We start from the raw sequence: 72,089 nt of genomic DNA, 5'->3' as shown, positions 1-72,089 counted from the left end.
GAAATTATTTCATCATCTGACATCATTGTACAGACAGACCAGACACACACACACACACACACACACACACACACACACACACACACACACACACACACACTTCACATATGTGTGCATATGTCTGTCTCATATGCATGTGTGTGTGTGTGTGTGTGTGTGTGTGTGTGTGTGTGTGTGTGTCTGTGTATCCATATCCTTTCTTTAGTGTCTTCTGTCTGTGTGGATCTGTGCAGCTAAAGTAACCAGATCCCTAAACTCAAGGCTCTATGACTTGTGACTACAGCTACATCCATGACTTCAGTTGTGAGAATCATGCTTTGCAGATCCATTATCGCCAAGCCATTCTCCCTTATTACTGCATCACACTTCAGGAATAGTAATGATTAACCACAAGCCCTTTCAAAACAGTGTGTTTATTCATGAAAGTACAAACTTTTGGGTAGATGTAGATAAACTGTGTTTTAGTATTTTCTAGCTGTTTAACGTGGGAAGAAAAAGCAGAGGAGCTAACAATCATAATTTAAATTTTTTAATGAAATTCTTCAAACTGAAAAACAGGAAAAAGTATATACAACACCATCACAAACAATAATCATGTTTCCCATATAGACTTAAGATTTTACAATTACTTGTATTAAATTTTAAAAATTGTATGTGTATATATTTGTGTCTATGTGTTGGTATGTGCACTTAAGTTCAGGTTCTCAAAGAGTCAAGAAGAGGGCATCAGATCCCCTGGAGCTGCACTTGCAAGCAATTGTGAGCCACTGTAGGTACTGGATATTAAATCTGGACATTCCATAAGAGCAGTATGCATTCTGAAATGCTAAGCCATCTCTCCATGCCCTACATTTAGAGGTATAACTTTTCGTGTATCATAATAAATATTTAAACAAAATACATAGAAAGGCTAACTATGTATAAGAAATAAGTGAAATTTTAAACCAGAAGATGTAAATTAACTACAAATAATTTTAAAAGCAAATCTGAGAACTAGTTTGGAAAATCCCTTTGGTAATAAAAATATCATATCTATTCACAATTCTATATATTTTCTAAACATAAATTATCATAGTTCCAAGTCTCATTGCTTATTTTCAGATGTTAATATTTTTAAAAAGTATTTTCTTTCTGTATTTAGAAACAGTGCAGAAATAAAACACAAGGTATCTTTCAAGATATTTATAAAATAAGTGGAATTAAATAACCTTTGAGTATTTACAGAAAGATGAAGTATATAAAAGTAGATAAAGGTTCTAAAAAGAAAGTCACTTTTAGAATCTATGACACAATATTTTGACAAATTATGAAGATAAGGTATTAGAACAATAAGACAGTCCTTCCAACAAATATCTATCTATATTTAGCTTTTCTTGTTACTGGGGACAGTCAAGTTTCTCCCATGAGCAATCATAATGAATGTTATGAGCGATGGTTATGATCACTTATTGTCCTTCCTTTGAAGCAAATGTAATGTCTTAAAGTATCCTTCTGACAAAACAATTCCATGAGAAAGTAGCACAGTTTGATGTGCTTCTTTGTGAGTCTATTGCCTAATGTGGGGAGACTATTGAAATGTAAATTAAATGCCCTTCAGGCAATTAGATACTTCTGTCTTTATATTCAAGGTTTAGAGAAGACTGTGGGAAACAAAGATTGTGATGATTGACAAAATCCTTCTCTGTACATGATTGATAAGGATAATCCGTAATCTGTATCACCTCATATACAATAACATTGGGGAGGAATGAGCAGATCTACTGTATGGGCTAGAGAAATGACTCAACAACTGAGAGCATTTCTTGCTATTCCAGAGGAATGAGTTGGTTCCCAACACTCATATTAGGTAGCTCAGAACTGCTCCACTCTGGGGTAATCTGATACTTCTGGCCTCTGAGATCACCTGCACACATGTGCACACATCCACATATCCATAATTTTAAAAGATAAGAAAAAAAATCTTAGAAAGTAATTACTTTCTAATGGAATCTAGGTCTAGTCACTACCAGGACACTTCTCTGTAGAAGACTGATTTTCCTGCTCTCAGCAGCCATTAGTTGCTTTTTCATCAATGGGAGTTGGGGGATTGTGAGATCCCCCTATGCAAATTTTTAAATATACATGCTATATTGACTTTCTAAAGTGATCCTTTATTTGTATTCTAACTACAACCTGGCTCCTGCGTGATTTATAAAGCCTTTAATCGTTAAGAACAGACTCATGCATAAAATGTGCATTATTAATGTCTTCCTATATCTTCCCAACTCATATTGATTATGCCATATGTTGTAGAGAATCATTGATCACTTAACTTATCAATACTTTATGTAGAGTGATGAAGTCCAGTCTATAAATCTATGACAGTAAATTTGTTAGTCCAGTTCCCCTTAGAACCACAGGAACTTTCCAGCATTCAAATTAATAAAGTACTTCACTGTACCCATTTCCAAACACAACCTCATTTACTGAAAATCAGACATTGATTGGGTGTGTGTCCCTTTAAATATTTGATTCCCTTGAGCTTAACAATTTAAATATCAACAGAGTATCCTTTAATTATCCTGGAGGAAATCTCATTGGGGATAAACCAAGTTGACTTATTATTTTCCTGTCTATACTAATGTCAAATAATAAAAACATGCAACTTTATTTTTTAAAGCAAATTATTATTCTTCCAGAGTAGCCATACTTAGAGTCATGGTAGCGTTATCTAATGTGAATGTCCTACTTCCATGGCAAGAGCATTCTGCAAAGTGAAAAGGTGATGTACCTGGAGGACTTAGCTTAAATGGTGTTTCTGCTGTCTAGCCATCTACTTAGTACACTAAAAGGAGAAGCTACCAGGCATGACTATTCCATAGCACAGCAGATTGCTACATGCAGATACCATGCTGTGTTACTGAAGGATCATCAGCATCCTCACTAGGCCTTTCGTATCTTAGAGGGTCTTTGAATGAACCCCCCATAGATCTGGAGCATCCAACGTTACCTCCTTTTAATCCCTAACTTGTGTACTGCAAACATAAAATGTAGTTATGCTTTAATCTCTTAGATTCACTGGAATAAAATACATAGGGCTCATATTTTTTGTGAAATTAGTCATTCTCAATTTTTTCTTTTAAACCACAAAACAAAGCATTTTTTAACAGAGTGGTTTGAATTATATGTCAAAAAGTGATCTTTGAAGAATTATTATTTTTATATAAATGAACAGACATAAAAGACCAAGAAAGATACAGTCCTATAATTTCCTATGAAGAAATATAAACTTCATAAAATATGAGAAAGAAAAATCCAGGAATTTTTTTTCACATTGGTATGAAGTTCAAGTTTACTTACTCTGCAAAGACAGTTAGAAAAATGAACAGCATCCGTATTCCAGCTCTCCCTTAAACACTCACAGGAAAAAAAATATTTATCAAAATTGATACATGGATGCTTCTACAAAGATAGATAGTAAAACTTGACAAAAATCAGTAGGCCAAATTGCATAACACGCCATGGTATATGTTTGGTAGAATGTTAACTACCAAAGTATCTTTAGAAATCAAATTTTTGTTTTTACATAATAGAATATTTCTTAAACATCTACTGTATTACTGGATACCAAAACAAGGGAAAGATAATTAGCAAGAGTTAAATGTGTATGTAAGGTTCAAGACCTAGCATGAATTTATAAGAAGGTTAGGTATTGTGGCTGACATCTAATGTATATTTCCATATTATAAAATAATTCTAGTCAGGAAATGAAATTTCATTTAAAAAAGAATGAGACAGTTTTAATTATTTCATGTTTATATTCATAAGTGTGAGACTAGACTATGCCTTCTACATAAGTGAGACAGTTGTGTAACTTGATCTTCTTAAGATGCCCCCTGGTAGTAGGATCAGGTTCCATCCTTGGTGCATGAGCTGACTTTTTGGAGCCCACTACCTATGGTGGGACACCTCGCACAGCCTTGATGCAGGGGGAGGGGCTTGGACTTGATTCAACTGAATGTACCAGGCTTTGCTGACTCCCCATGGGAGGCCTTACCTTGTTGGAGGAGGAAATAGGGGGTGCGTTGGGTGGGAAGGCTGGGGAGAGAGCGGGAAGAGGGAAGAGAAGGGAATCTGTGGTTGGTATACAAAATGAATAAAAAAATTCTTAATAAAAAATTACAAAAAAAGCAAAAACAAAGAAAATATTTTTAAAATCTTATAAATGTCCAAACTAAGTTTACTGCAGTACAGCAAAGCAAGTTCAATATGAGAGTAACTCACTACATTCATGAACAAAAGGGAAAAATTATATTATTATGTCAAGATACACAAAGCAGAGCTAGGCAAAATTAAATATCCATTATGAGAGAAAATTTTCAAAACATGGGATGAATGACATTGAGTTATAAAGTTGAAAGTGAGATTTTTTTTGGAGTGGGAGGAACCATAAAGAGATGGAAGAGTAGATATGATCAAAAATCATTGTTTGAGTATATGAAAATTTCAAAGGATACAAATAAGCGTTAAGTGAATATATAAAATTTCAGGATGCATATTCAATATGTGAAAACAACTGGATCTGTATACCTGAGCAAAATATACTTGGAAATAAAATTTAGAAGCAATGACATTCCAAGCATACTGCTGTACAAAAGACACGGGAACAAAGTTAATATAGTATAAAAGACCTAGACACTGTAAAGTACAAATGTGAGAAATGATATATAAAAATAAGTGAAACAATAAACCAGGTCACAGATAGGAAGTTAATATTGTTATTCCTTATTCTCAAATTGATTTAGAACTTCAACCCAAATTAGAATTACAAAAGGCCTTATTTCCACAAGAGAAGTAAATGAGAAGCTCGTTTTAAACCTCGATGAAGGATATGAAGGAACCCTGCTCACCTGTTTTCTGTTTGTTTGTTTTTTGAGGATTTGTTGGAGGACTGTTAGTAGTTGATTCCCTTGCCATCTATTATGCTATACTAAAAAATAAAATAGTAGAGGGGTTGATTCAAGGAACAGAATGGAACTCAATCAAACTGTATTATACATATATATAATTTAGTGGGAGAAACAGACGTTTTAACAAACAGTTCTGGGACTAACTGGTAGTAATGTGGGGAAAAAATGAACTTCTACTTTGACTTTAGTAAGTGAACACCAATGTTCTTTAAAACAAACAAAAATTTGGACCTCCTACCTGAGGACTAGCTTTTGTGGTACTAGAATGTGCCTTCAAATCCCCCAAAGGAGGAAAGCAACCAAAAGTACTATCAAGCTATGACTTCTATGAACCACCACAACAACAACCCTATAGGTACAGTTGTGACAGTCATACCTTGGTGGTCACCAACAGCTCTCTAATTGGACTTAAGAGCCACTCAACAAGGGAGAACAATGGCTGATACTGGAAACCTAGACAATTGTCTGGAGTTAGTGATCACATGGTCCTTGGAAGAGAATCTAAAACCATCAATTTACTAAACCAGTATCTTAGTAAACTATATTCTAAATATTTGTCCTTAGACCCACAGATAAGTACACTCCTCAACAAGGAAACTTCTCTTTGCAACAGAAGGAGACTGTGGTAGTTTGCAAAATACATAAATGGTCCCCAAAGGGACTGGCCCTATTAGGAAGTGTGGCTTTATTGGAGTAGGTATGGTCTTTTTGGAGGAAGTGTGTTCCTGTGGAGGCAGGCTTTGAGATCTCATACACACTCAATAAAAGCCCAGTGTTGCAGATCACTTCCTGTTGCCTGTGAGTCAAGATGAAGGAATCTCAGCTCCATCTCTAGCATCATGTCTGCCTGCACACCACCATGTCACACCATGATTATAATGAACTGAACCTCTGAAAATGTAAGCAACCCCAATTAAATGTTTTTCCTTTATAAGTGTTGCTGCGGTCATGGTGTGTCTCTTCACAGCAATAGAAACCTTAACTAAGACAGAGACCATTACAGAAAACCTTAAACAATCAAAATTCAGAGTTGTGGAGCACAGTCCCAATAGACATATCTACAAAATGTTCCCACAGCTAAGAGTCACAGGACATTACAGAAGAGGGGGCAGAAGGACTGTAAGAGCTAGAAGATCAGTGTGGGCAGTGCTGGCCCATGCCTTTAATCTCAGCACTTGGGAGGCAGAGCCAGGTGTATTTCTGTGAGTTCAAAGCCAGTCTGGCCTACAAAGTGAAATCGAGGACAGGTACCAAAACTACACAGAGAAAATCTGTCTTGAAAAAAACAAACAAAAAAATTGTAATTGTGCAGAAGTGATATACACTGAGTAGTAACTACAACTTGGAATTTGATTTTTGATATGTATTAATGATACTCAGGCTAGCAATATGTAATTGGACACTCTGTGAAGGTGTTGGGCAGTTGTAAAATCTGTAGTTCACTGTGAGTCACTCAGTCAAAGAGAGAAATACTCTGCAGTGAGTTTGGTTACTAAATCTTTGTGTTCATTAGATAGGCAGTGTTAAGTGCAAATTACATTATATTAAGCTATAATTAACCAGAAAAAAAATCTTCATTATATGTTGAGGAGGATTTCTATATGTGTGTTTGTTTTAAAGATTTAATACACAAACTATATGAGCAACTGGTACATCCCAATTAAATGAAAACACCATCTCCAATACAAACAAGCAATTTTATAAAAGACAAAGTTATTTTAAATAAGAACTTATATGGTCAGTGGTAAATATGTGATTATGATTAGTCACTCAGGAATGTATAGAAAAGCACAAATATATAATCTCTCTTACTCACAAGTAGCTTGTGTTAAAAGTAATAACTGGAATTTCTGCACATTGCTATTGAGGATTCATAGTAGTAAAGTACCTTTGAAAAACAGTCATTTCTCTTCCTTTCATTCGCTATGTGGATAGAACTAGGCACAAAGACGATTACAATATATTATCACTCATATGGAAGCCTGAGACGTAAGATTTATCTCACATGGGTAGAAAGGATAGTGGCCAATGAAAACTTGGAATGACAGAAGAGCTTGCTTTGGGATGTTGGATAAAGGGCACCAAATTACAGCAAAGAGAGAAAAGTAATTTCGAATCCTTTTCAGAACATTACGCTACCTTAAGTTTATGGATATTTACTTTGTATTTTAAAACAAAACTAGAAGATGTAAGGTTAAAGTTTTCCAGAACAAAAAAATATTATCCATTTAAGGATAAGGGAATACACATTTTATGAGTTAACCATTATACTCATAACAAATTATCACATCATTTCCATAAATATGTATAATTATTTTATGTCCATTAGATTTTGTTTCAAAGTTTGACAATCCCACAAAAAGTAAAATTTATCCCAATTTGAAATACAGTCTAGCAAATATATTTCCTGCTCATTTTCTAATCTAAGCAAACACACATATAAACAAAAGATTGCATAAAACATTGAGAATTTCTCAGTTATAAAACACCTAAACTAGAAATAAACTACTAATCCATACAAAATAACTGGATAAATAATTTTTGTCATTATATATGCTACTATTGGGAATAAAAAATAAAAGAAATGCCAGTATGTAGACCTATGTAGATGAACCTCATAAACATGCCGAGTAAATAAAGTCTAAAGCCAAATAAGTAAAAGTGTATTTGGTATTGTGCTTAACTAAATGGTAAGGATTTACTGCTAATGTGACATCACCATTGCAAAATCTTTGGCAAATGCCCTCTGTGGACTTGGTTGACTGGAGGAGACAGAGTTGATAGAAACAGAACTAGTGACTTCCAGGTGGGAGTAATAGAAGTACAATTATCTTAATGAGCAGCAAGTTCCTACAGGGTCAGTGGACTGCCAGAAGACCTGACCTTTAAAGAGCAGTGGAGAATAGAATGTAGCAATTCTCAAGAGTCATGTTGTGTATGGAACCAAAACTAATTAAAGTGTGTAATCCTAAACTCAGAATTGTCATTTCAACAAAGGTTTTCAACCTACAGTTAGTTCTCCAACTGGATATACCTTCTCAGTGAAGAGAGATCAAGTTCTTAGGAGAGGGAGCCATTACCTCCACAGAAGTATGTATGCATGATACTCTCAATATAGTCTTTTCTTAAACTCACAGCTTTAAAAGGGAGAAATACATACACTGAAGAGAAAGAGGCATGCAGGCACTTTGTTGGACAGAAAATTCAGCTTGATGTAGATGTCCAGGTACGGAAATGTTACACCATGACTCTTAAGTTGTAGTCTATGATGAGGTAGTGATTGAGTACCAAGTCAAGTACAACTATTTTTCTCCAGGCTTTATACAATTACCAAGGGAACATTTAGTAGGTGGGGCAAGCAGACTAGAACAATTCTGGGAAGAGGAAGGGCAGAGTCAGTAGTTGCCACCCAGACACAGAGGAAGCAAGATGACAAGGCAGAATGAAGAAAAGGTACAAAGCCACGTGGCTAAACATAAATAAAAATTATGGGTTAATTTAAGTGTAAGAACTAGTCAGTAATAAGCCTGAGCTAATGCCAAGCAGTCATAATTAATATAAGCTTCTGAGTGATTATTTTATGAGCATGCAGCTGGGTGGGACACAGAAAATCTTCCAGCTACAAATGGCCAATGGCTTTCCAGAAGACTGTAAGATCTGAGGGAAGGACAAGTGAATAGAATAAACATAATTCATGGAGATACTTGTGCCCTATAAAAACACTAACCTAGGACGCCTCCCATGTAAGCCACAAATATCCAAATAGATAGAGGACTTGGTCAGGAGATGTTGGCAGTCAAAAATGACCTCAGTGTCATATCACTCTGGGAACTGTATAGATCTAAGAGAAGCTTTCCCACAATAAAGTAATTTTGGATAATTCTCAGGCTGACCATCATATCTCTCAGCAACAGAAGACAATTATGAGCCTCTGAAGCAACCCTGTCTCTCGTACACTTACATATCATTGGGTTTCAAATTGACATTAAACCTAAATTGGATGATTGGGATTACCAGGGTTGATGAATTTTGACTATAGGAGTTTACCTTTGCTCCTGACAGGAATGAGTAAAAAGAGAAATCATTCTTTGTAGATGAGATCTGTAAAGGTATTTTACCCCTAAACATAGAACTTTTTGATACAATTTTGAACCAGGGCCTCCATATGGAGTCCTGGCTATTTTATAATTAACTATATACCCTAGGCTAGCCTCAGATCACTGACCTTTAGTGCTGGCACATCAGCATGCACCACCAAGCCCAGAAACCGAAGATCTTACAGAGTCATTTTCTCAGACCAAAGCAATTATTTCATGGTGAAGAAGCTTTAGAAGCTGATACATGGCTGTGGGGGTCCATGGGTCTTAATGCTGTGTGCCAGTAAGGTTAAAAAAAATCACCAGGGAGCATAAACACTTTTCTCCACAACTATGGACTATGTGACTATGAAAGTTAGGTTTGCTCTATCAGAGTTAGGGCTAGAATTGTAGTAAGTGACACTTTGCCATCTGGACATGACTGTGTGGCATGGGACTAGTAGGTAGAGAAAGGGGTCAACACATTTTAGCAATACTTGACCCTGGTAAATAAAGATGGCATAGGACTGTTACCAATCCAATTGTTAAGGGATGAATAAATTCCATGCTTGGATGACACAGCGAGTGTCTCTTGGTGGCCTGTAAATCACATTTTATTATAAGGAGCAATGCCATCAACATCTGACTGTGATGTGTGTGCTGACCATAGTCCCAGACACTTCAGAGTCAGCGTCACTCTGTTAACTAAACAACCTTGAACAGCAGAGAACAACCAGGCTGAGAGAGAAATTCAATCCGTACTGGAAAGTGGAAAAGAAAGGGTAAATAGCTTGTATAGTAGTGGTTCCACGAAAGTGAGAAATCGGGGATATAAGTACACTGCCTACCTTCCACATACTTATTTCTCTAGGTTCAGAAACCATACTATCAATGGAAAGCTGTCTTCAAGGAGGGAGAACTTACCATAACAAATGAATCCTTCTAAGAATTACAGGGAGTGGACACTAATGGGTACCCTGGTACCTTCAAGTGATTTCTCCTCAAGAGTGTGAGGATTGTTTACTTTAATCTCAAATGCTAGCTGTTGTTGGCTTATGTTGGTATCTCTTAAATGCTGCCCTCAGTGAATCGTAGCTGCACTAACATGGTTATGACCCTTCCCTGGGTGGGCCCATCCAAGTATCTGAGTGGTGTGATTGCCTAAAGGCCTGGTACGGCATCTTAATTTGACACAGCTTTAAAAATCCAGTCTAGCAGCACCACACCCCTTGGCAGCAGTTGAAGCTCATAAATGAATTGCAGTTCAACACGCCCATCTGCCTGAATCTGCTGCTTTTATTTACTTACAGGAGTTGTTAATGAGACTTTCTCAGTTCTTCATCTGAACATAAATCCCCGCCATAGAGTACATTTCTAGGGACCCAACTAAATACAGGGCATCTGGACACTGTGCTACCAGGCTCTTAAAATCGGGCAGCACTACTCTGGTATAAGACATTTAAAATGAACTGAGCTCAGCTTCTATATCCTTCCTGTTTGTTTGTCTTTCAAGAGCTCACCTCCAGTTCTCCTCTGGATATAAACAAATGCACTAAGGTCTTTGTAATACACTTGGATTTCTACTTCAGCAGAATTTCTTGCAATGAATTCTTACTTCTTGCTCTATGCTTTATCTTAGGACCACAGATAGTTTATATGGAAGAAATTACCATGTTTCTTTTCACAACAATGTTTGTTTGGGTATCTTTTATGGACTAATGCATTTTGTTCAACATCTTGTTATTGTCCAGACCCTATACTGCCTGGCCCCAGGTGGCCTTCCTTGTGGCCCTGGTGTAAACTATGGCACTACCTAGTCTTACTAGAGCTGGTTTTACTTCAACCAATGTTACTAAAGAACTCCATGTCTTTCTTTATTGTACTACACAGAGGTCACCACTGTGAGATTTATTTGATTTTGTAGATGGGCTAATTAATTTGTTCATTCTGTGCACTCAGCATCCACTCTGCTTTTTGGAGCACTGCTACCAAAGCAATAGATTAATTTACATGGTACAATGCATTTAGAATAATCATTACCCCATAGAATTGTTATTGCTTGAATTCTAAAGAGAGATGTTTCCCCACTGAGATAAAAAAAATTTGCAATTGCAGATTGTTTTTTTCTAAAAGAAAAAAAGATAAATCTCTATAAATTTTTTGAACAGAAGAGTTTTATGGAACTTTAAATTTAATTATACAAGGTTCAAATGCCCCAATTTGCTGACAGCTCTGAACAAACTTCTGTGAGTCACAAGGACTAGAAGCCAACCAAAAATAGTTTAAGTGAAGAATACAGAGAAATTTATGAAGGGTAACAAGTTCAGATAGCTCTGTAAGAAAAACCACCGGGATTGCATATTTTAATTTGCCATTTCTCAAAATTCCGCATCCCTTTTATTATGCCATTCATACTTCTCTGCTCTTGATTTCATTTTCATCTCAGTGTGAATCGCCTCTCACTCATCTGTTTGGACTGAACCCATTATGGCTTCCCACAAAATAGCAATCTAAGCCCCTTAATCCTCAGCATTATTAGCTCAGCTACCCATTGTCCTTCAATATTTCAGATGAATCTGATAGACTCACACACAGATCAGGTATGAATACTACAGCCTTGTCAGTGGCAGGCAGGCAGGAAGGTGGAGATCAGTTTTCAACATACTCTGGGTCTCCTTCCGGCAGCAATGACATTTTGTGGGCAAGCATACCCTAAATACATTAATAATGATGCAAACTCTCAAGTTTTCTGAGCTCTAGCTAGAAAAAATGGAAATACTCTTATTACTGAGTTTACAGCTGTTCCAATGATAGCCATTAATTAAGTTAATAATCCAGCTTCAGGGTAGAGAATGCATTTAGACTAAGGAAATATATTCATTTTTTCAGGTAGGATAACAAAACGAGCTGGTATACATTAAATAACTGGATGTTAAAATAGGAAAGAAGAAAGTCCAGCTATCACAATGGTAGAAATTTAGCTGTATGAAGATACTTACTATTTCATACCCACAAAGAAATAAAAACATCTTACTGGTCCAGGTATTCTGTTTTAAACAAGTATATTTCTTGTAACAAACATCAGTTAAGACAGACAAGGTCAGAATGGGTGAAGTTCATATATATATACATGCATACATATATGGCTATTATAATTTTTATACAATATGGAACTATGACATAAAATGTTTTTAATATTAATGAGAATTTATTTTTATAGCTTCTAATATTACTAGGAGACACAATATTACAACACACTTCCTGATCCTCTGGATTTTACCATCTTTCTGTTCCTTCTTCAGAAATGGATCTCTGAGTCTTAGGGGAGGGAAAATTTTTTAGATCTATCCATTGGGACTGGGCTCCACAACTCTTTGCTTTGATTGGGTGTGGTTTGTTTTTTATGGTCTTTGTCTATTGCAAAGAAATGTTTCCTTGAGGAGGGGTGAAGACCACACTCAGCTGTGGGTATAATGACAAATGACTGTAAGTTATTGTTGTGAATTAAGCTGGCTTAGTAAATTAATGGTTGCCTAAACATAAGCTGAACAAGGACAACACCCATGGAAATGGTGGGCAAAGTGAACAGGAAAGAGTCTAAGACCTATGCAAAGAACTAGTGACAGCAACAGAAAGCTGAGAGTGGAAGAAGTGGTCCTTCTTGGGGAAAGTAACAGAAAAAAGGTTTTCTGGAAAAAAAATTGAAAACATAAATCTGTACAACCTGTGTGCAGCTTACTTCCTTTAAGTACCATTTTAAAGCATTAGAAATAATACTTGATATCAATCTCTTTAAAATTGTTTTGGATAATGCTTTCACTGATTGAAAATATTTGTTATTAATATATGTATATTTGTATATATGAATGAATAAAAATATCAAATACAGAAATGTTTTTAATAGCATTGATCACACTTTAAACAATAGATGTCTTAAGAATGTGCAGCAACCATAGCTAAAAGAAGACATTTTCTGGCACCAACATTTGGGGTTAGTAGCTTTTCTTAGTATTCCCACCTATTCTTTGTGTTATTAATCCATCAATAGCCCATTTTGTATGCATTTTAAATTTATGTTTTATAATTACTGATAACAATAATGCCCAAAATGTGTGAAAGCTGTGGATGTGTTGAAGTTTAACAGAAGCCAAAGTTTATAACAATAGTTAGGAGAAAAAGGAAGAAATAGAAACCATCCAATACTATCAACAGCTATAGAACTTTAATAAAAATGTATTTATTTTCACTGGTGTACAGATGTTCATAGCTTCAATAAATATATCAATAGGCCTAGGGGCAATTTAGAGCTTGAATGTTCATAGATCAATTATTATATGTATATTACATATGTATTATAATGTTCTAAAATGTTAAATTTGATAAACCATTCCATTCTGACTAAACGTGGTGTATGTCACTCAATTTCTTAATTTTTAGGCTATTATAAGAAGCACCAAAGAATCCAGCATAAAAATGAATTATATTTGTAGACAAAAGATGCATCAGTTATCTAGCCATTTATAGTAAAAGCCACTGCTGTGTAGTTTCCTGTGCAGATTTATAGTATAAAACAGACTAAATCTGTTTTAAACCAATCTATGAGATAAAATCAATCATGAGAAATGTTGATTCGAGGGAATTTTGTATATGTAAGTGGTGTAAAGCTGTAATAAAAGTCTGAAAACTAGTAAACAAAATTAAATCTCATATTTACTGAAAATGAGTTTAATATGCAAAAAATTAATAATACTAAGATATATTTCACATACAACAAAATACTCCTGTAATATGTGTAATGCAGTGTTCCTTAATGAATAGAAATTCATGTAAATGCCACCACAATCAATTTTAGGGTATTTTTATTGCTTTATGAAACCCAATGTCCCTTATTTATCCTTCCATACTCTGCTGCTTCCCAACCTCTGGAAATACTAATTAATATTAGATCTCTATAGAGAAACAATTTGTATAAATAGAATCATGAATATGTGGCTTTGGTGTTATAATTCTTTCACTGAGCATATTGGTAGGATACATTTCTGTTGTAAAATATATTATTACTCCATTACCTTTTATGATTATTACTGCTGCATATGACTGCAGTATGTTTATAGAATTATCATTTTAGGGAAATTAAGATTGTTTTACCTTTTTGAATATACAGGAGATCCTAAACATTAGCCACAGAAGAATGACTCATGATCAACTATTTTATTTTGTTGTCATTGTTGAGATCCCCACCCCACATGATGCCAGTTTTATATGTGAAAATTTCTGTAAATGGATTTGGGCATTTTAGCTGTCTTATATGTGACATTATCTCTGCTCTCCTTTCTTGTGCAGCCATAGATCAGATGCAGGACAGGAACACCAGTTTTTGATGCTTCAGTTGTATTAATAAGGATTAAAGGCAAAGCAATGTAAGAATAGACCCAATTCATACTCTCATTGACCGTCTCCTGAAGTGAGAAATTAAGATTGAGGATGGAAAATCACACAGAGAGCCAGACCCTTTAAACAAAATCCTGTAATTCTAACTGAGAATGTATGCTTAATATGTGCCCCAACCCATGTTAGATGTTAAGTAACATCCCATTCCATATAACTCTAGGCTATAGAAATTGTTTGTATTTTAATTGATTAAACTGAGATTATAAATTATTATCCAAGCAACCCACAAGCACATAACAAGTGACAGAATAAGAATCCGAGTACAATTCTGATTTCAACGTGCACTCTTTCTGTTATGTCTCATTGCCAGCTGGTGAATCACTACCAAATATGAAAGTGCTTGGATTGACATAATCAAGAAGACAATGAGAAAAATAATGAAAACACTAAGGTTAATTAAGAAACTATTTATCTCAATTTTAAAATTATTCTACTTTAATGTGTTTTCAGAAGTTTTATTTTAAAGTAAAACAATCTGAAAGAACAAATTTAAATGATGGATAGTTTACTAAACTAATGATTAGAGAAAGAATTATTTTAAAATATGGTCCTGAAATTGTTGGATAATAATACACACAAAAAAAAGTCTCTGTGTATGACAACATACTGAAATATAACATGAAAGATAGCAAAGACAGAACCATAAAAAATAAAGTAAGAAAATGGCTAGAAGAAAACAAAGCAGAAAAATCAGTCTTTATGACCTTAGTCTGGCAAACATTTCTTAGAATTCACAAAACACAAATCAGAGAGAATATTTGATAATTGCAGCATAATTGAGTAAGTCTTTTTGGTAAATTCTTTAATACATAAATGTATATTCCTATAATATAATTGTTAACAAAAGACTATTTCCTGAAATGTGGTACTCAGATTTTTGACAGTGACCATTTATTCCACACAACTTTCTAAGAAATGTAATATATATATATTACTCATTGTGTAAATAAGAAAACTGCATGACAGTTAGGGTGTTTGCCCATCCTATCACCAGAGTAGGTCAGTTCAGGCTTTCTTTTGACCATTGCCAATAGTCTATTGTGGGGGTGTTTTTGTGGATTTCTGTGGGCCTCTCTAGCACTTTGCTTCTTCCCATTCTCATGGGGTCTTCATTTACCATGGTCTCCTATTCCTTGTTCTCCCTCTCTGTTGTTGATCCAGCTGGCATCTCCCTTTCCCCCAAGCTCTCTTTCCCTCGACCCTTGCCTTTCATTACCCCCACTCACGTCCATGTTGCTCATGTAGATCTCATCCATTTCTCTGTCATTGGATGATCCCTGTGTCTTTCTTGGGTTCCTATTTTCTAGGTAGCCTCCCTGGAGTTGTGAGTAGCAGTCTAGTCATCTTTGTTTTACATCTAGTATCTGCCTATGAGTGAGTACATACCATGTTTGTCTTTCTGAGTCTGGGTTACCTCCCTCAGGATGATTTTTTTCTAGATCCATCCATTTGCCTGCAAACCTCATGATGTCATTGTTTTTCTCTGCTGGGTAGTATTCCATTATGCCCAAACACCCTAATTGTTGTGCTAGAAATGACTATGACTGAGGGAATCAGATGCAGAGATCCAAGGCCAGGCCCCAGGTAGAGCTCCAGGAGTCCAATTGGCAAGAAAGAGGAGGGTTTGTACAAGTGAGAACTGTTGAGACCAAGGTTGGATAAAGCACAGGGACAAATAGCCATCGAATGGAAACACATGAACTATGAACCAATAGCTGAGGAGCCCCCAACTGGATCAGGTCTCTGAATAAGTGAGACAGTTGATTAGCTTGATCTGATTGGGAGGCATTCAAAGCCGTGGGACCAGGTCCTGTGCTCATTGCATGAGGTGGCTGTTTGAAACCTAGGGCTTATGCAGGGACACTTGGCTCAGCCTGGGAGGAGGGGACTGATCCTGCCTGGACTGAATCTACCAGGTTGAACTCAATCCTCAGGGGAGTCTTTGTCCAGGAGGAGATGGGAATGGGGGTGTGCTGTGGGGAAGGTGGGGGGGGGCAGGAGGGGGGAGAACAAGGGAATCCATGGCTGATATGTAAAATTAAATTGAATTATAAAATAAAACAAACAAAAAAAGAAAACTGCAGAAAATTGAAGTGTTAGATAACCTAGCCAATGTTTCATATGAAAACTTAATAATACTTAAAAGAAACATTCAAAATGAAATATTTGATGAAGAAACACTTTTCTTGATTGATATAAAAAGTTTGATAAATCATAAAACTATTTATAAAATTAAGTATTACAATAATAAATTGTGAGGTTGAAGAAAAGGCTCAGTGGATAAGACCACATACTGCTCTTGCAGAGGAGCTGGCTGGGTTCATCCTCTAGGACCCCTGTCAGGAAGCTCATAACTCCTTGTAACTGTAGCTATAGACAATTTGACCTTCTCTCCAATGCACAAACATATACACTGACAAACTCATATATACAAAATTAAATAATAAAAGTGTGATTTATAATAAAAAATAATTACAAAATACTAATTTAAAGACATTAAGCATGAGAGTTGAGGGTTGGTGACATTTCAAATCTCAGATGAAGGTTTAGTGAATCTCCTCCCATCTCATGCTAATGAGGCATGTTCCTAACCAATGGAAACATTATGCTCATAGAAAATAGCCACACCACCACCACCACCACAAATGCAACCAATTCAGAGGTTAATGTAACAATGAATTCCATGCTGGAGACCACCTTGAACTGAGTAGTAGAAAATGAGTTGTACAAATAAAACCAAAATTCTCTACAAAAGGAATTTAAAGAACATAAGTACTCTAACGAGACAAAAAATAAAAGTATGGATTAGGGTGGATAGGCAAGTGGGAAGACTCAGGAAGTAGTTGGAGGAGGGGAAATCATATTCAAAATACACTGTGTGAAAAAAATCTATTTTCAATTAAAAATAACATAACTATAAAGAGCTTAACATATATAATTAAAATAAACTAAGTAATAATGATAAATCCAGTACTGGAGTTAGAGAAAGGGGAAATGAAGAAATATGACATCATTGATCTTTTTATATCTGAGAGAGATAATAGATATACAAAAATAAAGAAATCAAATAAAATTTCACCCTTCACAATGTGATTTTAAAGCAAACATTCCAAGACATTAAAAAAGACCAGTTATTGACACTTATATTTGGAGTAATTATCACTTTATTCTATGAGTTTGTGAACTCCAGAAAAATTATAAAAACAAAGTTTAAGACTTTTTAAATATTTGTGCTTTACAATGTGACTCTAATTGGTGACATGCTTCATAATCACAAATAAAAATTCTATGTTTTTAATTGTATGTAAAATATATAATTTATATGAACATAAAGTTGTATATGTATATTCTAATCACATATATAAATAAAATGAAACTTTGGGGGGGCTTATTCACCTATTAATAAATCTACTTTAATGTGCATACACTTGTCAAATTAGTGGAGCAAATTCCATTTCGGGAGTTCTTAAATTTTTTTCAATATGAATACACAAATGTGACTGGGGGAGGCATACAGAAATAAAAGAAATTTTTAACTCTTGGGTCTTAGAAACTGGGAATCACCGTCAACAGTGTGTGTGTGTGTGTGTGTGTGTGTGTGTATGTATATGTGTGTGCATGTGTGTATATGTGTGTGTTGTTGTGTGTGTGCATGTATGTGTATATGTGTGTGTGCAGTGTGGGTGTGTATGTGTGTGTGTGTGTGTGTGTGTGTGTGTGTGTGTGTGTGTGTGTGTGGTGTATGTGTGTGTGTGTGTGTGTGTGTGTCTGTATGTCCATGTGTATCCAAGAAAAGAGGTCTAGACAATGGCTTCGATAGACCATGAGAGATTCAGAGCAATAGTGAGAGTAAGACTCCAGGGATTTTATTACGTGTTTGGATAGAATAAATACGTGAAAGACACCAGAATGTTCATTGCTGTGTTTGAAAGCAAAGAGGTCACCTGCGTGGGGATTTTACAGCTATTGAGATACTTTTTCTTTTCTCTTTTACTTTCCTTCTCTTAAACTTTATTTTATTTGGGGGTCATTGCAAGGGCAGAGGGCAGATATGAAGGGATGGGGAAATGAAGGGGCTCGAGATACATGATGTGAAAGATACAAAGAATAAGTAAACCTAAAGTTAAAAAAAGAAAAAGAAAATCGTGATGATTTGTACTCTTGCAATGTTATGTTGTGTGGACGTAGTTTAAAGTATTTAACTTAAGTCATTTAGTTCAATTCCCATTGTTCTTATTTCTACCAACAAAATATGTTTTAGCACAGTACAATAGATAATAGACAGAGGATATATACCGAATTTAGAAATGCTTTTCTTCCTTCCTGATTTATTCAATGATTCCTAAATGTTGGTTGGGTTGTTTAAGATATATAATCATTATTTACCCTGTTAAATTGTTTTAGTAAGGATATATCTCCCAGTGTTAATGTAGCAATTAATTATATACGATACGTATGTAGTACACATTCACAATATTTATATAATATACTTATACTATGTATCTACTAACCAGGCATGGTGACATGTGCCTTTAATTCTAGTAGTTAGTAGTAGATGTAAGGAGGATCTGGAGTTCAGGTTCATCTCCAGCTTGGAGTAAGTGAAATTTTATCTCAAAAAAAAAAAAAGAAAGAAAGAAAGAAAGAAAAGAAAGGAAGAAAAATCCCCTGAGCCAAACTTGTATTATATCCAAGTGCCAGTCATGGAATGACTACTTAATAATGCTTGCAATTTTAGTGATACCTACATTATGTTAATATTATTATTGATTAGGTCTCCAAAGGAATTACAGAAGAGAAGGGAAACCGTTCTTGCCATGGGACATGTGTGCAAAGTCTGAGTAGAAGATGCCAGTGACTTGATGAAGCTTCTACCTGATTCCCATCCAACTTCTGTCCCTTCACTTGAAGTTTACTGCTACAAACACTTTCTGATCCAAAGATGGAATGCAACTGATAACTCTATAATACTCTTCATAAACACCCTTAGAAGTTTATCCCTCTGTGGTTCTTGTCTCCATAGTCCTGGTGCTGCAATAAATAAAATAAAAGAGGCATGAAATAATATTTGTTGACAAAAGATACTTTAAGCCATCAAGTTATATTTCAAAATTATGTTTTTTCTTTTCCTGAATAACTTCTTTTCCTATTCATTCAACTCCCGTTTCTGAGAAACTTCTAATTAGCTACCTGGGAAACAGCCCTTTCTAACCTCAGTTTTTGGCCACCTTATTAATCTTCTGGAACTGCCCCAATGAAGTATTTATTCATAGTCTTTTCTGGCCTATACTTGGTATTTCAAAGGCTGGCATTTCCCTTGCTTGTCTCTGGACACTAATATTTAATCATATAATCATAGGAATTGGAGATGGATGAGACCTAACACTTTACTTTCCATCTGCCTGCCAAAGCTGCGGCTGTTTTCTCTCTCTTTTGGCATTGATTTTTACAAAGCTGGAGATTTATCCACTAACATAATTTTAAATGCCATATTTTTGCACATAGATCAGGAATATCTGCTACCCAAACTTTCAAGCTCACTCCATAGCTAGATCTATTGGGTAATCTCACTAATAGCTATAAGTACACATATACACAGACACTCTTAGATATTTTCATGTATATACATGAACACACGTATCTTCACCCACTTGTATACATACAGAATGAATCACTAGTGATTGTGGTCAGATGAGTGCACTTGTTACTTCAATGAGTAAAACACAAATCAAACAAATGGTGGGGACAGGAATGAATAGCCCATTCAGTCAAAATTTCAGACCCAGTCTCCAAGTATCACTATCATCATGATTTTTTCCCAATAAACACATTCTCTGTATTGAAAGGTGCATTGAAATTATTCTACCTTTCTAAGTTTTACCATTTTAAATTTTGTACCCCATTTTACAGAACTGGTTGGAAAAGAGCATATTAATTTGTAAGTGCACAGTGATAAATTGATAAAAAGCATCAAAACCAATAAATATTACATTTATCTCCAAATAGGTCCTCTATAAGATTCACATCTTCAGCATTTACTGTCAGACTTCAGTGGTCTAAGAAATGGCATGGAAATAGTACTTAGAATGTGCTCAAGTTATGGAATCATTCTGTTATGAAAATGATTTATGCACTTATGTAGCCTTTCTTGTGAACTTACATAGGCAGAATCAAAATCAGAAGTGTGTGTGTGTGTGTGTGTGTGTGTGTGTGTGTGTGTGTGTGTGTGTGTATGTGTGCAGGTCTAACAAAGCCCTAGTAGTCCTCTGTTCTGATCCTAACTGAGGGCATTGGGAAAACATAAATTCCTCTTTCTTTACCACCTCAAAGGCTGATTTGAAAGCTCAATGATTATACACCTACATCATGTCAATCACATTTCTATCACTACAATCCAAGATGCCTGAGATGACAAACGTATAGAATGCCAATTTGGATTTAGGGTTGTAGAAGGTTTAGTATAATGTTGGATAGCCACATCACTTTGGGGACTACTATGTGGTGATGTGTCAAAGTGGTGCAGAAAAGGTAAAGATAATAGTCTCACAATTATTTTCATAATACTGCTCTTAATGACCTCCCACTTAATATAAACTCTTAAAAGTAACACTTCATTCTAATATTGTCCGTCTGAGGACACAGCCTCTAATATATAGGTATTTGCAGGAATGCATATCTCAGGTTCCTTTGAACATTTTACACTGCTTATACTTTATAAACTCTAAATGAGAATACAGTAAGTAAAAACAAAAACCTTTTATTGTCTTTCCAGGAACTCTAGAAGTTTATGGTAAGTCTCCTGTCATTCCTGTAGATGGAGAGGTGCTGAGAGAAACTGGATTCAATTTATAAAAGAGTATCAGTCATGGCAAGTTTTGTGAGCCACACAAGGTCAAACACACAGCCAAATATTTGAGGATGTGTAAACTAACAAGTTTCTTTTGGGGTTGAACAATTTGAAATTCAGCAACATTCCATCCTACCCTAGAGTTGGCAATGTGTGCCAATTGCATTGGTGATATAATATTACAGTCCTATATAGAGCAGCATAGCTAGTTTCCACAACATACACTTTAAAAGTTTCCTTGAGCTTCCAAGTTAGTATTAAGGTAAAAACTACAGCTCAAACCATGTTGACCATTTTCACAGGAGAGTCAGTTATCTCTCTAGCTCATATTACTCATTTCCAACACAAAGCTAATGATGCTTCACGATGCTTATAGTATAGGACTTCATGAACATAGATAAGAAATGGAATGATTTTACCACAATGCCTAGAGCATAGGCACTTTTCACCAGACAACATAGAACTGCACAATAACACAACAAATACAATGTATAATACTCTTTTTTCATATTCTTTCTGGTTCCTTCTTTCTAGCCTCTAAATAATTGTTTTACTGGAGCATGAGTATGAGATGTAATTTATAAAAGTGATATGAAAAAAATGCTTACTTAGAAATATAACCCAACACCCTTTGAAAGAGATAACAAGAGTAGTAACAATGACCAAAGGGTAAATAAGAAGAAAAGCCATTGAACAAGATTCACCACCCCACTATGTGTGTGTGGTTTATAGGAAGCCATTGAAGTCCAGACATGGAGTACCAAGGAAGAAGTGTGCAAAGTCTCTTCTCAAAATAATACACAACACACAAATATTCTTTCTCTAAAGATTTACTTTTATATATTTATTTCATACAATATATCTTGATTATGTTTTCCCATCCCGAAACACTTCCCATGTCCTTCTCTCCTTCCCACCTCCCTACCTACCCAACATTGTAACTTTTCTCTCAAAATAAACTACACAAAACACAGAAATGAAGGTCTACTCAAACAAATAAATCACCAATAAGACAAAAATAAATAAACCAAAGTAAACAATCACCCAATATACACAGGGGGAAAAAAATCAAAGAGTTTGTTTTGTGTTGACCTTCTACTCTCGGACATTTTGGTTTTATTAAAAAGAAAAAAGTCATTGTTCTACTTCTTTAATATTTAAGTATTATTTATTTTATGTGTTCATATTTTTTCCAAAAGACACTTGTCAAGCAAAATAGCTTTGATCTAATTCATTGAAAAGACTAATACCAATTCCAGTGATAGATAAGCATGCCTGGTATACTTGCATGTCCTGATGGCAGATTCATATTAATAGATAATGTGTTTATGCAGTGTATAATAACATGCCATTACAGAGTAACCAATCCTAATTACTCACCAACTGTGTGAGCAATTAATTAATGAATGCTGTAAAAATCTTTCCTATTAATTCAATACATCTTTGTTGCTTAAAAGCAATGCCAGGTATTGCGGACAATTTAGTAACAAACTAGTATGAATCATGTTCTCCTCAAACTTATATTCTGATCCAAAGAGGTAGTTGGCAAAGAACCAAGAAAAAAATAATTTAAAATCTCAAGCAAAAATGTCAATATTTCTCAGCTTAAATTGAGGATACAGTGAAGGGGAATTCCATTCCATGGTTATGTCTCTAGAAAAATATAAACTCATATTCATACATATAATTACAGTTTAAGAAATATGGAGAATTCTAAATTTTCACATTATCTATGCACATCCTGCTATCTTTTAATGCATTGCTTACTTTTTATGCCTAATGTAAATACTTAGAAATAATTGTTATATGATACTCTTCAGGGGATACTCACTAAATGTTTGACCAAGTTTAGAACAGTAATACTTTTTTTCAAATATTTTTGACTGAAAGTTGGCTAAACCTGTAAATGCCAAAACATGAATATAAAACCAGTGGTATGGAATATGTACATAAGGAGAGTTGACCATTTATTACAACTATTACCATTCCCTGATAGTTTTGTCTTTGTTTGATACCTTTTACTATCAAATAATCCAAATGTTATATAACTAATAATTCATTACTTATGACATGGGCTGTACATTTTAATGTGCCATGGAAATAGTATATATACATGGCACATTAAAGAGCCGGGCGGTGGTGGCGCACGCCTTTAATCCCAGCACTCGGGAGGCAGAGCCAGGCGGATCTCTGTGAGTTCGAGGCCAGCCTGGGCTACCAAGTGAGTTCCAGGAAAGGCGCAAAGCTACACAGAGAAACCCTGTCTCGAAAAACCAAAAAAAAAAAAAAAAAAAGAAAAAGAAATGAAGCATTTTTTTAATTATTATTGTTATTATTATTATTAAGAAATTTTCTGTTCATTTTACATACAAACCACAGATCCCTTCCCTTCCCTCCTTCTACTCCCCAGCCTCACCCATCATCCTAAATCCTATTCCCACCTCCTCCAAGGCAAGTCCTCCTGTGGGGAGTCAGCAGAGCCTGATACACTCATTTGAGGCTGGTCCAAGCCCCTCCCCCTGGACCAAGGCTGGGCATGGTTTCCAACCATAGGCAGTGGGGTTTGTTCTTGCCCTAGGGATGGATCCTGATCCCATTGCCAGGGGGCCCCTTGAGTAGATCAAGCTACATAAGTGCCTTGCCTATGCAGAGGGCCTAGTCCAGTCCCATGGAAGATCCACAGCTATTGGTCCACAATTCATGAGTTCCCATTAGTTTGGTTTGGTTGTCTCTGTACGTTTCCCCATCCAGATCTTGATGCCCCTTGCTCATAGAATACCTCTTTTCCCTCTTTAAGTGGACTCCCTGAGCTTGACCTGGTGCTTGGCTGTGGATCTCTGCATCTGCTTCCATCAGTTACTGAATGAAGGCTTCATGATGGCAGTTAGGTTATTCACCAATCTGATTACCAGAGTAGGCCAATTCAGGCACCCTCTCCGTTATAGCTAGTAGTCTAAGGTGGGGGTCATTATTGTGATTTCTGGGAACTTCCCTAGCACCCAGTTTCTCCCTATCCCCATGGTGTCTCCCTCTATCATGGTATATTTTTCATTGCTCTTCCATTCTGTCCCTGTTCCAGCTCAACCATCCTGTTCCCTTATGATCTCATCCCCCATCCCCTACCATCCATTGCCCCCCTCACCCTCAATCTATTCATGGAGATCCAACCCCACGTCTGACAGAGGGCTGATCTCCAAAATATATAAAGAATTCAAGAAACGAGACAGCAAAATGCCAAAGAATCCAATAAAAAAAAAAGGGGCTACAGATCTAAATAGAAACTTCTCTACTGAAGAATCACAAATGGCTGAAAGACATTAAGGAATTGCTCAACATCCTTAGTCATCAGGGAAATGCAAATCAAAATGACTCTGAGATACCATCTTACACCTGTCAGAATGGCTATGATCAAAAACACTGATAACAGCTTTTGTTGGAGAGGATGTGGAGCAATGGGAACACTTATCCACTGTTGGGGGGAGGGCAAACTTGTACAGCCACTTTGGAAATCAGTATGGCAGTTTCTCAGCAAATTGGGAGTCAGTCTACCTCAGGACCCAGCAATACCATTCTTGGGCATATGCCCAAGGAATACTCAATCACACCACAGAGATACATGCTCAACAATGTTCATAGCAGCATTGTTCGTAATAGCCAGAACCTGGAAACAACCTAGATGCTGTTCAACCAAGAATGGATAAAGAAAATGTGGCACATATACACAATGGAATACTACTCAGCAGTAAAAAAACAATGATATCATAAAATTTGCAGGCAAATGGAAGGAATTAGGAAATATCATACTGAATGAAGTAACTCAGACTCAGAAGGACAAATATGGTATGTACTCGCTCATAAGTGGATATTAGATGAAAGGCAATGGATAACCAGACTACAACCCACAGCTCCAGAGAGGCTAGCTAACAAGGAGAACTCCAAGAAGGATTCATGGATCACCCTGGGAAAGGGGAATGGATGAAGAGAATCATTTTTCTTGCTTTAAAATTACCCCATATTAACCTAAGTTCTACTTGGGGACTAAGTGTTGCTCAGGCAATATTCCACTCAAGAGCTTGATTAGTGTTATGTAGCATCATAGCTCACTGCGAGCTATTTTAAAAATTATTTTAAGGGGTGGGTGTGTGTGTGTGTGTGTGTGTGTGTGTGTGTGTGTGTGTGTGCATTGTGTACAGGTGCACTCATGCCATAGATTTGTGTGAGATGGTCAGAGGACAACCCTCCGGAGGCAGTATTTTCCTTCTACTTTGTATGATCTGGAGATTTGGTCCAGGTCTCAGTGTCATAGGTTAGTATCTCTACACACTGAACAATCTCGCCAGTCCAAGGTTTTTTTTTTTTTTTTTTTTTTTTGGTTTTTCGAGACAGGGTTTCTCTGTGTAGCTTTGCGCCTTTCCTGGGACTCACTTGGTAGCCCAGGCTGGCCTCGAACTCACAGAGATCCGCCTGGCTCTGCCTCCCGAGTGCTGGGATTAAAGGCGTGCGCCACTACCGCCCGGCTGCGCCACTACCGCCCGGCTCTCCAGTCCAAGGTTTTGATACTTTTGTTTCTTACATTTTGAAGTTCATATACAAGAATGATACAGTTTTTTTCCTGCATGAAATTGGTAGACAAATTACACAACAACACTTTATGCCAGGCCACTATTTTCCCAACAATTCAATGTATATCTCCTCTCTGTTCTACATTCTCACAGGTCGCTTGTAAACCATGCTTTCTTTTTTTATCACCATATCAATATTACATTTTCTCAATTATCCCATTTTCATTATAAGTCATGATATATAAAAGGTAAGTCTGGCTCCCTTCCTCATTTATCTTACATAAACTTCCTTAGGCACATTTCCTTTTCTAAATTAAATTTATAAGGAACATTTTGAGTTTCATGAATAACACAAATAGGATTTTTTTATTACACTTCAGTGTATTTATAGAATAATTTGGAGGAGTATTCTTATCTTTTTAATATTAAGTCATCCCATTCACAGTATGGCTTGGTTCACCTTTTATTTAAATCTCCTTTTATGCCCTTTAGTAAAATTTTACAGTTTTCTTCATATATCCCTTATGCTTATTTTTACTGGGGTTATCTTTATGAAATTTATAGGTTTGAGGCTATTGTGAAGCATTTCTTATCCTCCATCACATTGTCTTTCTTTGCAAGTGTACAATAAACTTACAGAAAATTTCATCTTTGCTATTTTCTGAAACTGATGTCATTTTTTTCTTCCTTTGAAATATTTACACAACTTATTTCTTACTATTTTGTTCTAAAATTTGTATATTTTAGTTTTAATTTTTTTGTCCTGGTGGATGTTTTTAGGGGTACTGTGGGATGTCTTTCTGTGTGCCATGAATATGTGTTGCTCTGATTGGTTGATAAAGCTGCATTTGCCTATGGTGGGGCAGGAAAATCCAAGATAGATAGTGAGAGAAGAACGGAGAATGGGGCAGACTCTGCTAGCCATTGCCAAGAGAAGCAAGATGTGAAAGTACCAGTAAGCTACAAGCCATGTGACAAAGTATAAATTTATAGAAATTGGTTAATTTAAGATGAAAGAGCTGGCTAGTGAGAAACCTGAGTCATTAGGCCATATAGTTTGAAAATAATATAAGCCTCTGTGTGTTTATTTGTGTCTGAGCAGCTGCAGGACTGGGTGGGACACAGGAAAACTTCCAGCTACATAGGGCCTGATGTACAATGGTGATTACTGACCTGATAATAATCTCATTTTTCTTGCTGCTGATTTGAAGAGAACCTTCTCCATCTTCCTCTAATAAAACAAGCTATCTCTCATATAATGTTCTGATAGACACCAAGGTGTTTCTTTCCATTTCTTGCATGCTAAGAGTTTTATTCACTTTCAGTGAACGTTTGTGGAGACACAATATAAAATCATTTTTAAAAATAAGCTTCTATTTCTCTCCTTCAGTAATTGAGTATGATGAATACATGTTGCACAAAATCTAATTGGTCTTATAATAATAAAAGAAAAACAGAGCCAGACATTGGGATAAATACTGAAAAATCAGAGACAAAAGAATAAACCATTGCCAAGTCTCACCTCGCCAGCTCTGTGATTCCTCTGACTGAATATTTCTGAGTCCTCAGCTGAAAGGCATCTAGCCAAAAAGCCTTCCTCAGCCAAAATGGCCTTCCAGCTGAAAAGGCTCCAGCCGAAAAAGGCTCTACCTGAAAAGACCTCTAGTTCCTGTCTCCATATGCCTTATATACCTTTCTCCACCCAGCCATGTCACTTCCTTCCTAGTGCTGGGATTAAAGGCTTTGACTCCCAAGTACTGGGATTAAAGGTGTGCCACCACCGTCTGGCTCTGTTTCTCTCTTAGACTGAATCAATCTCATGTAGTCCAGGATGGCTTTCAACTCACAGAGATCCAGATGGATCTTTGCCTCCCAAGGTAGAATAAAAAACATGTGCTGCCCCTGCCTGGCATCTATGTTTAATCTAATGGATTGTTCTGTTCTCTGATCTTTAGACATATTTTATTAGGGTACACAATATATCATCACATTTCTATTTTTTATCTAAAACAATATAAGAAGGTTACAACTAATATAAGAAATACTATATGCAATAAGTACAATAAGTATATATAACATATACAGTCAAGAATTGCATTAACAAAGTCTAGTCCATTAACATTTGACAGATTCAGAGAAAATACTCCATTATTTATCCTATCTTGGTGAGCTCAAAGTGTTGTACCTAATTGCTTTCTATCCTAACTTGTATTACCAACCCAAAGCTATCTTTTGATGTCTTTTAATCTTATACACTTTATACCTCTTTAGTGATTTTCTTTTCTGAATTTGTTAATGAGGAAAATTATAACTATAACTATGCAGTCTTCAACTCCCTCAGAGACCAGAGAAGGAAATACTATTACCTAAGTAAGCAGGAAGTGCAGGTAAGCAACTTCCAAAACATGTGAAAAATAACAGAAAGAGCTGGCTGCCTGGAGATTCACCAGAGTTTCCTCTGTAATGCTGGAGCATCCACCTTCAGCCTACAGGCCTAGTATATCTGACAGTTTTATCTGTGAAGCAGAATTTCCTAAAGGGCCTTCTTACCTTGTCTTGGCAAGGTTTGGCAGTCTTTTCTTTTGTGTCCTGCTTGTCTATTTCGGATAGCATATTGTTAGCAGATAAGGCAAGGGTATTTTCTTGCCCAGTGGCTAACTTTTGCCACAAATAAAGTAAACTCCAAAAGGAATTTCATCAATGCACATCATATTTTCTGAAGTAGATTGGTGCTGCCAGGATCTGACATGTCTCGTAGTTAAAAAAAAAAATAAAAATCTATGTTATTAAAACACCTTAAATGCCATATTCTGTAGATCTCTGAAGTGTTTGGAGGTGACCTGTGACCTGCCTATCTAAAATTCATCTCTGATTGACCTTAAAAACACACCTAATATGACTACAAGTTTCTTTGTACTAATGAACTTTCATTTCTTTATATCCTAATTAGTTGTTAATAATAACTTTCAAGGACTAGCAATTTGCATTAAATCGTTAAATGAAATGTATAGGTACAATACTTTGAACAAGATTAGACATGTATGTACAGTATGTTCTAACAAAATTAATCTCAAATTTGTATCAGTATATAAAATTTGCATACAATATACAAAAATCCAATCCAATGTAAAATATTTAAAACAAGCAGTTGCTTTTTAAAAGTAGATTCAATAATCTACCTTTTATCATATCATATCCATATCATCTCTTTTTTCTTTTCAGACTATATTCAATAATCTACTCTTTTATCCTATCATTTCTATCTTTTTTTCAGAGTAGATTCAATAATCTACCTCTTATCTGTATCCTCTCTTTTTTTCTATTTTTTTCAAACAAGAATCCTTAATCTAATCTCCTTTGCTTAGCTTTTTTCCTGACCATTATCAATAAAACTTGTGATCAACCACCAAAAGAGTGACAATTATGCATAGCTCATTGAACTACCAAAACCCACCCACCACACCTCTTCGGAATATAGGTGCTGTGTTCTTAAAATTACTTCCTGCTGTTTGGGCAACGACATCTTTAGGAGATCCTGAAAAGAAAATTTTGGGTTAACTGTGAAGTCCTGGTAGAGTTAGCTATATCATTTGTCCAGTCTCAAATAATGGAAATGTGCAGGGCATATCTCAAGTCCTGGCTAGAGTAGTCTGTGAGGCTGGATCATCTCAGCTAGCCATTTCCATATTGTCCTGAGCAGTTGTAGTTCAAAGCTTATCTTTGGGTGCTGTTTGTCAGCTTAATGGCATTATCATAGTCCATGTGTAATCATCATTGTGGAGTCCCATCATCTTTTTGGAGACTTCTGAGATCTCATTAGGTCAGATTATTCCTTTCCTTGGTAATTTTTTCTGGGTAGTTATCCCTTTTTCTTTGGATGCTTATTTGTCCAAAGGTCTTTAAATTCCTCAAGATGGTTGTTTTTCTTCTCCTGGAATGACAAAAACGAAACCCTTCTCCAACCCTAATTTTGGGAGTTTCCCTTTCTCATCTTTATCAATTTTGATTTATGGTTTCTCATGAATGTTTTGTTTTCTCTTCTGTAGCTGTTCTATCATCCAGAGCAATATAGTTTTTGTACAATAGTCATTAGATTCTTTAATTGCCCTGAGAAAGAGTATCTTCCACACAACAGGAAAGGACTGAACTGAATTTGACATGGGGCCTGCAAGAGACCCCTCAGGGCATTACCTGACTTTGAAGGAAAGGGATTACCTGTCTGTCCCTTGTTGACCCACATTCCTTATTACAGTGTCTGCCTTTGCCACACCTTCTGCCTAATCTAGAAGAGAGGGACATTCTGTTGGAATTATTTCTTGAAAAAAAGTTGTTTCTAGGAACTCCCTGTTTACAGTCCCTTTTTAGGTGACCTTATTTATCACAACTGAAACATTTGACATTACAATTTTTCTTCAAACCTCTGGAAATCATCTCCCCTATCCAAGCATCATCATGATCATGAGATTCAATATTAATTGTATCTTGGATCCATTCCTCCAAGGGTGCTGATCTTGCCTTTAATGGCCTAGTTACCATTTTGCATTGTGCATTAGCATTTTCAAAACCCAGAGATTCAATGATTATTTTTCTAGCCTCTGAATTTGATATCATTCTATTTACTGCTGAAGTCAGTCTTCATAAGAAATCAGTGAAAGCTTCTTTTAGGCCCTATAGGAAATGACTCAATATTCTTTCCTACTTCTTCAATTCTGTCCCAAGCATTCAAAGCTGCCATTCAGCATAAATCTATGGTGTGGTCATCATAAAATTATCTTTGTATATCAGCACAATTGCCCTCTCCAAGAAGTTGATCTTGGGATATTTCAAGACCTCTAGCCCTATTTTTTTCTTAGCTTCATTCTTCCACCAGTTCCTCCATTGTAATTGGAGACCAGCCTGTAAGACAGCTGTAACCAAATCTCTCCAGTTTTGAAGGATAATTCAATTACAAGTTAACTGTAAGTTTAGCATCTGCTTCACAAAAGATGAGTAAGTACCATATGAGACTATTACTTCTTTGACTCTCCTCAAATCTAACATTTGCACAGGAGTCCATTGAGCTCCTACGCAGTCTTGGGGATATCTATCATTTGGCTGTTCCTGTAAGGTTACTGGATAAATTAAGGTTGGCTTTATGAAAGCCTTAGGCCTTTTCTCTCTAACCTTATAATTCAAAGCTATGATTGGTTCTTCTTTAAATTCCACTATCAGGGTGCGAATGTCTCTATGATCTGTTTTAACAAGTTTTTCTAAAACTCTTATCTTGATACTAATATTAACCAATTTCTTAAATGATGAAACAGAAATTATCAAACAACTAATATTTATAATTGACATTACATAAATTCCATCAACATGAATTATCCTCTCATTTAATTGTTCCATTTTCAGACTGCCAATCATATTATCAGAGACCAAACTCCCTCCATTGTAAAAATATTCCCTATTTTTTAATGTGAAAAAAAAAAACTTTCTTTTAACTAATTCCTCCATTTAAGAAATCTTAATTGACTCACCAAATCTGCTGACACTGACAATTCAGATGATGCTGTGGCAGCAGCCCAAGGAGGGAGCTCACGGTAAGCAAAAGGGAAGAAAATAGGGAGGCAGCCGTCTGCACAGGATAACATGCAAAAGCAGCTAATTCTGGCGTGTTTGGAGCCAGAACCTGGAGAGTTTGCTGCAGACAGGCTGCAACAGAAACTTAGCTGGCAGGGTAGGGACTCTGGCCCAGGTGGGGTGAAGATTCTGTCTATGTGTAGCTCTGGCCTGAGCCATAGGCAAGTGGCTTTTTCATGAATTCATGCCCCAAAAGTTGGATATCAGATGTTGATTGAATTGCTGAAGGGTCTTCTATGTTCTGCCTGGCATCTAGTGGCTTGTTTTGTTCTCTGATCACCAGGCAAATTTTCTTAAGGTACACAATATAGCATCACAAATATATCTGGTTTATTTTCTAATATCCAAAGCCTCATCTTAATGAGTACCAAACACTTGCTGATGATATTCTATTACTTTCAGGCTCTGCTGAAATATATTTCATTTTAATTCAGGTATATACATTTGTTCTTATTAGTGAGAATGGCCTATTTTGCTTTTGCTATCACAATTTCATTTTGACTACAGATGGCTTTTTCTTTTTTCATTTATATAAAGTGAATTTTGGACTATTGTATCTTTATGTAAAATATTAACCACATATAGAAAAAGATATTTTTATGACTCCCATAAATTATTGAATTTTAACACCACTTTCATAAGAAAATATTGCAATGCCCTTTTGGATTTTGTTGTTGATCCTATTAAAATCATTTAAGATTACAGACGTGATATTATGTGTCATGCTTTTTTGTCACCTATATTTCTCTGTCAGATTCTCAAAAGTCTCCTCATGTTGACATAGGCCTACTTTTTATTTCTTATAAATTTTATACCTTGCTTCTTTTATTTATCTCTATGCAAATTTTATTCTATTGTAGAAAACTCTTATCTATTTAACTCTGCAGAACCCTACTTTTTTTTTCTCAGAGAGAATTTGTTCAGAGAGAAAAAGTTTTAACTTTTTCACTTTCAGAAACTTGTAAGGTGGGATTCTCTATTTCTGGTCCCAGAAGTCACATTGTCAGTCTGAGCTCAGTTCTTACTCCTCCTTTCACTGAGCACTCTAGTGGGAACTTAGAGTGGAACCCTCCAGTATTTTTACTTTACCTACCATTCCAACATTTTTCAGTGTAACTGGATAAATTTAAAAAAATGTCATAAATCCTGTGATAGAATTACTGAAGATTTTGCAACCACAAAAATGTTCATGCAAGTATCATATTTCCATGATGAGTTTTCTTTTTTCTTGTATTTTTATTAAGTTTTTTTATTCATTTTACATAACAATCACAGATCCCCCTCTGTTCCCTCCCCAGCTTCCCCTGCAAGCCCATCTCCCTTTCCCTCCTCCAAAAAGGTAAGCCTTCCATGGGGAGTCAGCAGACCCAGTACATTTAGTTGAGGTAGGTCCAAGCCACTCCCCATGCATCACTTGACTCTTAGAAATTTGTATTTCACATTATTTCCACTGGCACTTTATTACTATATTTTTGTTAAGTAGCATTAGGGCTGGACCCTGGATCTCATATATTCTAGGTAACATTCAACAAAGACAAACTCAAAAATAAGTACCTAAAACTTTAATTATCCCACACTCAGATACCTAGAAGCTAGCATAAGAACACAATCAACAATAGCTAAGACAATATGTTTTCACCAGAATCCAACTGTTCTACTACAGCAAGCCCTGAATATTCCAACACAGCTGAGACACAAGAAAATGACCTTAAAATCAACTTTATGAAGATGATAGTCGTCCTTAAAAAGAAAATGAATAAATCCTTTAGAGAAATGCAGTAAAATACAAACAAACAATGGGAGGAAATGAGTACATTTCTCAAAGAGAGCCAAGAAAACACAATGGGAGGAAATGAGTAAATCCCTTAAAGAATGCAAAAGAAAAAATTCAACAAGCAGGTGAAGGAAATGAATAAAATGTTCAAGACCTTAAAATAGAAACAGAAAAAAAAAAAAAAAAAAAAGCTGAGGGGATCCTGGAGATGGAAAGTCTAGGTACAAGTACAGGAACTACAGACACAAGCACCATCAACTGAATGTAAAAGATGGAAAAGAGAATCTCTGGAGTAGAAGGTACCATAGAAGAAATTGATTACATTGGTCCAGGGACAAGTTAATATATATATAAAAAATTCTTGACACAAAACATCCAGGAAATATGGAACACTATGAATAATAGGAATAGAAGAAAGAGAAGAATTCTTGCTTATAGACCCAGAAAATATTTAAAGAAAATCAGAAGAAAAATTTCCTAACCTAAAAATGGACATACATACAAAAAACCAAGAACCTTACAAAACACCAAATAGATTGGACTAGAAAATGATGTCTCATGGATGTATAATAATCAATACACTAATCTTACAACACAAAGAAAGAACATTAAAAGCTGCAGGGGAAAAAGGCCAAGCAACATTTACAGAAAAACCTACTAGAATTATACCCAACTTCTCAATGGAGATTCAAAAAGCTTGAAAGGCCTGGACAAATGTCCTGCATCCTCCAAGAGACCACAAACGCTAACCCATACTACTATACCCAGCAAAACTTTCAATCACTGTAGATGGAGAAAACAAGATATTCCATAGTAAAGCCAAATTTAAACAATATATTGTAATCCCAAGATTTCCTGTGTTCCACCCGGCCCGAGGTCTGGACAAATCTCTCTCGCCTGCAATCCTGCAGCTGCTTATAAAATAATCATTTAGAGGCTTATATTAATTACAAATTACATGGCCTATGGTAGGCTTTTTGCTACCTAGCTCTTATAACTTAACCCATTTCTGTTAATCTATAAGTTGCCATGTGGCCATGGCATTACCAGTCTGCTGACATCTTGCTGCTCTTTCTGTGGAGCCTGGCATCTCCTGTGCCTCTGCCTTTCTTCTTCCTGTGTCTCTCCTTGAATTTCCTGCCTGCCTCTAAGCTTCCTTGCCATAGGCCAAAGCAGTTTATTTATTAACCAATGGGAACGATATATAGTCACAGCACACAGAAAGACATGCCCCATTTATATCCACAAATCTAGCACAATGGAAGATACTAGAAGGAAAACTCAAATGCACTGAGATTAATTCTACCTTTGAAAACACAGGAAATACATAATCTCCTGTCAGTTAATCCCGAAAAATACCCAATATTGAGTCTCTCTGCCAATGCTGTAATTCAGATCAGGCCAAATTAGTAAATCCAGGTTTAATTTGAGCAAAACATTCCCAGGTGATCCCAGGAAGGAAGAGAAGCCAGGAGGGGAAACTGCAAGGGGAAGTCTGTGGACAAGCCCTTAAGGACCCTCCAGAGGTGGAGCCACTTCTTGGTGGGCTTTCTCAGGAGCAAGGTCTGGAAAGGGAAGCTCTAAGGAAGATTCCCAACAAAACCAAAAGTAAGTATGCACACACACACACACACACACACACACACACACACACACACACACACAAGCACTCCCATCAATACCATGAACAACAAAATAACAGGAATTAACAATCATTGGTCATTAATATCTCTCAAAATCAATAGACTCAAGTCCTCAATAAAAAGAAACAGACTAACAGTGCTTTTGTGAAATGAGGATTCATTCTTCTTTGCATACAAGAAACATACCTCAGCATCAAAGATAGATGTTAACACCCAAGTTTATAAAGGAAACACTAGCAAAGTTTAAATCACATATCAACTCTTGAGCATTGATAGTTGGAGACTTCAGTACCTGGCTATCATCAATGGACAATGTGGTGATATTTTATTTGTATGTTAATAAATAAAGTTTGCCTGGAGATCAGAGGAAATAGCAAGCCATTAAGTAAACACAAAAGTCAGGCAGTGGCAGCACATGCCCTTAATCCAATCACATGGCAGGCAGAGTCTCTATGTGTTCAAGGACACAATAGGGAACGGCCAAGCATGGTGACATACACCTTTAATCCCAGTACCAACCATAGCGACCTGGAGGTCTGTACAGACAGACAATGACAAGGAAGTGAGGTAGCTCGGCTAAGAGCCAATGAAAGGGCAGAACAGCAAGGCAATAAAGGCATCAGAAACAGTAAGTAAATTCACTTTTGGTAGCTGCAGAGCTGGAGAGGTAAGGTTGGTGGCTATCACTATTTCTCTGGTCTCTAAGGCTTTCACCCTTATATTTGGCTCTGTTTTTTTTTAATAAGACTGCTTAGAAATTCATCTACAGGACAGGTCATCTAGACAAAAACTAAACAGAGAAATACAGAAGCTAAATGATATTATGAGCCAAATGGACCTAAGAGATATCTACAGAACATTTAACCCAAAAACAAAAGAATACACTTTCTCAGCACCTCACAGAACATTCTCCAAAACTGACCACAGACTCAGTCACAAAACAAGTCTCAGCAAATACAAGAAAATTGAAATAAGACCTTGGATCTTATCTGACCACCATGGAATAAACCTTATTTCAACAACAACAGAAGCAACAAAAGGCCTACAAACTCATGGAAACTGAAAAACTCTCTACTGAATGACTGCTGGATCAAACCAGGCATAAAGAAAGAATGAAAATGGATGGACAACATGCCCAAAGTTATAGGACACAATTTGAAAGCAGTGCTAAGAGGAAAGTTCATTGCACTTAAGTGCCTTCATAAAGAAATTGGAGAAATCTCATACTAGCCACTTACTAGCACACCTACCTAAAAGCTCTAGAACAAAAAGAGGCAAGCACACCTAAGAGATGTACATAGCACAAAATAATTAAACTGAGGGCTGAAATCAATAAAAAAAGAGGAAAATGTAAAGAATCAATAAAAGAAAAAGAGTTAGTTCTTTGGGAAAACCAACAAGATAGACAAACACTTATCCAAACTAACTAAAAGACACTGAAGAAATCCAAAAAATCATTCAGCCATACTTAAAAAAACCCTGTACTCCATAAAAATGGGAAATCTTTAAAAAATGCATAATTTTCTCAATTAGATACCATTTACCAAAGATAAATCAAGATCAGGTAAACAATTCAAAGTGACTATTACCCTTAAGGAAATAAAAGCAGTCATTAAAATTCTCCCAACAACAACAACAACAACAAAAGCCAGGGCCAGATTATTTTAGTGTAGAATTCTATAGGATTTTAAAAGAAGAGCTAATGTCAATATTTCTCAAATCATTCCACAACATAAAAACAGAAAGAGCATTGTGAAATTTATTTTATGAGGCCACAGTCACCTTGATACCCAAACCACATAAGGTCCCAATAAATAAAGAGGATGCAAACCAATTTATCTCATGAACAGAGATGCAAAAATACTTATTTTATTTTTTAATCGAAAATAGTTTTCTCTCTCATAAAATATATTCCAATCATATTTTCTGCTCCCTCCACTCCTCTCTGCTCCCACCACCTCCCCTCTCCCACAGAGAGTTTCCTCTTCATAAAAGAGCACACTTCCGAGAGATAACAGACAAATAGCACAAAACAAGATAAAATAAGACAAGGCAAAATCTCTCATGTTGAGGCTGGACAATGCAACCCAATAGAAGGAAAAGAGTCCCAAGAGCAGGGAAAAGAGTCAGAGACACACTCTCTCTCAAGATATTATTTAAGGGGAATATTTTCTTTTAAAGTTTCTTTGGTTTCTTTATATAGCTCCCCTATGGGTAAGGGCACAATGATAATGATTCAACTTTCCATATCCCAAGCAGTGTTTCATAAAGTCTCATGCTATTATGTATTTGTTTATTTATTTCATTCTGCTTGCCTTTGACATCAATAAAAAGCAAACAACCTATTTTCCTTTTTTTCATTTTACATACCAACTACACATCCCACTCTCTTTCCTCCACCTACCCTCCAGCCTTCCCCCAAAATCCATCCCTCATTCCCTACTATGACAAGGTAAGACCTCTCATGCAGGGGGAGGAGCTTGGACCTGCCCCAAATGAATGTACCAGGATCTGCTGGCAACATATTTTTTCATCTGCTACTTCTAGTGACATAATTGTCAAACCTTCATGAATCTGCTTAATTTCTCGCATTACAAGAACAGTTATCAATTAGACTCTGAAAAGGTGACCAAGCAAGAATTAAGTAATGCACTGAAGGGTCTCTCATTTACTTAACACCATACATCGTCAGCTAGGAAATTTAGATGAACATGTAATGATTCATGCCAAATTTCAGTTGCAAAATGACTGAAGAGAAGAGCTTCAGAAAAGTCTTTCTATAGAAATATGAGTTCCATATTTCTCAAATCTCAAAAAATAAGTGATTAATCAGAAGAGTTTCTTTCACAATGGCCTTCCCTGTCTCTGGAAAGCTGTATGCCCATACTAGTTAACTTTTGGTTTGGTTTTGTTGCTATATTTTTTCCAAATTCTCTTAATTACCGTCGTCTGTGACTCTAGTTTTGAATTTTGGATTACTTTCAGAGGTTTTTTTTTTTTTTTTTTCCTACTTGCCTCCTTGTGATTCAATAACCTTTGATCCAATAACACATCCTATTACACTCTCTCACACATATACTACTGCTGCTCCAAGTACACACATTCTTCCTAACCTCTCAACACTATACAATGACTTGAGCGCCAAGTTTGCCTGGTATTTAAACTATGCCCACACAAACTAAGAGTTCCTTAGTTCCATAAGCCAGCAGAATCTCCAGGAAGCATCCAATGGTCCTACTGCACTAAATTGACTGAATTGATGTGACCGTTTGGAGCTGTGGTCTCAAACTTGCCTAAAAGTTAGAATTATGGAAATAATTCTACAAGAAGTCTAAGAGTATTTCATGTACAGATTTTATTTACTTTCTCAGTGTGTTTGTAATATGCAACTTTTCTTTACAAATTACCCTGGAGTTAAAAAATAAACAAACTGATTGAAAGAGCCAAAAATGGCTTTTTTCTGTTTAAAGGGATTGTGATTATAACCTGATGGTATGGACTTCAAATTTTATCCAACATTTTTTCTCTTATGTTTTGATATGAATCATTACTCATTGATGATGTTTATAGATTCATGTGGAAAAGAAACAATGAGTGAGTAACAGGAAGGAGAGAAGAGAAAACAGAGAAGACACCTACTTCTATTTCTTCTCTATCACTTGTAGCATGGATTAAACTAGCATTTCAGCTATAAAAGATGAGCTCCTTAGATACAATATCCTGTATGAATAATACCTAGGAAGGAATATTTGAATGTACACTGAATATGAAAGAGCATCACTAGAGAGAGAATTTATGAGTAAGACACCAAGGGACACAAACCATCGTTTATTTTTATATCATGATCTTTGTTCAGACCACTGCAAACTCCTCTTCAGAAAGAGTACATCAATTATGAGCAAGAAAGAAAAGGGAGACTTTAATACTAGAATATATATCTTCCATACTTAACTATGTGCTTTTGCATATACATTGATAATAGATACTTTGTTGGCTCAAATCATTACAAGCTCATGAACCATGAAGAGAAATGAGTGATAAATAAAGGTCTATGTGACTTTTAATACAATGCCCCCATGTTAGAGCCCAGGAATTATCTTATATTCACAGTGAGCTCAAATATCCTCTGATTGAGGTGTAATTACTAAACAACTGTTAACATGTCATATTTTAAGTGCATTATATAGCCTTGATCAGTTCATTTTTCTATGTATGTATGCTGAGAAAAGATACGGTTGATATACAATTAAATCAAGTCCCAAGTTACGGTTGATATACAATTAAATTAAGTCCCCAGACATCTATAGATGTTAGCAGAGTACTTTCTACTGTTAAACTCTTCTGAGGGTTTTAGCATATTAATGTTTCTAAAACAAATAATTCCCTACTAACACTAACTTTAGAAAGGGGGAAATTGAACAGAGAGAGGATAAGTGACTTGTCTTAAGTCAAACAGCTTGTGAGTACTGGAAGTATAATTTAAAAAAAGAGAATTATTAATTTAAATTTATTTTTAATTTACATGCATATGTGTTTTACATATATATATATATAATATGTAAATATATTATATATATATGCATGCAGGTATGCCATGTGCATGTCTAGGACCCCTGGAGACCAGAAAAGGACCCAGAATCCCTGAAACTGGGTTTACCGATAGTTGTAACATATAATGTGTGTGCTGAAAAATGGACCCAGATTCTATACAAGAGAAGCTCTTAACTGCTGATCTATCTGTCCATCTCCCATGGAAGTTCCATTTTGATATAGACAATACGAGCCCCCAAGACCCTTCTCTTATATATTTTTTTAACCTATCCTGGACTTAGAACAGCCATAAATCAGTTGTTATCTTATGAGTATTTGGACAGCGTTCAGACTCTTAATAGAAGGCATTGCACAAATGACCCATGTGTAATGGCCTTCGCTGCAGAAACTTTGATAACTTCATGGAAGAAAAGAAAAGCATACTGAACCAGAGAGTGATAATGGTGAAAGGGACATGTGACAAGCTGTGATAGTTAACAGTGATTATATAGAGTGCCGACTCAATAAACCAAAACATTATTTACTAAGGAAACATTCTTTGGCCAAATGGATCTTGCTTGGCATTGATTGAGAAGCAGACAGTAACCAAAACTCATGAACACATCAAATTACAATCATGAATGCTATGTGGCAGGGAGGCTTCTAAAGGCCACAAGAACACAAAAGTGGCCTCTTAACCTAAACTGAGAAAACCAGGACAGACAGAATATGTCATATGTGAACAAGAAAATAGGCAGAATTTCATACAACTCACAGGGCAAACAATACCAGAAGATAAGGCAGAATAACCCTGAAGGGAGAAGGAAGAAGTTCACTATAGGTACACATTTGTCTCTAAAGTCACATGTTTGCTGCTTGTCAAAAACAATGTTAGTGAGTCTAATTTTATTCTTATATCTTTAAAATGTTTACATGGTTAATATGTAAATATTGTGTTTGTTCATTGGAAATTGCATGAATGTTACAAATAAGCAAACATACGGTGGGATATTTTTTGTGTTTTTTCAGGTGTGAGGTAGAGGCTAGGCAGATGGAATTATAAACATTTAAGAACCACAACTTTAAATAACCCAAACAGCATTTTTAATGAGTTGAACTCATGAGTTGGTGGTACTGGGGGAGTGGAATAGGAAACCACAAGGCAATAGCCAGATCATGTAACTGGTGCTCACTCATGCTAGTCCTGGAGGGCAAGAATTTGGTTGTATACAATAGAGAGAAACCATAAGGTTTAACTGAGAAAATACGTATTTGGTCATCTGGATAAAAGTTTTGATGGCTTTCAATTACAGCAATTCAGAAATGTTAGAGAAGAAAACTGAGAAGCTTTGAAGTGTATCTAAATTTGCCTTTAATATTAATACACATGAATTTCTCTGCCCATCTAGAGTGACCTATGGCTATTATATCTACGCTTTACCTGCCATGTTTGTATAAGTAGTTACAAACCTCTCTGAAGGACAGTAGTTTGCTTTCTTTTACTGCTGGTCAGTTAACATCTGGTAAAAAAAAAAAATCTAGTAGGTTTGCAGTATGAACAACATGCTGATTAGCAAATTCCCAACAGAATTCATTTTTGTTTTCTTCCTTCCTGTCCACCTATACTCCCCATCTCAATGAAAGTCACCCTCTGAATATGGGAGACAATTGTGTAGCTTGGTCTGTTTGAGGGGCCCCTGGCAGGCATCAGGATCTATCCCCAGTATATGAGCTGGTTTCTTGGAGCCCATTAGCTATGGTGGGATGCCTTGCTCAGCCTAGATGAAGAAGGGAGGGCCTTGATCCTGCCTTAACTAAATGTATCAGGCTTTGCTGACTCTCCATGGAAGGCCTTACTCTTACCCTTATTGAGAAGGGGAGGGGGAGGTGGTGCAGGGGGACAAAGAAGGGTGGAGGGGAGCAGGAGGAGGAATGAGTGTATGATCTGTGATTGGTATGGAAAATGAATAAAAAATTTTTCTGAAATTAAAAAAAGTCACAGACCTGGAAAGTTTCCAAATTATAGCATGTGTTTCTCATGGCAGCCTCATTCCTTCCATTGTGACAGGCCTTGCAGGTGACAGACAATCTGTCCTACTCACCTTTGATAACTACAGACTTGTATCTAGACTATTTTCCCTTTGTCTTTTCTGTTGTCATATGAATTCAAGTATCTTCTAGTAGACCATAGTTACTGCACAGATAAAACATAGATAAGGGGTACGATTCCTGACTGTTAGAAATTTCATCTAAGAGAAACTTCTTAAGGACACAATTTCTTTCTAACTGCTTCTGTCATCACCTTTATCATCTCTATTTGTTCACCCAATGCCAGTTTGCATTTTTTTTATGTTTACCTTATTGGCTACTTAAAACCTACTTGACACCATACTTCCTGTTTAAATATGCTGTATCTTAAGCCTTAAAAGTCAAACTCTACTGATATCATTGAATAATTTCTAATGGGTTCCAATTCAGAGACTTAAAAATCTTTTCCAGTTTGATGAACGGTTAAGTAACAGAACAGGTATTCATACAAGGCAACCTCCTGCCAATTGCCTCTTAGTCTCACCTTTTTTGCTGTTCTGCAGCTCCCTTCGTTAGCCACAGTTGATTGCAAGTGCAGTATAATCATTGACTCATTTGCTGTGGGATGGTCTGTACATCAAATTGCTCTGATTGGTCAATAAATAAAACACTGATTGGCCAGTGGCCAGGCAGGAAGTATAGGCAGGACTAACAGAGAGGAGAATTGAGAGAACAGGAAGGCAGAGGGAGTCACTGCCAGCCACCACCATGACAAGCAGCATGTGAAGATGCCGGTAAGCCACGAGCCACGTGGCAAGGTATAGATTTATGGAAATGGATTAATTTAAGATGTAAGAACTAGATAGCTAGAAGCCTGAGCCATTAGGCCAAACAGTTTAAACAATAGAAGTCTCTGTGTTTACTAGGTTGGGTCTGAGTGGCTGTGGGACTGGTGGGTGAGAGAGATTTGTCCTAACTGTGGGCCAGGAAGGAAAACTCTAGCTACACTCATTGGTTAGTTTTTCTATGTTCATTACTCAATTCTATGTTTGTTCACCTACTTGTATGTTTAATGAGTTCTTGTCTGCTTTACATGCATGACTATGAGGAGATTCAGGTTCTTATAAAGTACATAGTTCAGAAAAAGGCAAACATTGACCCCAAATCTTTCAAATGGCTATGTAGTCCTCTAAATAACAATTCAGAACATCATCCATTGGATAGAAACCTAGTGGCAGTAATTATTCTCCTTTAACTAAAGAAATGATTTCCTTCCTCTGAAATTCCTTTTCTTTTCCTCTATTGAAAAAAAGTGTCATTTTTAAATATTCATATAAACAATTTCATGCAATTTCTCTGTTGGAATCCAGTTTTTCTCTTTTGTCTTCATACATAATATTTTATTAATCCCTCTGCAGTGCTAATTATTGTGTATTATAGTCCCTTAGGTAGAGTGACTGTCATCCTTCTATTTCCTTTAGAATTTTATCAGTTTCTCACATAAAGAATGAATCAAAAACAAGATAATGTCTGTGAAATCCTGGGAATAATGTAACATGCTAATGATGTGTTTATCTGTTTTACCTAAGAGCTTGAGCAAGCTCCCCAGAAGAGAAGTCCCATTGTCATTTACCAAAGGCAATTTTTATCAGTTATGCTTAAGACTCCATACTTAGCATGTGATGTGGACAACTCTTATGGTCTATAATTTATATGTTCATTCATCTATTTGTCTTCCCTATTGTCATACGAATCCAAATATCTTAAAGAAAACCACAGTAAATGCATAGCTTAAAAACTGGATGATATCCTCTAATTCATTAATTTTGTGAATTGCCCTCTGAAACCCACCAGAAAACATTGTGGAAACATGAACATGACAGCTCACAATTTCAGAAAGTATTCAAAGCAAGATACTAAGAATACCACAGATCACAAGTGAACTTAAGAAAATATCAATCTTAAAATATTGTGCACAGATCTGTTTGCATTCTTCTACATGCTGATATCCAGTTAAACCGGTACCATTTGTTGAAGATGCTTTCTTTTTTCCCATTGTATAATTTTGGCTTCTTTGTCAAAAATTAAGTGCCCATAGGTGTGTGGAGTTATGTCTGGGTCTTTGATTCAATTCCATTGATCCACCTGTCTGTTTTTATTCCAATACCATGTGGTTCTTATTACTATAGATAGCTCTGTAGTAGAGCTTGACAGAGAGGCTCCATCCAGCAACTGACGGAAACAAATGTAGACCCCCAGTCAAACATTAGGTTGAGTTTGGGAAGCCTGCAGAAAGGGACAAAGGATTGTAGAAGCCAGAGGGGTCAAAGACACCACAAGAATACTGACAGAATCAACTAACCTAGGCTTATAGGGACTCACAGAGACTGAACTGACAACTAAGGAGCTTGCATGGGACTGACCGAGGCACTCTGCATCTGTGTTACAGTTGTGTAGCTTGGTACTCTTGTGGGACTCATAAAAGTGGGCACAGAAACCATCTTTGATTCTTTTACTGGCTTTTGGCACCACACTCCTCATATTGGGTTGCCTGGCCCATCCTTAATACTTGGGGAGGTACTTATTCTTACTGTAATTTGATAAGTCATATTTTGTTGATACTCATGGGAGACCTGCCCATTCCTAAACAGAAATGGCGGAGAAGTGGATTGAAGGATGGGAAAAGAGGGAGAGGTGGAAGGAGGGACTTGGAGGAGAGAAGGGCATCTTCCACATTGATTACAAACCTCTTAGTATGAGTAAGAAGCATTGCTTGTACCTGATATCTCCTTCCCTACTTTTGTTTTGAACACAGTTGGTTTTCTACCCCACAGCAATAATGATTTCAAATTATACCATAAATCCCACATCTCCATTACAAGAGTATCCACTCTGAAGCTCTCAATTGCATATGAAAAACAGAGCAAAATGGCCTTCAAACTGATTCCTCTATTCACTCAAGCTACCCTCAGTGTCTTTCCGCTGCTATGCGATGCTGAGCTCAGCAACAGTTTCCGAGTGTTTATATTTGCCGTCACTGTAATGTTTTGCTCAAAACCTTTGAATGGCTGCTTTTTTCCTTCTCAGATGTTTTGTGCTGTAGCAACACAGACAAAGCTTCACAGGCTTGCCGAAAGGAGGGAGCATGACTAACGTCACTCCTACCCTCATTCCAAGTAAATGTTCTTCACTTCCCACTTAGGATTCACCAACCCTTGGAAATACACAGTTAATTCCATTTTGTTCCTTTTAAAATTATCTTGGTCACAGTAAGTCCCCAAAGCAGATTCTGATTCAATGTATGAATTCAAATTGTTTTTGATGTTTCCATAAGTGCTTGAGAGAAAATACAATGTTAAAGGAAAGAAATAGTTTTAAGTTTAGAGTTGACAAAGCTTTTATTCAGTAGGTAATTTAGTGCCTTTCCAGAAAAGAAAACCAGGTTGATAATATAGAAATCCCTCAATATGGGAGCTGGGATATTTATGAAGCAAATTTTAACTCACGAGTTCAGGACTGATCTTCAGTAGTACAGTAGTATATGGACTTCCTGGATCCCAGCAGTTTGCAGTAGCCACAAAAATATCTTAAGCAAATCATTGTAGTATTTAAGTCACTGTGCTTGAGAATGATAACTGTGAGAAAGAGGTGTGAAGGGGAGAAGGCATGCCATCTGTCTAAGTTACATGAAGACAGTGAACATGAAGATTGGTCAAAATGTTGTACTCAGATACATACTTGGCACAGAGAAGTTATTCAGCGAACCAAACTAGCAAAATGCATATGGAACAATAATTATATTTCATCAGAGCAAGTTTTCAAAAGTTATCACAGGAAGTTTGTATTTGTAGGTAGCCTAAACCATATTCTTCAAAGAAGGATCACATGAACTCTGATGCTGATAGGACAGCGTTAAGTATATGCGTGACACAATTATGTTATATATTTATATTAGTATCCTACAGAAGCTTCCAAAACTACCACACATTAGTAGCTTAAAATAATACAAATTTATTCCCATAGTACTGTGGTTGGAGGTCTGGAACAAGGTATTAAAAGAACCACTCCCTCCGCCCCCACAAGGAAATCCTTTCTTTTCTCTTGCTAGCTTCTTATATTTTGTTGGTTATCTGTAGCATCCCATTTGCTGGTGACCATGGGATAAGGATATCAACAATCCATTACCCCTCCCCACATCACAGTGGGTTATAGCTACAATACTTCTAATTAAGGTCTTAGGTTCTGTTCCCAGAGATTGGGACTTCAATATAACCTTTGGGTCCTAATTTCATAACAATATCCCTGAAGTTAAATCTAGGGACAAACAGTGAAGAGAAAAAAAAATTCCTGTTCACTGTGTTTACATCCCAAACCACTCTTTATCATCAACCAAAAGTATACTTATTCCCAAAAGTGTGTTTATTCAGGGAGAGAAAAAGAAAATCTTTCAGGATTGTTAACCAAAGCCAGGTAATATAGGATTGTGCTGGTCACATCTGAACACCAGAAGGTTGTGTGGTATGCAGTGAATTCTGATTCAAGAAATACAGTACAGAGAATGTATAGAAATAGGGACAGGATTTAAGAGATGGTCTCACATTCTTCCTTGATCCTTCAAAGGAGAAATAACTATAGGGCTGTTCTGAAAATAGTTGAACCGTCCAAACAATCAGTCAATAAATAACAAACAGTCACCTGAATTTCCCCATTCTGAAAGCATGAATGATCATTCTAGAATCAAATATTCTGGCAAGTCCTTTGAGTCCCATCATTTAGACTCACAGCTGATTGTCTGATATCGGCAGGCTCCATCTGATGACCTTGAGACACTGTAGATCAAACAATAGAAAAAAAAAAAGAAAGAAAATACATTACTACATAAATTGGATATTTTCTACTCACAAAATTTCCACAAAACCAGACTTTAAAAGACTCTTTGTACTTAGTTGTTAAGGATAATTTTGTCACTTTGTAGGAATAGCAAAAGGTTTGATCACAAATCTCAATTTCTCTCGGGAATCAATGTGACACTTCACATAAGAGATCTTCAATTTAAAATAGATAGAATCCTACCGCAAGTACCACAGCCCATTCTTATTCCATTGTCTGCAAGTACCAAAGCCCATTCTTATTCCATTGTGATGATGGTGACGATTCTAATTTACTGTTTAACCCCCAATTTCCAGGCAAATAAGTGTCTTGATTCTTGAAATTTTTGACAGAAATAGGACATAAGAGCATGTGTGATTTCTTAGATGGGATGAGTAAGTAAAAGAAACTGCAACTTAAGATCCCCATTTAATTTCAGTAGAATTGAATCTTATTGTCTTCAGATGGCTACCAGTTTTGATATACATAATTTATTACCTCAAAAACAGTAGTTTCATGAGAAATGTATTGTTTTAAAAGATTTGTATGTGAGTTCAGTTTATTAAGGTATTCTGTATTTTATTTGTATGATATTAAGCTCCTAAAGTTACAAAATTTCTATAGAGAATAAATAATCCAAAGGTGTTGTATTATTGCATTTAAAATAAAACATAGAACATATAAAACGATGACTAACACAAAGAGATGGAAGAGTAAAGATCCATATCTTGTCTATTATGCAATGTTTATTTAATACTTGTGCATAACTTTAATTAAAGTGAATTTCTTTTTAATCTATTAAGTTTTATCTTATAGAGAAGTACAATTATAAAAGAAAAAGTTAAAAAAAATCTTATCTTTGGTTCATAGACAATCCCTGCAATAATTCGGTATATATTATCTAGGAATAGTTACACAATTAAGACTATATGTAACATATAGTGTACTTGCTAGAGACTACTCATGGTCATAATTGCTCATATTCAGATAGCACTATACTGCTTGAAATGCTGTTATGATGTGTACAACTTGGCTCATTCTCTCTCTGTAGATGTTGAGAGTGATTATACAACCTTCTTTGTCACTGAAAATATTATATAATATTTGGGTTGCTAACAATTGCTTATGAAATTTCTAAAGCCTTTTATAGTATAGGAGATTTCTGCATTATAATAGGTTGGTCCATGAGCTTTCCTTGCAATTGTGTATTTTCAAATGGAGCTCTATAGAATCATCTTTAGCTTCTCCTAAGCCAGACTCAGTGTGCAATGATGACGGAGACAATTGCTGGCTCCCTCACATGGAGTTTGTTTTATTTAACTCTTTAAGAAAGAAAACCAAAAGACCACATAAGTCAAAAAAAAGAAAAAAATATAAATGTTAAATGATCTTCGAGAGACTGAGTGAAAAAAATAACATATTGTAACAAATATAAATGAAGGTAATGCATATAAAACAGTAAAACATGTGCATAAATAAACAAATAAACCGTTACTCATCAATAAAAGTTGCATCTAAGAAGTTTAGCATAATGATAACTTTTGGGAGCTCTGCTTTATTGTGTTTATAAAATTCCATTACTGTGGAGCTGAAGATTGTGTTAAGTGGTAAAGCATAAGAAGTGTTCTAGTATAAGATGGTATAGATTCAACAGACACCTAAGCTTTTCTTCATCCACCGTATATTTTTCTTATAACCATTAATGCCTAGTTTGTTATTATAAGATGTGAAATGTTCTGCATGCATTTCTAAAATGAATAAAAAAATCATGGCTGCTACAATGCTTTATTAAAGTAAGTTGAAGACCTATTAAAGATAATTCCATCAAAAATTCATTAAAATGCAGTTGGGTAATACGTCATTTTGTAAGCCAACCATGGTGTTACATACCTGTAATCCCAGCACTTTAGAGGCAGAGAGGGAGACTGAAACTTCAAGACTTACTTGAGCTACTTAGAAAACTCAATGCCAGCCTTGGCCACAGAGTGAGATTTTGCATGAAAAAAAATATAAAGATCATACAATAACAAAAAAATAATTTCATAGACATATACATTGATAGGGAATGTATACCCTACTTATGAACATTTAGCTTATCTCCAGTGTCTCCAGGGTTTACTAATTTCTACCAAGTGTTACCTTTAACTCTGTACAGTTGTGAAAATGAGTTCCCAAAGGTGGAATTGCTGCTTCATTACTTGAATAAATTTAAAAAATGTAGAAAAAATCGCCAAATGTCCCCCTCAGAAAGTATATTTTTACATTCTCAGTGAGCGACTCGCAGATCATATTTTAGGCTGAATGCTATTTGAGCCATCTGTTTTGATGTTGTTTGTGTATGTGCATTTGCTAATATTAATTTGCTATAGTGATTTTTCTTGTCATCATTAAACTACTTAAAAAGAAGATCAGAGAGAAAAATGATGAGGAATTGCAGAGAGTCCAAGAAATGTTGGAAAACAAAGCAAACATAGTTAAACATGGGGCAGCCAAGATATGGCAAAAATTTTAGATAGGAAGCAATCTAGAAAAATATTATTTAATCTTATGAGGAAATAAAAGAAATAGCCATTCTCTCGGCAAGTGTAACAGCTTAAATATTAGCATTTAGACCTGGGTTGCAGTCAAAACAGAAGGAAAAGGAAAAGAGTGTCTTCAATCATTGACTCATCCACCAGACATTTGCATGCTTGTGTGAAAGAAAGTGAAGTTATCTTGTGTAGCATGTTAAATCTTGAAAGATTTATATGGATGCTCCAAATAAGTCTGAGCTGGAAGAAGATATTCTAATTTTCAGTTCAAGGAAGGAAGTATTCCTTCTTAAAAAAGCAACTGATAGGTGGTACAGTACTGGCATATGCCTTTAATCTCATCACTCAGAAGGCAGAGGCAGGCAGATCTCTGAGTTTGAGGCCAGCCTGGTCTACAGAACGAGTTCCAAGACAGGCCCCAAAGTTACACAGAGAAACCTTATCTTGAAAAAAAAAAAAAAGAAAGAAAGTAATTGATGAGAGAGGCATCACACTGAGCATTAATGCTGTGTATCTGAAAAAGACAATTAAGATCAAGGGCTAGATGAACTGGAACTGAGGGTTGTTTTGTTTGTTTGTTTTCACATTGTTTTGAGACAGAGTTTCTCTGTGTACCCCTGGATTTCCTAGAACTTGTTCGAAGCTGGCTTCAAACTTAAAAATCTGTCTGCCTCTGCCACCCAAGTACTAGTATTAAAGGCATGTGCCAACACTGCCTGGCCAATAAGCTGAGTTTTATACTAAGGGAAGTAGAACTGAGTCATGAATATAATGAGAAGAAGGAGGTATATCTCAAGAAGGATATGGACAACATGGAGCCTTGAGTCTTTGTATGAAAACCATCATTCAATAGAGACTAGAGGAAATTAAGAATGGATAACTAGTATCTATCATATAATTTCATATTTTTCATAGTTTAGGATCTTCAAGTTAGCTCTATATAGAAACAAACATCTTTGGGTGGTAATCATGACAGAGCACCAGTGGCAGAGGGCGAAGGCAAAGTGCAACTCAAAAATCAGGAGGAGCAGGAAATCTGAGCTGGAAGTAATCATGAGTACACATATATCCCATATATCCCAAAAGAATCTTAAAGTATGAGTGGGAGGTTTTTGTTCAATATCCATCCATATTCACTATTCCTTAAACTGGAAGTAACTTTGGTTAACTCTAGATTCACTCATCCATCCAGATGTCAAAATAAAACAAAATTGAAAGCAATAGTGTGTTTCAGAGGAAATTCTAAGAACCGGCTCTAGTGTTTCATCTTTCTCCTTTTGAAACACACACACACACACACACACACACACACACACACACACACACACACACACACCATTGAGCCAACTTCCACAATTTTGTAAAATAGATACATAGCAACAGCTAAGTACCACTAAGTGATTGTGAGTGATAAGTGTATTCAAATCTATGGTGATATTTTATTTGTGCTGAAATGTGATTTTATTTGTATGTTAATAAATAAAGCTGCCTGCGGGTCAGAGCTAATAGCAAGCCATTTAGCAGAAGTCTGGCAGTGGTAGCACATGCCCTTAATCTGATCACATGGTAGGCAGAGTCTGTGCATTCAAGGATATAGCCAGTTTGGTGACACATGCCTTTAATCCAAGTACCAAGCATAGAGACCTGGAGGTCTGTATAGACAGGCAGTGACGAAGAAGTTGGGTTTAGAACCAATGAGAAGGCAGAACAAAAAGTCAATAAAAAATACAGACACACAGGAAGTATGTCTCTTTTCTCAGGGGAAGGACAGCAGGGACTGGTAAGCTAAAGGTTATTTGCTAGTTCTCTGACCTCTTGGGCTTTTAACTCTTTATTTGTCTCTGTGTTTCTTATTTAATAAGACTGTTTAGAATTATATCTACACAAATCTGTATATAAAAATCTATATAGAACATTAAGATAGGTTCTTCTAACAGTAAATTTATTTGTATTTTGTATTTATAGAAAAAGAATGAAAACATTTGGCATATGAACACATAGTTAAATGTTAAGCTTCTCCTTTATCCTTTCCCATCTCTATGTCTTTATAATATTAGCTACCTATCAACAGCTGACCAATAGCTTGTTTTATAACTGTGATTTTTTTTGTAAAGGCACTGATATACTGGACTGCTTTGGAAGCCCTCTATCGATAATTTTTCATCTTCTAGACCTTGTCCCAGGGTTTATAAGATCTCAACTGTTATCATCAAGGCTTTCTTTTTCAAGCTCAAACTTTTTGACTATTCAGATAACTCTAAAGTAGTAGAAATTCATAAAAGTAGAAATTTTGTAGGAGTGGAAAATTTCAAAATTCATCCTCAGCACCAAATGATTCACTGTCTTTTAAATATTTTCATTTGTTCCCTGGCTTGAAGATAATGTGTCAACACTGCTTAAGAAGGGGGATATCTTTTTGCTTTGTACAAATTCAATATAAAATCTGTGCTCCCCTCTGAGGTAGCTAAGATGCTTTCTTTGTTTTCTAGATGTTCACATAATTGTCCCAGTGACACTCTTGAAACTTGCTTTATCCCTGTACAAATTAAACAGAAACTAAATAAGCTCTGAGAAGTACAACATTTCTTCTGAAATGTAAACACTTCCTGGGGGAATATTAAAAGATTTCTATGTTTTTTTCCCCTTCAATGTAGCATTACTTTAGATTACAATAAAAAAAATAAATGAGAAATGGGATTTCCTCAACACTATCAGCTCTCCAAAGCTAAATGAGAGACACAAGGAGACACAGAGGGATGACAGGGAGAGAATGGGGAAGGGAGGTCAGGAGTCAGGGAGATAAAGGAGCAATTTGAACTTAAGCACCTGTCTGTACATACTCAAGGGTGATGACAAACTCTACAAGAATTTTATATCCTCCAAAGAAGGAAGACAATTCACAACACCTATCAGCTGAATAAATTCTGAAAGAGAGCAAGAATTATTGCAAATTTCTGTTGAGAAGATTTCCATGACCCCTAGGATGCTATTAAAATGTGCAAGCATCATTCACCATGCATGTGTAGGAGACTTTATCAGCAAAACACTTGTATTGGGAGATGGAGTCCAACAAGAGGTGTTTTATATCACTCAGATGGTGCCTCTTTGAATCGAAGGTTCTCTGCCCAGTGGATTATCACAACTGGTTGCAAGGAGGTTTTAAAGATTTTAACTGCTTCTGTGTTTAGTTTATCCTGGTCTTTTTGCCTTCTTCCTTAAATCCAAAATATATGGACTTGGGGATTACTAAAACATGGTTAAATCAGGAGGGCTCTGCCTACATTAATGGATTAAAGTCTAAATGTTATTGTGGGAATGGGTTAGTTATTACAAGAGTGGTTTCACAAAAGTGAATTTAGACAGTAGGGTGGAGCTTCATCAGTACAGTGCTTTCCTGGAAAGAAACAGGACTTAGTTTTGATCCCCTAAACCTATGTTTTAAAAAAAAATATAGGCATGACTTGTAATCCCGGTGCTGGGGAGATATATGGAGATGGATCCCTGGGGATTTTTTGCCAGTGAATACAGCCTGCTTGATGAGTTCAAGGTCAATGCGAAACTGTGTCTCTAAATATCAAGGTGAATAGTGCCAGAGAAATGTCATCTAAGGATGACCTCTGTCCTTCACATACATAAACATATATATGCATATGTATCCTTCACATGTGCATCTATCATGTGAACATACACATGCATGTATGCACACATATATAGCCATACACGATTGACTAAATCTTTTAATTTAGTTTGGATACCTCTTGCTCTTTTGATTTCTCTTAACCTCTGCCCTCTATCACACAAGATGGATCTCACACTCTTCAGATAGCAATACTTAGAAAAAACTCATAGATTTCCCATCTTCCACAACAGTACACCAAATAGATTTCCATTCTTTATGAAGCACCCAGTCTTATGTAATCAGCTGTAACAGCAGCAAACAGCCTAAGACAAATGAATTATCCCATAGAATAGGACACTTCATGGGGTGTGCAGAATGGCTGACTTGATTATCAGCAGAAAGTGTATCTATTGCACTGATTCAAAGAGTCTTTCTCCATCACATTTATTCATTTTTCTTCATCACATTGACTAATTCATTTTTGATATTTAGAGTCAGGGTAACAGTGAAGGCTTCCTTTATCCAATCTTCTCCCTCAGCCATGCAAAGAGAGATTTCCCAATATGGAAACAGCTGAGTGACTCCTTCCTGACCAGCCCCAACTGTCTTGTAAAGAGAGATTTACATCCTGCTGACACAGCTTCTCTAACAATGCCGCCAATCTGAAAGCCATATTATTATTATACTACAGGAAATGTTTCGCATTGATTTTCACTGCTTTGATTATCATCGATCCTGCAGATTTCTGACAGAGGAATGAAACATTTCTTTGACCAGAAATGATGGGACTTTAAAGGTTGTCCATAAGCTAACTCATGGTATCTAAACAGTGTGAGTAGTGTCCTGTCAGTGTAAGTGATAATGAGAAATTTATGTTAATAGAGAGTGTGCTTACAAGCTTTGTATCAGTCTTGTTTTCTAGAAAGGATTTCCCATTAGGCTCAGGTTTTTTTTTTTTTAAACAGGAATTCCACTTCTGCCTCATCTCATCTAAACACCTGCCATTTTCTTTGAATGGAGTCATTATTGACAGTTCCAGCAAGACTCAAAATAGACAGTTGGGAGATCCTCTCCACCCATTTTTATGACAGCTATTTCTCTAGATCTGGGGATGCTAGTTAAAATTTGTTTGTTTGTTTGAAGTTCATTGTTGGGTTAGTGAACCACTTCTAATAAAATAGATGACTGCAATTTTGTTTTGGAGTTACTGAGAATCAAAGACATTAAACGAACATGATGAGTAAAACTTTGTGTCATATGTGGTTTTAAAAACTTTTTGATCTGTTCCTAGACTTTAAATAAATGACCTCTTAATTTCTCAAATTACATGACACTGTGAGATCTGACAAACTGTTTCCTGCTACTGAATTGTACCATCAGTGCTTAAGTTCTATATTTCATGAGAAAGACATAAGCTATTAATGAAACCTACATTCAATAATCTCCCTAAATGGAAATAAAATCCTAATTTAATCATCAAAATAAGAAACTCTCCATGTTCCCAAAATCCCTAACATTTTTGCTGCCTGCTGAAATCCCTCATTCAGCATCAACAGTAACTGGTCATTTTTAAGATTTATTTCCTGTATTTTATGTATGTGAGTGTGGTGATACATTTTGTACCTTAATAACATTAACATTTGCCTGAAGATCAGAGAGACAAAGGAATAAGCCATAGCTACCGCCTACGTCTAGAACTCCTCAGCCTGAAAAGGCCTCTAGCTGAAAAGGGTTCCTCAGCCAAAAAGCCTTTAGTTCCTATCACCTCACACATTATTTACTTTTCTCTGCCCAGCCGTCACTAGAATTAAAGGTGTGTGCCATCACTGTCTGGTTCTGTTTCTTTCCTAGACTGAGTCAATATCATGTAGTCCAGGGTGGCTTTGACCTCACAGATAGCCAGACAGAGCTCTGTCTCCCAAGTGCTAGGATTAAAGGTATGTGCCACAATTGCCTGGCTTCTATGTTTAATCTAGTGGCTTGTTCTGTTCTCTGATCTTTAGGCAAAGTTTATTAGAATACACAATATATCACCACATGTGAATGGTTTGCCTATGTCTATGTCTGTTGCCTGTGGAGTTCTCATGATCAGTCTTGTCCACATAGACACATATAAGCCATCATGTGGGTATTTCTAAGTTTATCTGAAGAAGACCTATTCTAACACAAACCAGAAAATAAAAATGCAGCATAAACAAAATGAAAATAATTAGTTTAAAATGCTAGTGATTATGGTAATCACACTTGTCCCTTTTGTTCTACCAGAAAGGGACAACTTTTCAGACATGAACTGGGGAATCCAGCCATATATAACCCATTACAATAAATAGAAAGCATGATCTAATTTTGGTTATCACATTGAAATTGTTTTTTAAACCTTTAAGATCATGATGATTTCCCCCTTTTTTAAAAATAAAAACTGTTTTAATAATACCAATATGTATTTTAAATTAGAAATTGTATGTGTGTGTATTTGTATGAACTTGATCATTTTTTTAGCTTCTTATGTAAAAATTTATATACAAAAGAGTAAATCTTCATATGTTATTTTAATGTTAAAATGTCAGCTGCTACTTTGTAATCCCAAAGCTTTAATGAGCTTGACTGAAAGATCAGATAGCCAATTGAAAAGATCCATACCATGGTCATCATTTTCCTGTTCATAATTTCAGCAGTTAATTTCAGGGGCATGTAAAGTGACAACTAGTTTGTTCTTTAACATACTACTTCATAATAACCTAAGAAGGTACAATTATTGCAGACATGAAAAAATATGGGAAATGTAGTCCACAGAGATGGCTCAGTGGATAAGAGCACTGCATATTCTTGCTGAGGATCTGGGTACAATCAATTCCCAGTGTCTACATAATCCTTCACAACTGTCTCTAACTCCAGTTTCCAGTAATCGGATGTGCTCTTCTTGTCTCTGTAGGCACCAGGCACATAAGTGGTGTACAGACAAACATGCAGGCAAAACACTCAGACACAGCTAATAAAAATTTTAATTTTTTAATGTGTGTAGCTGGAGTTTTCCTGCCTTGCCCACAGTCAGGACAAATCTCTCTCACCTGCTAGTCCTACAGCCGCTCAGACTCGACCAAGTAAACACAGAGACTTATATTGCTTACAAACTGTATGGCTGTGCCAGGCTTCTTGCTAACTGTTCTTATAGCTTAAATTAATCCATTTCCATAAATCTATACCTTGCCACATGGCTTGTGGCTTACCGGCATCTTCACATGCTGTTTGTCATCTTGGCGGCTGGCAGTGTCTCCCTGACTCAGCCTTCCACTTCCCAGCTTTATTCTTCTCCTTGTCCCGCCTATACTTCCTGCCTGGCCACTGGACAATCAGTGATTTATTTATTGACCAATCAGCAACACATTTGATATACAGACCATCCCACAAATGTGGGAAACTTTTTTTTTTAATTTTATTTTTTCTTTTTGATTTTTCTAGACAGGGTTTCTCTGTGTAGCTTTGCACCTTTCCTGGAACTCACTCGGTAGCCCAGGCTGGCCTCAAACTCACAGAGATCTGCCTGCCTCTGCCTCCCGAGTGCTGGGATTAAAGGTGTGTGCTACCACCACCTGGCAATGTGGGAAACTTAAGAAAAAATGATTTAAAGGAAAAGACTTTTTAATAGTTACTTTCAGGATTTCATATTTAAAAAGGATGTTTTATATGAATCAGAGGCAAAAAAAATCAAATAATTTCTAGGATATTGCTGATGAGACCTGTCAAAATCTGTGTAAAAATAAACACTGAATGGATTTTTTTTTAAATGCGGTGTATGACAATATTTAGAAAAGTAGTCGGCACTGGAAATATAACTTCACTGACATACTATGTGAATTATTTTTTCATAAATTTATTGAAATCTCCTACTTCCAAAGGTTACTGAAATCTGTGAAAATTAAAACACTGAAAAATGTCTATGAGACTGAATGAAAATTCACCATGTGAGTGGATTGGTTTTTCACTTCTTTCAAGGTAAAGTGTTATATATATCTGTGTCTTAAGAAATGCATGTTGTATATCTCTATCTATCTATCATCTATCTGTGTCTTTAGATACATATATATGTTTTATATGTATATATATTTACATATATATATATATATATATATATATATTTAACAGCATGCATAAGCACAACATTATATCCCAAATGTAGCCATTGTTTTCATCAAATACATACATATTCTCATATGTGATTTTCTAATTCAACTCTAAGCATGGTCACCTAAAAGAATTGTGATTCTCATTATAAACATAGAGCTAAAAGCACATGAAGAAGTAATTTAAAAATATACTTTCTTGAAGCATGAAGCTCAGGCACTTTTTTCTTCATTCATTCTTTTGAAATTCCTGTTACAAAATGTAAGAGAAGTCACCCAAATCCCATTTTCATGAATAGTAAATAGGAAGCAGCAAAAGATAGCGTAGCTTATTAAATTTGCAGTGTCTTTTATGAACCTATCTGTTCGTTGTCTGTCTTAAAGAGCTTTGCATTTCCTGTAAAGGATGATATATATAGCAATCAGTTCCTTTTAAATGTTTAAATCCCAGAGACCAATAAATAGCTTCTTTGTTTCCTACTGGAAATTACAAAAGTAATCATCATGCAGATGTATAAATGTTCCCATTTATTCTCCTGGATGGGTGATCCTAGATCAGCTACAGAAAGTTTAAGAAATGACAATAAACTGGTGATAAAAATGTTTTTTCTCAGTGTAGCTTCAGACATTATAAGAAATCCAAATTCAACCTCTTGAAAGGTTTAATGCATATTATCAAGAATTCATATGTATTTTAGTGGGAAATGGAAGTTATAGCTATTAGTCAGGGAAAACTCAATGAAGATTCTCTGAGAGATAAAAAGTAAAAAAAAAAGATAATAAAAAGGAATGTAGGAATTTTAGCTAGAGTTCAACACACTGACCATCATTTACTATATTTCCATGACTGGACTGTAAGTGAAATTTCAAAGCCATATTACTTTAAGCAGGGTCTGCAAGGAGATGCTGAACTGACTTATTAACAAACTGAAGAACCATATCACCTTCATTGGCAAAGGATGAGAAAAAGGACTGTCAGGGACACAGGCTGCCATACTTTAGTTCAACAGGTTTGGGATACTGGTACTACCAACACAAGCCCAGGACCCAGAAATTTCATGTTTCAATTTTGTGGTTTCTTTTGTTGCACAGATGCAAGACAAATAACCTATCACTTCTGAGTTTTTATAAGAATTAATTGAGTTATAAATTCATATTATTTAAAGATGAGCATGGTGGCCTGCAATCCCAGTACTCTGAAGGCAGAAGCAGCAGACTGTCTATAATTTGAGGCCACCTTGATCAACACAGAAAGACTCAGGTAAGCTAGAGCTACAAAGTAAGACTCTATCTTAAAACAACATTAAAGACAAAAGTTAAAACAATTACATTCACGGTCCAGTGTCTAAAACATAATAATTACTCAACACATGTTAATAGGAGTAATGGGGAACATATTGGTGATAATTGTTGGTACTATTATGTTATTGTCTATAGTTAATATCCTCATTTGTAGTGATTTTTAAGATATGTTGATCACCTCATTAAAAAAATCATGTATGTTAGTTAATGTTTTCTAATTTCTAAGAGAGCTATTCCTATGGACACAAATTGTTCAGCAACATTGAAAACTTATGTTATCACAATTGACTTGGTCAAATGTTGCTTGTCAGAAATCTGTTGTAATTTCTTCCAATCCTAAAAGTCATTTTCTTTGCCACTGACTGCACCTCTGGTCTCTCATCTTTGCAGACTGAACTGCTATGTAGACACAGCGTCCTTGGCATCCATGTCTCTTCCTTTACCAAATTAACTATCCTTTGCCAGCCATTTGTTTTCCAAAGACCAAGCTTTCATATTCCAATCTCTGAGTTTAAGAGTAAACTTTGATGATCAGTGCTAAATATGGTGAGTTTAGTTTTAATGTTAAAAACTCATCTGTAGATTTTATATTCGATAGCCTGTAGTGTCTAGAAGAGGTATTGTCCCTGTATTATGCAGTAACTCCACTTTAACTATCTATACATCTGTACATGCATGTGTATATTTTAGGGAGCTTCCATACTAGTAGGTTTCCATAAAGCTTTTTCAAATATCATCAGTGTTTGTAATTCCTTCCCATTTTCCCTCTTCTACCTGGCCCTCCCATTCCCCACTCTACTTAGCCCTTCCTGTTCTGTCCTTCCCCATTCCCTTTGCACACTTCCTTGTTTCACCCCCTTCACTCTGTATCTTCTAGTTGACTCTTAATAGTTTCCTTACTACTTTTTTTTCCTACAGGCACTCCAATTTAAGCACATATTTCTGAAGATTTAAAGCTGGCAGCCACACATGAGAGAGAACGTGTGGTATTTGTCTCTTTGAGTCTGGTTTACTTCATTCAGAATGACTGTTTCTAAATTCACCTATTTACCTGAGAATTTTATATTTTTTTTTTATTTACAGAAAAATTATACTCCATTGTGCTTATGGATCCAATCAACATTATCTATTCATCTATCTAAACTATTTCTGTTTCCTAGGATTATGAATGCAGCCACAATAAATATGGGTATGCAAGTGCTTTTTTAGTAATATATGCAGTCCTTTGGTAATACATCCAAGAACAGCATAGCTAGGTCATGGTAAATTTATTTGTAGTTTTTTGAGGAAGTCACACTGATCTTAATCATGGCTGTACCAGCTTGCACTCTCATCAGTAATGAATAAGTATTCAACTTTGTCCACATTCTCACCAGCATTTGAGTCATTTGTTTGAGTTCTGATTTAGCCATTCTGGCTAGAATAAAATGAAATCTCAAGATATTTTGGATTGGCATTTCCTTGATACCTAGGCATGTTGAACATTTTCGAAAATATTTATTTGCCACTTCTGTGGTGCCTCCTTTAAATTTGTTAGGGGAGTCACATAGACTTTCGGATGTTACAAGATTTGCCACTTCTCTTTGCTGACATCTTGAACCTGAAAGTAAAGCCCTATTGCTGAAGGCACCACATAATTACATCACAGTACGTGAAGAAATGATGCTGGTACTAAACTAGGAACTTCATCTCTATTAGATAGCTTTCATACTGCTGGAAGTAGACATTCGCACACCCTGAGAACTACAATAACAAGTGACCTGACATATTACCAATAATGCAGCAGTGGTGTGAATGCTATGGAAGTAACCAAACACTTTCTGGTTGGATTTAAAATCAAGTCATAATGAGGAATATAACACTATCGTTCTCAATTAACATAGAAATAAACTGCCCCTAAGTTCTTACATGTATACTCATAGATCAGTCCTCCCATCAACTCCCATTAAATAAACTGTTTTTTACAATAAATGGCAATTAAAACAGAGACCAACATCCAGTCAACATGTAGAGACTGTGGAGTACTCAACTCTACATGAAATATCCATATCCCTCCTCCTAAAATTCATGAATAATTTCCAAATAATGGTCAGACAGGTAAGAGCCAGAGATAGTGGACACACGCACCAAACCAGTATTTGGTGGACACGAAAGGACCACTGTACAAATGTACACAAATGAACTCACAGTGGCTATTACTGTGTGCCTGAAACCTATACAAGATCAAAACAGCAAAAAACCCACCATAAAAAGGCAAAGTATTCATTAAGCAACAACCTCAGCTGAGGACCTATTGGTAACTAATGTCCACGGTGGAAAGAGAGTAAGTTTTCTTCAGAGGATATGTTCCCAGAGAGGCTACACATGATCCATAAGATGGCACTACACCCATGACCACACAAACAGCACTAATTACACTCAGTGATTTTTTTATTTTATAATTAATTTAATTTTACGTATCAGCCACGGATTCCCCTGTCCTCCCTCCTCCCACTCCCAGCCTTCCCCTCCCAATCCACCCCACATTCCCACCTCCTCCAAGGCAAGGTCTCCCCTGGGGATTCAGCTCGACCTGGTAGATTCAGTTGAGGCAGGTCCAGTCCCCTCCTCCCTACACCAAGGCTGAGCAAAGAGTCTCAGCATAGGCTTTAGGTTCCAAAAAGCCAGTTCATGCACTAAGGACAGGTCCTGGTCCCATTGCCTGGGGGCCAACTAAATAGTTCAAGCTAATCAACTGTCTCACTTATCCAGAGGGCATGATCCAGTTCCATGGGGGCTCCTCAGCTATTGGTTCACAGTTCATGTGTTTCCACTAGTTTGGCTCTTTGTCCCTGTGCTTTTTCCAACCACGGTCTCAATATTTCTTGCTCATACAATCCCTCTTTTTTTTTTTTTGTTCATTTTTTTTTAATTTTGCAATACAATTCAGTTCTACATATCAGTCACGGATTCCCTTGTTCTCCCGCCTCCTGCCCTCCTCACCCTCCCCCCAGCCCACCCACCATTCCCACCTCATCCAGGGCAAAGCCTCCCCCAAGGACTGAGATCAACCTGGCAGACTCAGTCCAGTCCCCTCCTCACAGGCTGAGCCAAGCGACCCTGTATAAGCCCCAGGTTTCAAACAGCCAACTCATGCAATGAGCAAAGGACCTGGTCCCACTGCCTGGATACCTCCCAAACAGATCAAGCCAATCAACTGTATCACCCATTCAGAGGGCCTGATCCAGTTGGGGACCCCTCAGCCATTGGTTCATAGTTCATGTGTTTCCATTCATTTGGCTATTTTTCCCTGTGCTTTATCCAACCTTGGTCTCAACAATTCTCACTCATATAAACCCTCCTCTTTCTTGCTAACTGGACTCCCAGAGCTCCACCCGGGGCCTAGCCATGGATCTCTACATCCAGATCCCTCAGTCTTTGGATGGGGTTTCTAGCAGGACAATTAGTGTGTTTGGCCATCCCATCACTAGAGTAGGTCAGTTCGGGCTGTCTCTCAACCATTGCCAGCAGTCTGTTGTGAGGGTATCTTTGTGGATTTCTGTGGGCCTCTCTAGCACTTTGCTTCTTCCTATTCTCCTGTGTTCTTCATTTACCATGGTCTCCTATTCCTTGTTCTCCCTCTCTGTTCTTGATCCAGCTGGGATCTCCTGCTCCCCCAGCTCTCTTTCCCTAGACCCTTGCCCTTCATTACCCCCACTCATGTCCAGGCTGTTCATGTAGATCTCTTCCATTTCTCCATCATTGGGCGATCCCTGTGTCTTTCTTGGGGTCCTGTTTTCCAGGTAGCCTCTCTGGTGATGTGAGTAGCAGTCCAGTCATCCTTGTTCCACATCTAGTATCCTCCTATGAGTGAGTACACACCAATCCCACATCTGACAGAGGACTGATATTCAGAATATATAAGGAACTCAAGAAATTAGATATCAAAATACCCAACAGTCCAATTAAGAAATGGGCTATAGACCTAACCAGAGAATTCTCAACAAAGGAAACTCAAATTGCTGAAAGACATTTAAGGAATTGCTCAACATCCCTAATCATCAGGGAAATGCAAATCAAAACAACTCTGAGATACTACCTTATACCTGTCAGATTGGCTAAGATCAAAAACATTGAAGACAGCTTATGTTGGAGAGGATGTGGAGCAAGGGGAACACTCCTCCACTGTTGGTGGGAATGCAAGCTTGTATAACCACTTTGGAAATCAATATGGTGCTTTCTTAGAAAACTGGGAATCCATCTCTCCCAAGATCCAGCTATACCACTCTTGGGCATATACCCAAGGAATGCTCAATCACACCACAAGAGCACTTGTTCAGCTATGTTCATATCAGCATTGTTTGTAATAGCCAGAACATGGAAACAACCTAGATGCCCTTTAACTGAAGAATGGATAAACAAAATATGGTACATATACACAATGGAATACTACTCAGCAGAGAAAAGCAATGACATCATGAGGTTTGCAGGCAAATGGATGGATCTAGAAAAAGATCATCCTGAGTAAGATAACCCAGACTCAGAAAGACATACAATCCCTCTTTACTCTCACTGATTGGACTCCTGGAGCTCTACCTGGGGCTTGGCAGTGAATCTCTGAATCTGCTTCCATCAGTCACTAGATGAGAGTTCTATCATGACAGTTAGGGTGTTTGGCCATCAGATCACCAGATCAGCTCAGCTCAGGCTTTCTCTCAACCATTGCCAATAGTCTATTGTGGAGGTATCTTTGTGGATTTCTGGGGACCTCTCTAGCACTCTGCTTCTTCCTATTCCCATGGGGTCTTCATTTATCATGGTATCTCTTTCCTTGTTCTCCCACTCTGGTCCTGATCCAGCTGGGACCTCCCGCTCCCCTAAGCTCTCCTTCCCCCGACCCTTGCCCTCCATTACCCCCCCCCCCCCAGCGCCATGCCCAAGTTGCTCATGTAGATCTCATCTATTTCTCTGTCATTGGGTGATCCCTGTGTCTATCTTAGGGTCCTCTTTACTAGGTAGCCTCCCTGGAGTTGTGAGTTACATTCTGGTTATCCTTTGCTTTACATCTAGTATCCACTTATGAGTGAGTACATACTATGTTTGTCTTTTTGAGTCTGGGTTACCTCACTCAGGATGATTTTTTTCTAGATCCATTCATTTGCCTGCAAACCTCATGATGTCATTGTTTTTCTCTTTTGAGTAGTAGTCCATTGTGTATATGTACCACATTTTATTTATCCATTCTTCAGTTGAAGGGCATCTAGGTTGTTTCCAGGTTCTGGTTATTACAAATAATGGTGCTATAAACATAGCTGAGCATGTGTACTTGTGGTATGTTTGAGCATTCCTTGGGTATATGCCCAAGAGTGGTATAGCTGGGTCTTGAGGGAGATTGATTTCCAATTTTCTAAGAAAGCGCCATATTGATTTCCAAAGTGGCTGTACAAGTTTGCATTCCCACCAACAGTGGAGGAGTGTTCCTCTTGTTCCACATCCTCTCCAACATAAGCTGTCCTCAGTGTTTTTGATCATAGCCATTCTGACAGGTGTAAGATGGTATCTCAGTGTTATTTTGATTTGCATTTCCCTGATGATTAAGGATGTTGAGCAATTCCTTAAATGTCTTTCAGCCATTTGAACTTCTTCTGTTGAGAATTCTGTTTAGCTCTATAGCCCATTTTTTATTTTTTATTTATTTTTTTATTTTTTGGTTTTTTCAAGACAGGGTTTCTCTGTGTAGCTTTGCACCTTTCCTGGTACCAGGCTGGCCTCGAACTCACAGAGATCCACCTGCCTCTGCCTCCTGAGTGCTGGGATTAAAGGTGTGCGCCACCACCGCCCGGCCATTTTTTAAAATTGGACTGTTGGTTATTTTGATGTCTAATTTCTTGAGTTCTTTATATATTCTGGATATCAGCCCTCTGTCAGATGTGGGGTTTGGTGAAGATCTATTCCCATTCTGTAGCCTTCGCTTTGTCTTGTTGATGATGTCCTTTGCCCTACCAAAGCTTCTACTCAGTGGATTTAAAAGCAATGCACATTAAGTTGTACAAGATGGGGAGGAGCTGAAGGGGAAGTTGTAGGTGGATCTGATCAAAATACATTATATACACATATGAGTTTCTTAAACACTAAAGAGATTTTAAAAAATTGATCTGTAGAGATCTTTCTGCTAAGCAGTATATTCAATGCACTGAGTTCATTATTAATCTTGCATGTCTTAATATAATTTTTTGCATTAACATGTCATCTGGCAATATCATACTAGAAAAAAATAATAGGACCTAATAAACATGTGATGTTACAAAGCTTCTTCCTCTTATCTTCTTTCCTCTCCTCTTGTCTCCTCCCCTCCCCTCTTCCTTTTGTCATTCTCATTTTCTACCTCACCTTCTCCCTTTTTCTTCTTCTCTTTCCCTATTTTCCTACTTTCCCAATATTTTTTAATTACTAAGAATGTAAAACATGCTCAACATACAAATGTTCTTAAATGAGAAAAGTGCAAGTCATTGTTTTTTTTTTTAAATTATAGTCTCATTTTCCCTGCCTCAGCCTTTCTCTTTAGGAGACTGAAACAAAGATTAAAGCCATAGGAAGACTTCCAAGGGACTGTGACATTTTGTGTACATGTCAGATAACTGTGGTGCTGCTATGTGGGAACTTGTCCCAAGTTGAAATAGCTGTGAAATTTTCCATAAATTTTCAGTCCTTATATGTTGGACCTAGGAGATAAATTGGACATTTTAGACCATGTCTTTGCCTTTATGGGTTTCCTTGTCTCTGCTCCTTTTTTTATCATCTCCTCTAGAGATGGCTGCTGCTTGGTAGTCTCACTTATCTTTAATATAGACAACTTTTGAATTCCTTGCCAGTATATGCAAATACCCACTCAACATTTTTATTCATTTGTCTAGTATGCATCCTCAGTCAAATTCTTTCCAAAATAAATGCATGTAAAGTCTATGAGGAAGATAAATGTCCATTACATTTGAATAACAATAAGAAAGCTAATTTTGTTAGCACAAAGTGAGCCCAGATGGTGAAAAGGCCTAAGTCTAGTAACTACTCATAGATATACTCCCCACTTAACAACTAGATGGTGAAGGTGACCCTTTCTTTCTATGGATCCTGGGACTCTACCAATCATTGACTGAAAGCATCCAAAAACAACTATAGATATTAAGTACACAGACACATACATCTTTTCCTTGTACTAGTCACTGGACAATTAGTATAAGAACTGTTTACTGAGCATGTACTTGTTATGCTTCGATGGCAAATACTCCAGAGGTAATTTAAAACCTGTGGGAGGATGTGTGTGAATTATAGGCAAAAACTGTACCATTTTATCCAAAAGACTTAAGTATCCTCAGATTTAAGATAAGGCTGAATTCCTATAAGCAGCCCTCCCTCTCATGGGTTCTGAAAAAAATAGTACATAGTTTCAAGTTTAAGAAATGGCAAGTTCTCAGCTCTATGTGTTCAGGGAAAATATTTGAAATTTTTCATTATGTATAAATACTCCATTTTCTTTATGTAGTTATATGTGTTATTGGATATCTAGACATCATTATATAAAACAAAATAAGCAAGAATCAAATATATATCACATTTTTGCATATGCATGCATATGCTCATGATGAAAGCCAAAGGGAAGTTATTTTTGGGAGAAAGGAGACTGGTGTGAAAAGATAGGGAGACAAGGAAGGGTAAGGGGTTCAGGGAGTTTACATGAGCAAAATACAATGATATATGTGTGTAAAAAGTCATAATGAAACCTATTTTTCTGCATTAAACTAATTCTCAAAATATTTTCAAAACTACTAAATTGCTGAATGAATCTTAACCTTAATGGGCCATGTACAGAGGTTTAACAGGAAAATATTTGGGCATGATTGCAAAGTTTAAAAGGAGAATGAATGTGAATCAGGTTGTTCACCACTTGGGATGGACACCAGACTCCATGTACTACAGTTATCATGAAAATGTTGGCATAGTATAAGTACAAAGACACACAGCTGCAGATAAAAGAGAGTTAAAAGGCAAGTGCCAGATCCTCAACATGAGTTTTAGCTGTTCTTTTGAATAATTGTTATGTGTCCATGATCATTTGAAAATCAGGCACTGTCTTCTCTTGATTCCTATTCACCAGAACCATTCCTCTGTACTAATAGAAAATGATGAATAGAAATACTTCCTAAACATGATTTTCATCCAAAGGAACTTAACTAAAGATTTGCAATTGGTGTGCAATAAAATTAACAGAGATTTATTGCAAAACCACTTATGTATTATGTGAGTCTGGTTATGATGGCTTCAAGGTCTTTGAACAATTTACTCTAAGTAGCTCTTATTTTCTTGTGGCTCATTTATTTCTACTATATCTTGCTTATGTTAGGAATAATTTCGTTTTCTTCTGCAGCACCTGCTGCTCCATCCATAATTAGAGTGGCTTCTTTGTCACATCCTACTTGCTGTCCCTTCTCTTCGGTGGTTATAATATCCTTCCAAAATGTCCAGAACAAAAATTATAATATTCATCTACACAATGTCTTCATTATCGCCAGAGAGTTTCTACATTTCCTACATTTCTAGATGTCCCCATCAATTCTCATCCATAAGATCAGTACATTCTTTAAACAAGTGGCAACAAAACCATGAGGTTTATTTTGTTTTCTCTAGTATTAAATAATCTTTGGTCAAGTTCCAGGTGCAAAATAACACTCATGCCTTGGCTGAATGATAGGCCCTAGGAATGATTAAATTGAAAAAACAACAACAACAACAAAAAACCACTTAGAACATTCTTCTCCTTTGAGATGTGGAAAGATTAAGGCATATACTAAGGGCTGTAGTAACAGTTCTGGAGTTGATGGGAGCTACTCCAGATATGACATGCAAGTTCATGGGTGGAGAGATGACTCTATTGCTAAGAGAACTGGCTCCTCTGTCAGATAACCTGGGTTGGATCTCCAGCACCAACAGGGCAGCTAACAACTATATGTAACCCCAGTCCCAGGGGATCAGACACCCTCTTCTGGCTTCTGCAGAAACTAATTGCTTGTTGTGAACAGATATATGCTAAGACAAAACTTGCACATATGTAAAAAAGAGATAGCAGCTAAAAAAAGAGATATGACACCTTTTATGGAACTATAGAATTTTCAGAATCTTCAGGTGACAATTAGAAATATAGCTTAGTAGCATATATTATGAAGCTCCTATATATTTGAAAAATAATATTATAATGCTTATAAACTTGCATGTCATGTTTAAGGAGGGAAAACAGGATTGAGATTTTAGCATTTCAAAATTTGAAAGATCAACAAACATGCAATTTTATTTCATGTGCAGTTTCTAGTGTGACTTAATTTGAAGGTGGAAGGATATGCATGTGACCCATTCTTGCTTAAGTAATAAAGTAATCTCATGTCTGGTGGTTATAAATTAGTTTGTAAAGGTTTGGAAAGTATTGTCAGTGGTGTAATTCTCAAATAATAAATAAAAACATTAAAAAAACCGATAGTACTTACTGCTCTTGCACAGGACATGAGTTTGGTTCTCAGCACCCTCATGATGGCACAAGGCATCCACAACTCTACTTCCAGTGTGTCTACCTCCCTCTTCTGACCCCCATGTCCACAAGTCACACACATAGTGAATATACATACATGCAAGTAAACTCTCACACACACAAAATATAAATTTTTAAAAATTATTTTTTAAAAGTTTCTGACTTCTTAAAATAAAAAAAAACAAAATAAAAACATCAAACATTAAAAAATAGATGGGCCATGTTGATTTTCCAAAACATTTGAAAGCATTTTCAGGTATTTCCTGTTCATAGGAATGACAATGTTTAAGTTAAGAATTACTTTGTATATAAAATTTTAAATTACAACTTTTGGAAAATAGGAATTTGTTAAGGTTTTAAAAATTATTTTCCAAATGTAAAAGTGAATGTGTACTTAAACCATGATTAAGTAATTAAAACTAGTTCAAACTACTTCTTTCTAAACAGCAAACTGTTGCAGTTCAAACTCATTTCAGTCCCACTCTTTTCCCTGGACTCACAATTCCTTTGCCCCCAGAATTTTCATTATGTAAGTGCAGAGTACTGACAATGTTTAAAACTCTCTTCAGTAGATGTAGGCATGGAATATGAAGACAGGATAAAAGATGGGGGGAATAGAACCAGTGGCCATGATTAAATTCCATCAGTCTCCTCCCAAGTGGATTGGCAATCGTTTCATATGTTATTCAAAGGTATACAGAAAATAAATATCACCTAGAATTTAGGTGTACAATGTCATGCCACTTTCAAGCTTATTTAGTTTGTTTTACTAGAAAAATAGAAGGAAAAGATCAAAACAAAAGAAAAATAGATTTCAGTTGAGCAAGTACAAAAATGAAAATAAATCAAAATACTGTAAAATACGTGACATTAGTAAAAGAGCATTGAATTGATGGTATGAATATTGTTTAGGCAGAAAAGTATTGAGAAGATGGTGTAAAGTGTAAACATTGGGTAATGTGACTGGCAGAACTTACAATGGTGACACGTACATGGAAAGAAAGCCTGAGAGGTGCTTGATGGGATACCTGCGAGGGGTTTCTCAGGTGCTTGTTCACTCCTCTAAAGACCAAACAAACACATTAGAAAGGAACTGCAATAGTGAATGAATGAGAAATCACCTTAAATTAACTAGGAAGCATGTCATAAAAGAGGAGGAATCAGGAAATTGAGGGAAGGTTTAGTAACTGGTTTCAGAAATATACTGAAATATTTTTTACTTGAAACTGAATTCACATTCATTTGAAAAGACTTTGATGATACAAACTGAGAGGTAAATAACTGAAGCTTCTGAGTGCATGATATAAATCATGGAGATACTTTCTAGTTATCACATATTGTATAAAGAATTATGAGGGTAATGATGGCTCGGTACTTATACACTCTATGTGCAATGAGAATAAAAGAGAGACAAGGGATAATCACTCTGCAAGATTCTTGAGCTCCATGGTTCTTGAGAATTTTATATTGAAGAGGCTGAGAGGTTCCATTCCAGTTCAAGTTCTTCTTCCATTATAGCTCCATATTTCAAAGAATTTAAGAGTTTCATCTGTGAATACCATGATAGTGGTATCTAAATACATAATATAAAACTATACCCACTGTTGTTTGTTTTTATTACCCTTTTGGCTCTTTTGGGGGCCCACTACCCAGCTCGTAAATAAATAGACAGGGAGGCTTATTCTTTCTTATAAATGCCCAGCCTTAGCTTGACTTATTCCTAGCCAGCTTATCTTAACTTAAATTATCCCATCTACTTTTTGCCTCTGGTCTTTTCCCTTTTTGTCTGTAATCTTACTTTCACTCTTACTCCATGACTGACTGTGTGACTGGTTGGCTGGTCCCTTTTTTTCTTGCTCCTTGATCTTTCTTGTTTCTCCATCCTTCTTTTTCTCCTCCTATTTATTCTCTCTGCCTGCCAGCACCCCCCCTTGTCCCCGCACATCCTTTCTCCTGCCTTGCTATTGGCCCTTCATGCAAAGTTCATTAAAATACATAACTTACACAACACAGACTATTTCTGTGCTTGTTCTAGAGTTCCACTAAAGGTAAGCACGGCTTAAGAGATCATGAGAACTGGTATTATGCACAAGAGGATTTCCTACACTGCTCAGAAATCCTGGAGTGCAAACCTACAATTCAAAAATGTTCAAAGGGTGCTCAATGGCCATGTGAAGACTTGTCTTTGAATGGGTTTCACAAATGAACCAAGGAGAATTTTGTAATGTAATGATAAATTCTGATGATATTACCTTCCAAGCTTAATGTTATCAGTGCTTAGATAAAAAACCAGGAATAATTCATTGCAATGCACCAATGAGGTGAACTACTCCATTATAATTCATAAATATAGAAAGGTTTCCCCATCTGGACAAAGCCAGTTGTTTCTCAGCACACAGGGTAATGGAACAGATTACATGGCAAGTGTGCCTGTAAGAGGAAAGTTAGATAACTATAGTTTCATAGTATTTCCTGACTTAGAGTTCCTGTTAAACTTTTATTAACACTAAAGAAACAGTAATTATAATAGTTGTTTGTTCTTTTCAATCAAATTATAACAAAAATAAAATAGAAATGATGTCGTGCAGATCAAACTCACCGAAAGCTTCAATTACAGTCTCAATCAGTCTATCAGGAATATAATTAATAGTCTCAAATATTAATCTCTATAACAAGGAAAAACCTGGAAAAGTAAATATATATATATAAAATTATCTCAGTCTGGCAAGCTGAGTTCGAGTTGACTCCTGGGATGCACATTGTAGAAAGAGAATAAATCCCATACACTCCTTTTTGACCACCACAATCATGCAGTAGCATATGCACACCCTCCAACACACAATATGAATAAATAAGCAAGTGAAATAAAATTTTAGAAAATATGAATTCAAAATCTACATTCACAGGCTAGTGACTGCTTAAACAATACTCACCATACTCTGGAGTCTTCTTTAAAGGTGGGGTGTTTTGTTTTTATCTATTCTTATAAATTTGCAAATGAGGGGGTTATATACAGATAAAACAGAAGTGTAAAATAAAAGGAAAACATTACACATTTGACCCAAACTACTTACAATGTAAATTGGAAATAACTAACATTTCACAGCCATGTTTCCTTGTTCTGCTGATCTGCCATACCAAAGAGAGTCTGAGTAAGAATTCAAGTTGAGCCTGATCCATTCTGGGTGAGACAGAGAATGGAGTCTGAGGTTGTTTCCTGAGACTGGGAAACATGACTCCCTACTAATCAAGTTCACAAGCAGTGTAGGAAAAGCTTACCATACCTAAGGTAGCTCCCCACAGAAGAGAGACAAAATAAATAAATAAACAACTCTCAGAACACATGCATCACAAATTTACACTGTAGGAAGCAACATACAAAGTATAACTGTTTGTAGAGCAAAGCAAGGAGAAGCCAGTAGATACCTTGACATGTCATGAAGAAACATCTTGATGTTCTGATGAATGAATTTGGCAAAAAAAACACTTGGTTGATGAACAGAAAAGTAACAAGTTATGAGACTAGAAAAATAGGAGCCCAAGTAACTCCAAATTTTGGAATATTAGAAATCAATTTCACATAGATAGATAGATAGATAGATAGATAGATAGATACATAGATACATAGATACATAGATACATAGATAGATACATAGATAAATACATAGATACATAGATAGATACATAGATACAAACATACATACATAGATATATAGATACATAGATAGATAATGTTTAGATAAAGTGGTATTAAAAATGACTACATTTCAAAGGCTGCATGGAGAAGTTTCCTGGCTCAGGTGGAAATGGAGACAGAATGTGATCTATCTTCACCATGGGGCAGATTTTATGGACATATAGAAATATTCAAAGTGCTTTAGAACTTATAAACTTAAAAAACATTTTTGCTATTGTCATAAGACAATTATATGAGATATGGATAGACAGTAATCACCACAGAATGAAATACTCTGGTAAATTGATAGAAAATGGTAGTAGGATAAGCAGAAAAAAATAACAATTTTCTATACATTGAAGGCCAAACATATTTCTATCCTAAGTGAAATCAAACACAGCAGTGAAAAATGTTTGGTACTTTATTGTGCCTAGATTGAATTATGAAGTCGTTCTAACAGGATCCAGATATCCAGAAAGTTTGCTGTTAACTTCTTGTTTTATTCGACCTGACATTCCCCCCCACCCCAGCAAATGGAAGCTAAAGATGAGATTTGAGAAGTGTGTGCTGAAATCATCACCTTTATGTTCTTTTTTCTTTATAGATTTGTTGCTTGACCATGACCAGTCCTGTAGGACAGAAATAACAATTGCCTGTCAACTTTCCTGGGTTCAGTTTTTGCTCTGAGTTACAAAGTGTAGGGTGATCTCTCCCAGCTCCTCCTCCCTCCACAGCAATTGAATTTCATTGCTGACTGCAGAGCACCAGACACTTCCAGTCTCTGTTAATGAGCTGAGCCGTGCAGGTGCATATGGGTATGTTCATAAAAACGAAATCTCTGTCAGGCACAAATTGCCCCCCAATTTTCTCCAATATTTTCTGTTTCTTATCGTTATGACTAAATAACGATGGTAAAACTAATGATGCCATTACCCTGTA

Source organism: Peromyscus californicus, unplaced genomic scaffold (genome assembly GCF_007827085.1).
Source record: "Peromyscus californicus insignis strain IS unplaced genomic scaffold, ASM782708v3 Scaffold_6__1_contigs__length_162567912, whole genome shotgun sequence".
Lineage (NCBI taxonomy): Eukaryota > Metazoa > Chordata > Mammalia > Rodentia > Cricetidae > Peromyscus > Peromyscus californicus.
Note: the sequence above shows the minus strand (reverse complement) of the source record.